The sequence below is a fragment of the Electrona antarctica genome (genome assembly GCF_951216825.1).
Source record: "Electrona antarctica genome assembly, chromosome: 6".
In the NCBI taxonomy this organism is placed as follows: Eukaryota; Metazoa; Chordata; class Actinopteri; order Myctophiformes; family Myctophidae; genus Electrona; species Electrona antarctica.
The window spans coordinates 618332-689812 of NC_136811.1; the positions used below are offsets into that span (position 1 = coordinate 618332).

Below are 71481 nucleotides of genomic sequence, written 5' to 3' on the forward strand. Positions count from 1 at the left end.
ACGAAATGGGCATGATGAATGCCTTCAGAGAGGAGCTGCCAGACACCACGGTTACTGGAAGCTTTTTCCACCTGTGCCAGAGCCTTTGGCGTAAGGTGCAGGACCTTGGCTTGGCAGGTCAGTGTTGCATGGTGTATTACGTTAACAGACCACAACAAAAAGTAATTTTGTGTGATTTCTTCACAGGATAAAGAACAAAATATTAAGATGTATATAGGTGTTTAGGTTACATAATAAATAAATACATTTAACATTAATAATAATAATAATAATAATATGCAGATGTAGGGTAATGTAGACAATTATAATTATAATTGTTATAATAGTACCATTCATTCATGGGTAGAAGCCTTTTTTTCTTTTGTAAAAGATATTACTATATTGAGTGAATTAATAAGTAACTTGTATTTCTTCACTCAACTTTTGCAGGTCCATACAGGCAGGACAGGCCCCTGGGGGTATGGTTCAGGAAGGCCATGTCAACTGGCTACTTACCGCTGCCTATCCTGAGGCACAATTTCAGGACCTTTTCAATGAGCAGAGAGACCCGCCGCCAGCTCCGCCGCTACCCCGCGATAGGTGGTTTCCTTCGCTACATGGAGGAGACCTACGTAGGGGAGCGGGCACTGTTCCCACCGGCAATCTGGTGTGTTCATCGCCGCCACTCGGACAATCGCAGCAATAGCGCGGTGGAGGGTATAAACTTATTTATTTACTTTAATATTATTATTATTACCCTAATTATACATTTCTCATTCTAAATCTGTTGTCGTGGGAATTAATTGGCCATGTGACCTGCATGTATCCTAATAGTTCTATGATTATTACAGGTTTCCATCACAGATGGAATGCCCACAGGCGCCACCCATCCCTCTGGGTGTTCATCCACAAACTGAAGGATGAACAGAGGCTGGTGGAGACTGCGTGCGCGCAAGTTGAACGCGGGGATCGACCACCACTCCAGCGACCGAAGTGGCGCCGGTTGGAGGAGAGGTTTGAGAATGTATTCATATAGAAAAAATTAATAATAAAAGGCTGTAGGCATGGGGTCCAAGGAGCATGGAGGCTTTTGCCTCCAATACAGTGGACTGGAGTCGGCTTGTTATTATAGAACCTATTGTGCACAACAAACATGTGTTTACCTACCAACATTAATGTTACTTTATTCATGTATTACTAATATTAATTAACTAATGGTTTTCGCCAACAGGCTTCAGAGGCTCAGGCGCCAGTACCGCCGGGGACAGAGAACTCTGGACCAGTACTGGAATGCAGTCCAGCACTGCATCCACAACTTTGTGTAGTCTGTCTGTCTGTCTGTCTGTCTGTCTGTCTGTCTGTCTGTCTGTCTGTTTGTCTGTCAAATGAATGTACCTAACCCAAGTGCTTTGATTTTGAGTTTTTTTTTCTCTATTGGATAATTTTCTGTTTTAATATGGGCCTACTTTTATTTCTACTCCACTACATGTCCACTTTAATACAGTATAATTAGGCCTATTTAATGCCTATTTAAGTTTACAAAAAATGCATTTTATACATTTGCAAATGTATTTTTTTTTTTTTTGTGTGTGTGTAACAAGGAATGTAACAAGGAATGCAAGGAACAGTAAAGGCCTTTCTCAAATGTTGATTACCGGACTTATTTCTTCATTGCAATATTGATACTTTAACTTAAGCAAAACATTTCCACCACTGTGCAAATTGTTCTGAAGGTAGTATAGGCCATGGGTTAATTTGGATGTGTCCACCCTTTGAATGGGACTGAGAGTAGGTTACTTTTGTACTGAACTTAAGAGCTGAATATTGTGTAGCATAGCGCCCCAAAGAAGCGCACAGACTCTGGTTTGGCTGCATCTACGATGACTATGTTTAAAGCACCCTCTTCTGCACGCCTCTTGTTCCTCGGTGAACGGCGAAACCCCCGCATATTGCTTCCGTTATCATATTGTGAAATATCCAATCCAAATGTATCCATTAGGAAGACGCATTTTCTTTGAGGATTTGCATTGTGCTATATGGCATAGTGGGTTCTCATGCACGTTAATCATGTATTTATTGCTGCTGCGCTGGTAATAATAAGTGCAGTATTTACGCACAGCCTCGTTTTGGTTTGATATAAGTCCAGACCAGACTGGACAGCTGTGCGATCTCATCTCATGGATTCCTTATGAAGACTTCAATTATGGGCATATGTGGACTATTATGGACACGGAGCTGTCGGCGTGAGGTCGGCGGAAAAAAGCTGGGGCGAGATGGAATTGGGGCGATGACCTGTTACCGCAACGGGCACAGTCTTATTTTCCATTCTACACCAGTTCCGACATTTGTATTCAAAGCTGTAACATTAATTGCCTTGAGTTAATATAATATTTGAACCATAAAATGTGATTCTAATGTCTCAAATGATTCTAATGTCTCAAATTTTGTTGTGAATTAGTTAATTTTGTTGTGAATTAGTTGAGGAAAAAGCCTTCTGAATGAGAGCTCCAAGTTGCGCACGGATGCTTCTTTTGTTATTTTTCCTGGTTCCTAAATGCTATCACACTAAACCCAAGCGTTTAGGTTCTAAACACTTATTTGTAACACTTTTTAAACGTGTCACAGTGTTTAGATTATAAACATAAGAGCATGTTTAAATGCCATATTGCACTGAGTCATCTGATAGGCTAGGCCTACTCCTTTTCATTGTGAACTAGTAGCCTAAGCAGAATACGAGGCCATATTCATTTCATATTGGCATTCCTGTTACCTTGGCGACAGCTAGTTTCGAGACATATGGCAGTAGCTTACAGTAGGTTATGAATAAAATAAAACCTGAGTGAGTGAGTGAGTGAGTGAGTGAGTGAGTAGCCTATACGTTGCGGGACTGTGCGCTCCGGCCAGGTGGAGCTCTACGGATTGGGCATACAGCCAGCTGGTGATGATCGATTGAGTGAGTACTTTATTAGCAGTTTGCAATTGGGTTCATGGACGCACGCGCATTGGGCTCATTGCTTCCTTGGAGATCAAACGGTCCATGTCATGATGGCCCATTTGATAGGGCTCATTAAATAACAGCTCCGTGGGGCCGAATGAGCGGCCATTGATTGACATGAAAATAGACAATTCACCGTGGGGCAGAATGAGCGGCCATTCCCTTTCGGAATGGCGGTGTTTCGGAATGGCGGGGTTTATAAACCCCTTTCGGAATGGCGGTGTTTCGTAATGGCGGTGTTTCGGAATGGGGGTCCGTCCCCATAGCCCGCATGCTGCATAACCTCAATATAAAGCAGTCACGTGTTGCCCAGTGGGAATATTAAAACGCATTAATGTAATGCTTGTCACATATTGTATTATAAACATTGTCATCATCGTTGTCGTCATCATCTTATTATTATTTGTATTATATTATTATTATTAGTATGTTGTTGTTGTTGTTATTAGGCCTATTATTCTTGTTATTGTTGTTATTTTCAATCTTCCTTGTGAGTACTAATCCAATATTTTCATGTTATCTTCCTTGTGAGTATAATCTAATATGCGCAGCCTATCTTTCACACCCAAAGTTCACTTAGAAGGTCCGGATCAGAGACCAAAATGTTTAAATTTGTTGCATTTTGGTCCGTTTAGTTCACACAGGACTAGTTTGAACCAAATATATGTGAACAAATTGATCGATACTGACAGAATATGCTATTTCTATGGAAAATTACTTCACCGCCAAACCACACACACACACACACGCACAGAGTGCGAACCCGGTCTTACCCGGTCTTTTATTTAGGACTGATTCTAACGGAAAAAAGGAGGACACGATTTGAACTCACTCTCACAGATCACAGACACGCACTGCCCAGCTCGCTTTAAAACCCATGACTAGAGAGAGACTTATTGCATAGCATAGCCCACTGTGGTAGAATAGTGAAGTGCATCGCTCCTTTGCAGGACTTGTCGACAACCATACAAAGGTTTTTGAACAACGCTTATATATCCACCCAGGTCCCAGAGACGTGAATGTATCTGCATTCTGCAATGCATATACGCCGGCATAGATTGTCTATAGATTGTAAATCTGTTCTTTTCGCCAGCATGTTAACTTACAACCTTAAAATGCGCTGGCTCGTAGAGGGAGAAGAGTCTACTGTATGAATAAGCAAAATTCGTTACTTACGGACAAGCTACACCAGGCTTTTCTCGTGCGTTTACCCTAACGCGAACCCCGCGCGTGCGTTTAATTTAGCAGGAACGAACAAACCAAACAGCCATGCAGCTTAAAGCTGCTCAGAGAGGAATCTCAACATAAGTGGATTTCATAATGTGCAGTAGGCCTACAGTGTCATAATAATTAGTAAATCAGTTGTACACAATCTGAAGAAAACCTTAAGACTGACATTCAGTAATAATGATCAAAATGACAACATTAAGTGTATATGGACTGTACAGTGCAGTACACATTGATGATAGCGGACACCATTCACCTTAACCTATACCTTCAGAACCACTTCAAGAAATACAGTTTGTCAGACACCAAATTTACAGATTGGACTTAAAAGCAGGCAGACAGGTAACATGTTTTGACGGTTTATTAACAAGCTTGGGGGGGGGGGGTGAGGCGACCAGGGGCAAAGGGACCAGGCAGAGACGTCGTCGAAGAGGATAGCGTGGGTCAGGGTTCCGGGGAGGCAGTCGTTGAAGCGTCGAGTCCGATAGGGGATTAGCAAAGCCGGTCCATGTCCGTTCACAGAGGTTCTGTCCAAACAGGCAGAAGTACAGAAGGCGTTAGGCAGAGAATAACTAGGTATGGCAGAGGTCCAAAAACAGGCAGACTATAACAGTCATGCAGAATAACGGGTTCAAGATCAAGTTTAAAAAACGCGTGCTAAACTAAGGTAAACTTGGCTGAGCAGCAGGCAGAGAATTATTAATTGATTGATGAATTTATTAACAGATTGGAGAATCAGTAGCTTATACATTTCATGAAGCACAACTCAATACAAAACTGTTAACTGCATGCAGACGACACCATAAAGTGCCGCAATCTGGCAGAGTCAGGTCTTGAGACAGGCAATTAACTATGGCTATTCTGCAGAGATGAACCAGGTGTGAGAGTAATCAAACTTTACGTAATCAAACATTATTTGAGTCCCAAAGTGCAAAAGTATCATAGTGTCGAAATGTACAAGCAAAGAACAACTTTCTTTTTTTCTCCACGGGCACACTGTGGAATGCAACGTGCATGGACTACATTTCCAAATTAAATATATACATTCATTTGGAAATAACTCACCCAGAGAACATCTATAAGAAGTTATGGACGCAGTGCTGCACCGCATCCCAGTACTGCTCCAGGGTTCGTGGTCCATGGCGGAACTGGCGAACGAGCCTCCGAATCCTGTTGGGAGAAAATCATTAGATAATTAATATTAGTCATTAGTAGGCTACTATTATTATATTAATGTTAGGTGAACGCATGACCAATTAAGCTAACATATAAGCCAAAGCCTCCACCTGCTCCCCTGGACCCCATGCTTAAAACCGTTTATTAATGAATTAGTAAAGAAACTCTCAAACCTTCTTTCCAGCTTTCTCCATTTCCTCCGCTGCTGGGGTGGTGGAGACCCGCGTTCGGCGATGGCGCACAAGGTCTCCACCATCCTCTGTTCGTCCTTCATGCGGCGGATGAAGACCCAGATGGAAGGGTGGCGCCTATCAACCCGCGCGTTCCATCTGTGATGCCAACATGAAACAATCATATTTATAAGAATTAAGAACTACAGGATACATGCAGAACACATAGCACATTGCCCATTGACATTGCATTCACTTGCTTAGTGATATTGAAGCAAATCGGCCTACAACAGATTTGGAATGAGAAAACAATCAAATAAATAAAAACAATGAAAAATATAATAATAATATTAATAGCATAATAATAATAATAATAATAATAATAATAATAATAATGTAAAAAAGAAAAAATAAGTTATTTACCCTCCACTGCGTTGTCACCGCGGCGGAGATATACGCTCCAGATCCTCGGCAGGAACAACGCATGCTCCCCTACGTACGTGGCTTCCATATAATTGATGAAGTCACGTAACGTAGGGTAGCGACGGAGAAGATGGCGCGTCTCTCTGCTGGTGCAGAAAGTGCGGAAGGCGCGCCTCAGGTGATTAGCAGGGAGGTAGCCTGTGGCCATCACCTTCCTCAGCCACTGTTTCAGGCGCCTGTCACCCCTGTATGGACCTGCAAAAGTTGAGTGAAGAAGTAAGTTAACTTACTAAAATCGAGCTACTACTAATTTCATGAGCACTCAACAATCAATAGTAATATAATGTTTTTATTAAAGAAAAATATAATAAACCATTGAGTATAATAAACCATCACTCACCTGCCAATCCAAGTTCCTGGATTTTACGCCATAGGCTCTGGCAGAGGTGAAAGAAGCAACCAGTCACCTGTGTTTCTGGCAGCTCCGCGCGAAAGGCGTTCATTAGGCCCATATCAAAGTCCATCAGGACTGTGACTGGACTCCATCTTGTAGATGTATGAATGGAGGGGTCAATCAAATCAACCTTTATTTATATAGCACGTTTAAAACAACCGAAGTTGACCAAAGTGCTTCACAACAATACAATACAATACATCAGACATAGAAAAATAACATATAGATTATAGGTTAAAATCAGTTCACATTAAAAGCCAGGGAAAAAAGGTGCGTTTTAAGATGGGATTTGAAGATGGTGATTGATTGAGCAGCTCTAATATGGGGGGGAGGTTGTTCCAAAGCTCGGGGGCCGCCACGGAAAAAGCGCGGTCACCTCTTGTTCTGAGGGTCCGAGCCGTTGGCACGGTCAGCAGAGACAGGTCCGCAGACCTCAGAGCTCTGGAGGGGTTGTGTCGCTGTATAAGTTCGGCCATATAAGGGGGGGGCCAGGCCGTTTAGAGATTTAAAAGTGAATAAAATAATTTTAAAATCAATTCTCTGTTTTATGGGGAGCCAATGGAGTGAGATTAAGACGGGTGTGATATGGTCATATTTTTTGGTACCAGTGAGGAGGCGGGCAGCAGCATTTTGTACCAATGCTGGGGTGGATGGACGCAGGGCACATATGAAAGAAGGGGGGAAAAGATTAGCCTATTCACACACACATGTAACACACACACACACACACACACACACACACACTCACACTCACACTCACACACACACTTACTGTTGTTGTGTGACCCGCTGGACCCTCCTCTTAACATGACGGAGGACAGCGCGGTACATGTCCTCCGTCTTGCCGCTCATCAGAGTGAAAATGAATGGGACCACCCTGCCCAGGTATAGTCCGTGGATGGTCACGAACTGGTAGTACGGGCGTGGGCAGGTCCGGAAGGTCCCGTCCATGTAGATCTAAAAGAAAATGATAATTTTATTCATGGGCCTACTGATAGAAGTTAGTATATATTATGTGGATACCCCTTATTAAAAATTTTGACCACAGCACCTTTTCAAGCATTGATAATATTACATTATTTAAATTAATTATGTGGGAGAGGGATTCTAACCTGGTCACACTGGCCGAGTTTGGACACGTTCTCATCCGTCCCAAACACAAGAAACCCGTGCTGGAGGTTGTGCCTGGTGAGAAACTCATCCCCCCCCCCCAGATCAGGGCCCACTCTCCGTCCACGGCGACCTCCTGCAGGTTTTGCGGGATGGGAGGCATCAGTCCCGCCCGCGGTCTCTCCAGCCTGCTCTTCACGGCATGGAAGGGAGGGATGTGGTGCTGTGCTGCTGCTGCAGTTTGGGCCACCACGTGGTCATAGACCCGCTTGACGGGCAGGGTGGGATCCGCAGCGACCTGCAATTTAGAATTACAATTTACAATTTAGGCATTTAGCAGACGCTCTTACTCCAGAGCGACTCACAGTAAGCAAGCACCAACACATGATAATGGTAATACATCAAATTCATAAAAGACAGTCATCAAGAATCATAAGAACCTAACAAACCTGCTCAAGCATTTGCTCAATTAGAGCTGTGGTGGCCACAAGGTCATCCTCCGGCGGGTGGGCATGATCCCCTGGAGGCCTCAGCACGACGATGGCTGGATCATCGGCCTCGAGATCCAGCCACCGCGTGTGCAGGAACACACCGCACCCACGGTGGGCACATCGCCAATAAATCTTATCAGGTTTGGATTTATTTCGGACGTACCGAAAATTCTCCACTATGAGGGCTTTCCCTCCGCAACATGACTTGTTGAAGTTTTGTTGAACAAGAGAATTTATTTCCGGTGGGACGCTAATTTATAGACGTAAACTTGATTGATTATCACCTGTTTCCAATACATTGGATGACCGCCCCAAACTCATTGGCCTTGGCAAATGGAATACTTTATTTGCAACACGTAAAACCAATTTTAATGATGAGCGGTCTATCTGTGGTGATCAGGAACTGTCCGTGGTGCTGAACTGTCTGTATAGTGTTGAGGGCTGCGCGGGCTTATGCCCGTTGCAACGTAGCATCTAAGCCTGTATCGCTGGTACACCTTAGAGTCTAAGGTGTATCAGCGATACAAAATCGTTAAGCCATATAGTAAAACAAAGGCCTACAGTAGGAGTGGTAGAGGAGGCTAAACATAGCCACAACTAACACGCACATCTATGCTGGGTGCTGGATCAAATATTTCTAGTAGGAGTCAGTTCCACTATGTTAAAATATTTTTGCTGCAGCGTCTGGTTCAATATTACTATACAATATACCATGCAAAAATGTTATCCCAAAATGGGACAATCTTTGGGCAAGACCAGAAGGTGTGACCCAGTGTACTGGGAGATGTTGCATCTGTCACAAATGTCGGAGACAGCTGGATACATTTTGTTCGGTAGTGTAATCTGTGCATGACTTTAGAATGAACAAACTACAATCTGGCATTGACTAAGACAGAGTGAATTCTCCTCAAATAATGTCACATGCCTCCCAGGCAGACTTCATATCTTTGTCGACTGCATATTTCCGACTGCATATTATACCGCATATTTCAAATATAGTGTCCTGTCTTAATAACACTATAGCCTACCTAATGGGGGAATGGGGGTGCGACTGGAACAAACTCTGCAAATAATGTGACACTTCGATGTCAATACATCCTGACCTGATGAAGATGTATTGACATAGAAAAGTTGTCACGTTATTTGCCATAACGCTGTAAATATTAAAGGCTTCATTGCTCCAGTGCCTTCCTTATTCTAGAAAAGTATACACTTTGTAATAAGTATTTGTCAACAGAGAGCCAACACAGCCACAGCACACAGTGAAGTACTTGGTGTATGAGGATTGCCTGCTGGACCTTTTCCGTATTTGCCCCACATGCTCTAGTGTCTGCAAGGTGCGCACATTTGTAAAAGGAACTTTCCTTAGTGTGACGCAGACCTGCAGCCATGAGTTTTGTGAATTCAGCCGGAAGTGGAACAGTCAGCCACTGTTGCGCAGCACACCAGCAGGGAATCTGCATCTATCGGCTGCTGTCTACTTCACGGGCTCTTCTTTCATTCAGACTAACAAGGTTGGTAAGAAATAATGGAGTCTTCTCTTGCAGCTTTGTGTTTTCATTTTTCAGTGCATCCCACGGTGCTACAGAGGGATGTGGTATGAACACTGTTACAGAGGAACTTTCATATTTTTCATTGCAGGTGCTCAATGCAAAGAACGTCAGAACGTTCAGCAGGATGTCACACCGGAATCATGTGCACCAGTACATCGAGGCTTCCGTGCTGCATAAATGGCGGCTACACCAGGCGGGCTTGCTGGAGGGTCTAAAACAGAAGCAAAGAGTATCTCTTGGTGGAGACATGCGAGCGGACAGCCCAGGCCACTGTGCAAAGTACGGCTCTTACACCATGATGGACCTCAACACCAACAAGATAGTTGATACCCAGCTGGTACAGGTACATTGATTGTAAAACTAGAAAATGTGCTCAGTATAGCAATAGGCAGTGAGGCAGATCTGATATTCATGTGTGTGTTTATGATACACAGAGCAATGAAGTCAAGAGCAGTGTCCATATGGAGAAAGAAGGGCTGATCAGGACCTTTCCAAAGCTGGCGTGAAGGTGGATTACCTGGTGACAGGCCGACACAACCAGGTCCTAAAATATATGAGGGAGGAAAAACCCACTATTACCCACTATTACGATGTGTGGCATTTATGCAAAGGTAGGATATTATGGAAAATAGTGTTTATTGTTCATTTGTAGCACCGCTACACCATCCAATATTATATATTTTATATATTTTTAAACAGCTTTCGCCAAGAAGCTGGTTGCCATGGCAAAGTTGAAAGAATGCGTTAAGGTCAAGCTGTGGAAGAAGAGCGTCAAAAATCACCTCTACTGGTCTGCATCTGGTTCTTCAAGTGGAGAGGAAACGGTGGTTCATGTCCACGACAATCCACACTTCCCCAAGTGCCTCCATCCCCCCTCCACTGACGAGAACAAGTGGCTGAAGCCTGGTATGCCACTATTCAATAGCAACCTTTTGTCATTAGAATGCTGTTACTCAAGATCAGTGTTGATTTTGGCAGCCAATTTTAGTTTAGTCATAGTCTTTCGAATAAAATTCCATTTAGCTTTAGTCAACTAAATATAAGATTTCATCGACAAAATCTACAGGCGGCCTGTCATTTTCCACTTGCTGAAAATAGCCGATCTACAAGCTCACAACGCAGCGCAACACATGAGCTTGTAGATCTGCTATTTTCAGCATGCAACCCAGTGTAAAATCACTTGTGTCATTTACTTATACTGGATCTCTTGTCCACTAGTCCCTTCCTAACATTTCAGTCTAGTTTTTATTTGTCGACGAAATTGTGAATATATTTAGTCTTCGTTTTAGTCATCATAGCTTAGTTTTCATTTAGTTTCTATCTTTGCAAATTGGTCGTCGACAAACATTTTTAGTCATAGCTTTAGTCGACAAAATCAACACTGCGCAAGATGTAATCCACTGACTGAATGGATTTTATAATAGTATACTCTTTCCCCCTTTAGGATCAACGGCCATCCGCAAGCTGGAGACGGCATTGACGAATAAGCGCATTCTGGGAGATGTGAAGAAGCTGAGCCCTCTCTACCAGACATCTGCCTTGGAAAGCTACCATAGCGTAATTCTGAGATTCGCTCCGAAAAATGTCGCCTTTTCGTACTTAGGAATGCTTTGCAGGTAAATTATATAGTAATCATGTTGTCTATATTGTGTTGCAATACATGCAAATTATAGCATGCATAATATCAGTGTCTGAGTATTTAGAAAAGTGGTATGTATTATTTATTATTATAGTGCCATTTCATTTGGAAATATTTTGCATCTGCTGCTGCTTATGTGCTGCCAGTGTGTAAAAAAACAAAAAAAACAGCCACTTGAACAATGTAAAATGTTATCTTCTAGCCATCTAAAAACTATCTTGGGTTCATGATATCATCCCATTCTTCTCATTTCAGGCTTTACCTCGCCACATTACATTTCAATGAAAATGCTGGATGTCTCCAAGCGGTAACTGCGTCAGGAGTTCCGCAGCACAAAATAACGTTTCCCAAGGCCAAGAAAGGGGACCACGTTGTCAACAGGGTTAAGACCAACTATACTACAGGTTAGTTACATGCAATACCATGGTCATCAGTGGAAACTTTCCATTATAAATGCTCTAGTTGCAATTGAGACCATATGAATTACTCAAACTACTGTACATGCTGTTATGTGCTCTCATGTATTTTAGAATATGTGACAGAGCTTACAGACCTCCTCTTTGACGAGGTGTTCCCCAACCCTGCACATTTTGTGGCTGAGCTGGAAGAGGTGCCTGTCCCTGGATTCCTGTGCTCACAGTACGAGCATCCAGAGAAGACTGCTGCAGTTGCTGCACGTGTGTCCCGTTTCATCCGCCCAGAGCCAACGGAAACAACAGAGCCAACAAAAAAGAAAAGAAAAAAGAAAAAGAAAGCATCTGTGTAAAGCCTCTACCTCTAGGCTACTGGGTTTGACTTTAGTCGGACGCATGCAGCACGATTAATTCAATGTCCACAGCCGTTGCATACTTTTGGATATGTCAATCCATGTATTGATATCTACATTCTTGCAGATGCACTCAAAACATATACACGTATACAACTGTACACAAACAAAACACTGAACCACTGACCACACGGTGTGGTGGCACAAATAAATACAAAATAAACAAAGCATTTTAGCTCCAACAATCTGTGTAATTTTAGCTATATATATATATATATATATATATACACACACACACACACACAGCAACATACTGTTTTTTTTCAACAACAAAAAACTTAGGATTTAGAACAGTGGTTCTCAAAAATAGTACCACCGTATTGTGCCGAATATAAGACGACCACCATTTTTCAAGACTCATTTGTGGAAAAGGAACATTGAATGTCAAATAGTCTAGTCCCGATTTATATATATCGTCTTATATTCAGGCCAATAGGGTATCTCTACAAGCTCACAGCTTGTCACTTCGAGCCACGCTGCAAGCTTGTACATCTATTTTTGAACATCTCTGACAGTGTATAAACATTTTTACACTATTCTCTTTTGGGTGGCACAAAACATTTCGGATAGGGTATCCGTGGCCAAATATCATTTTGGGGGTATTTGGCACGAAAAAAAACCTTAGAAGGCTTTGAGAATTTAGAAGAATTTGTAGAATCGGCCTGAGGATTAAATGGAAGGCCTAAATCCAGTGTATTCGCCATCTTCATCTGGGTATTCATCGTGTATCCGATGCACAATGCAGGACGCATTGCAAGATTCTCCGGTTCCCTGCTCCCAGGCATCCCCAGCACCATGACACAAAAGATCTGTAGGCCAGGAAGCGAGCACGCCTGTAATGAGAAAATTAATACAATGACTTGTGTGCTGTTTTCTTTCCCTGCCTGAGGGTGGTGCTGTTAGCTGTTTTGTATTTTTCAGTTGAGTTACAGCCAGGTGGTGAATGCACTTGTGAAAGCTTGTTGACAGAACTTTTGGACAAAACGGGGAGAGATATTTCCCGCGAACTCTACAATGGACACGCCCCTACAGTCCTTGACAGAGAGGCCAGAAAATATTGCATTGTATTTCATCCATTTTTAAACATCATTCCTGAAACGTAGCGATTTTTTTCATCATTCAAATTTGGTCTGTTGGTTAATAACACATTACTCTGTGGCGTGACAAACTGGGAATACAAATTGTATAATATTTTTATTTTGCTTTACAGCCACTTTAAAAAATAAGAAGAAAAGAGAACTTAAAAAAACCCTTAAAAAAGTACGTGATTTATTCTAATTGTTGTTATTGCAATTTACGAGCTGCGTTCGCTTCCCACGTTCGCGCGTCTTACTTGTTTGTTTGAGAACAAGTATTGTTTATATGTCTGATATCACTGAAATAAAAAAAAAAACCCAGTTTTCTCAGCTTTTTGTTTCCAAAATGGCCGTTTTTCTGAAACCAAGCTTTATTCAACGGCCAATAACTTCAGAACGATAAAAGCAAACGACTCACTACTTTTTCCTGGGCAAAGTAGAGTAGTAGATCTTTCATTTGAGATCATTTTTGGGTCTTCAAAGATTTCTAACCATCATGGAAAAACTGGCACCTGTGAGAAAAACTTCTGACTAACTGTGGCACTGAAGGAGTTTTAACGTGAATGATATACTTGGTGGATCAAGGTACAGGGATTGGAATTGAGTATTCATACCTTCAGCATCACAACTTGGGGCATCTCGACTTTTGATGCTAGTTTGCTTTTGTATACCAAGTTTTCTAGGCCAGTGGTTCTCAAACGGGGGGGTTCCAGCCAGGTGGTCCCCAGCTATATGGACAGTTGGTAACCAAATAGACCCTTAAACACCCAGTGTAAAATTAAAGTAAATTTACCTGTAAGGGTCAATTTGGTTTAATTTTATACAGTTATATATTTAAACAACAATTTACAGAAGTTATTTTGATTGCCTGTTATCTAATGGTACCATATCAATCCAGCATGGAATTGTGGACTACTGGACCACTGGTTGAAAACCACTAGTAGAACATATAGGCCTACTTCTATACTGCAGGAAGTATACAGAAGAAAGGAGGGAATGGAAAGAGCTGGAGTAAGAATAAAAGGAATATTGGTGTAATGCAGTGGTTCCCAAACTTTTTCATGTCAAGGACCCCCAAATTGACACTAATTAGCCTGCTGACCCCCCATTTGAAAAGATATGCCAGGGACCCCCATAAGAAGTTTTTAACGGCTCTAGCAGTGATTCTCAAACCGTTTAATTTCAAGGACCCCCAGTTATACATGCATTAGTCTGCGGACCCCCATTTAATGGCATTTCTATCTCATGGACCCCAAATTATATTGTAAAATCAATGTCAATCTAACTCTGAGTGTACAAATGGAACCAAATGGACCCATGTACACTCAGAGTCCATTAGGTTCCAAACTTTCATTTTAGCTGGGGACACCCTGGAACTCCCTAAAGTACCACTGGGGGTCCCCGGACAACACTTTGGGAACCACTGGTGTAATGTATTTGCTATAATACAATGTATATGCTGCATAGGATTATTATATTTTTTGTTATTATTTGCACATTTAAAAACAACACATTTGGAGGGTTGTGCAGGTGAGATTTAGAACAACTGACATTGAATTGTTAGATGTGGTTTTCTATAAGTTTATATAGTTTATATAGTTCCATTCGCTGCTCCCCACTGTAGTACCATGGCTCCCTCTAGTGGCCGTTTATGGTACGCGCACCGTGCACGCTCCAGCGGCGCTAGTGCGCATGTCCACAACCCATGTGTGTTCCCACAGTTCGCCCACCGGACTGTTGACACTTTAATATACAGAGAAAAGGTGTCGTTTGAAAACAGTGTGGTCGTTAAGCAGCAGGAGGACATTTGTTTGTTAGCAGCTCAACCACTGAAAGAAACACAGCTACAGGTAAAAAGATGGACTGATTCACCTTGTGTTTTTCATCAATTTATCTTTTATATTTAGGCCTACTCATCTTTTAAGATGGAACAACTCGTATTTCTCTCATATCTGCTCCTTGTTTGTTATAAATGTGATCCTAAACAACCAGTAGTTAATACTAGCAGCAGTAATACTATTGTAACTTGCTCCTCCAAAGGAGCTAGCTCCCTTGGGTACCATGGCTTGTTGCCGTCCTGCTCTGCTGAGTTGGAGATTTGGGTTCGATTTCAGCTCAGGGTGCTAAACGTTACCACAATGGTTTGGTATCATCATTCATCACTATTATTAAAGTAACCATAACGTTACATCAGTGTGTTGTACTATTGCAGTGGGAGAGAGAGAGAGAGAGAGATTGTTTTGACAAGCTGGTAAGGCGTTATTATAATATTAGGCAATGAAAAAGTGAACTGTATACATCTGACTTCAGTAAATAGGCCTACTTGTAGTCCATAGTTTGTTGAAACCTCTGCATTCGGCATCCACTTTTTTTTTTGCATGAGCAGATATGGAAGGAAGGTAACATATTTGTCAATCACATTCAATTCATGTGCACCCATTGACATGTAGGCTACGTGAATAAACAGGCTTCAAAGTAAAAACAATGTAGTTTTAGTCCATGTGTAGCATTGCACGGAGGCGGGATTGAACCCGGGCCTCCCACTCGCCAGACCAACGCGCAACCTGTCGTGCCAGGGCTGTTGCGGGCTGGGTCTTGGCTGGGGGCTACACATGCATAAGGTGACATTAGAAAGTATTATTTTCAAATTTCCAATTCACTTTTAATTCCCAGGTCTACTAGACTAGAGACTGTTAATGATGTCTTTTTTCTTACTGCAAGAACCATGTTGGACTTGCAGCTCATCCCATTATACTGTTCCTCGTTGCAATGCAATTGAGATCTAACTTGATTAATCACGCTTTTCTTCCATGAGACCATCTGTGGGTCGAGGACACATTTTTATGGGTCCATTTATTTTTGGTTTCGTACAGTTTGTTTTTAAGTACATTTTCATAAAACATTCCCCCCAAAAAAACAAATTCATGAATTAATTAAATAATGTCATTAAGAAATTCCATGAATTAGAAGAAATATGAAAATAGCCAATCTACAAGCGGTAAATAGTAAATGGTGCATTTATATAGCGCCTTTATCCAAGGCGCTTTACATAGATTGTGCATCAATTCACCCATTCACACACATTCATACACCGATGGCGGCGGAAACCATGCAAGGCACCAGCCAGCACATCAGGAGCAATTAGGGGTTCAGTGTCTTGCTCAAGGACACTTCGACACTAAGGCACGATTCATACTCCTATTTTAGAGCCGAATAAAAGTCGGTTCGGCTCTGCAGAGCCTACAATGTGACGTCATTTGAGGTTCGGGGGGGGCGGGTACCGTCCTAAAGTTGGCTCTTCGGTGCTACTGACAATTTCTGACGAGCCGAAATCATTTTGGCACTAGAGCAGTAAAATAGGAGTATAAATCGGCCCTAACTCTGGGAGAGCCCGGGTTCGAACTGCCAACCTTGCGGTTATGAACAGGCAACCTTGCGGTTACCATCCAGCCACTCTACCACTGAGCACCGCCGCACCGCAAGCCCACAACGTGCCGCTTCGTACCACGTTGTGAGCTTGTAGATCGGCTATTTTCACTAGTTTGGGTCCCAGGCGAATATCTAAAGTCGATTTTTATTTTCTTTAATACAAAATAAATAACGTTTTTATACAACATTAGTTTTGCTCTGTGTGCGTGTGTACAGAATTCAAACAGTAGGATTGGTTATTCTCAGGGACAGAAGTGATCCTTTCATTTTCCAACTGCATTTTGGCCTGTTGTTCTTGCTTACTGTAAATCGCTCTGGATTAAGAGCCTACATTGTCCATTGTAAATAGTTCAGTCTCTGCCATTAATTAACTCTGTGCAGCTGTGAATCTGCCTTTGATGTGCCTTCTCTGCTCACTCAGCTGCATGTTGACACTATGACCATTAAGACCAATTAATCATCTGAAAATTAAAATGCAATGAGTTCTATGACCAAATAATGAAGCCGCAAAGAAGAGTATATAATTATAAACTGTCTCACTCACACACACATACACACACACACACACTATATGGCCCTCATTTATCAACGCGGTGTACGTCAAAAAAATGGGCATACGACGGAATCACCGCAACTTTCGCATTTATCATTCCAGCATGACTTTGAACTTTGGCGTACACCACGCCAAATATCACGTCAGATTGGGAGCTGCCGTTGACTTTGTCGTGTTACAAATGTTAAATCTATACACTCTTAGTGGGCAACCGGACTATTGTAATTGTAACACTATTTCTTTCTTTCTAGAGCAACCCTAAAGTTTGCCGGACTCGGGGCTTAAAGTTCTCAGTCCTGGGGACGTTTTTTTTTTGGCTTTAAGCCCTGCTGACTACTTGTCCCACAGTTTTGGTGGCACACACTTGAGCTATATGTCAAACCGACCGGAAGAATCGGGAATCGTGTGCTTGTGTTTTGCTAAGAGAAATGTATGGTTTTAATTAGTGTGGTTGCCTATGGGCAACCATACTATTGTTCCCCTTACCTTTTATTTCTTTCTTTCTATGTTTATTTCCTTTCTGTATAAACTTTATTTTGTCGTGCTACTCCTCCCACAGTTTTTGCCAAACATACTCGAGCCATATGTCAAATCGACCGGCTTCATCGGGAATCGTGTGCTCTCTCCTTGCTAAGACATCCGTTGTATAGTTTAATTGATATTAATTAATTAGTGGATTAAATTTCCCCATTGACATGAATGGGAAAATGCAAAAACTCACATTCAAGTATTTTTTCCTCTGAGACCGTACGGGCTACAGTTACAACACTTGGGGGGAAGGTTTATCATAATTACTAAAATTAATAACCTTATAAGTATATTGATCGGCCTCATGGTGGCGCTATAACAGCCCACTTTACGTTTTGGCGTATAACTCTTGAACCGTAGGTCGTAAAATCAAAATATTCTTTTTCCTGGTTTCCTTGGGTCATGACGCATCTCCCGATATAGGCCACGCCCATTTGCGTCTAGATAGATTTTCCGCCATTTTGAATTTTGTTCAAAACACACTTTTGGATCCTCCACCTACAGATTTTGTCCATATCTCACAAAAATTGGTACACATGATCTCCGGACCTATCCGATTAAAACAGCACAGTCAGAATTTTGATCTTCTGTATCGTTCGTCCGTAATCGTCTTCCGAAGTTAGTGGAAGGGGCCTATTTTACAAAAAATGCCACAATTCACGCACAGAATGTCCGATCCATCCCAAATCTGAATCACATGTCGAGGGTGGCTTAATCAACGCAGAGCCAAAAGCAATTCCATTTTCATCCATAGGGGGCGCTACAATTGCAAAAACAATTACCCGTTTGTTGCAAAAACATGATTTTGGGGGGGAAATCCCTTCCGAATGACTTACGCATGATCACAAGGGTGACTTCACATTGTAATTGGCTGGCAAAATTACTGGGAGGGGCCTATATCAGCCAGTGAGGCAACCACACTTTGCAATTTCCCAGAATTGCTTCTTTCTAGTTTAATTTATTTGTGCATTAAATGTCCCCATTGACATGAATGGGAAAATGCGACATTCAAGTATTTTTTCCTTGGAGACTGTAAACACTATACTTACAAAACTTGGAGGGTAGGTTCATAATAATTACTACAATTAATTATGTTATCGGTCGGCCTCATGGTGGCGCTATAACAGCCCACTTCACGTTTTGGCTTATAACTCTTGAACCGTAAAATCTAAATTATTTTTCCCTGGATTCCTTGGGTCATAATGCATCTCCCCATATATGCCACGCCCATTTCCGTCATGATCGATTTTCCGCCATTTTGAATTTCTTCAAAACACACTTTTTGATCCTCTCACAGAAATCAGCACACATGATCTCCGGACCTATCTGATTAAAACACCAACTGCAGAATTTTGGTAGTCCGTATCGTTCGGCCGTAATCCCCACAAAGTTAGTGGGAGGGGCCTATTTTACAAAAAATGCCACAAATCTCGAACGGAATGTCCAATCCATCCCAAATTTGAATCACATGTCGCGGATGGGTTACTCAACCCAGAGCCAAAAGCAATTCCATTTTCATCCCTAGGGGGCGCCGCAAATGCGAAAAATTTAACCATTTGTTGCAAAAACATGATTTTTGGGGGATAAATCCCCTCCGAGTTACTTACACATGATCACAGGTGTGACTTGACATTGTAATTGGCTAGCAAAATGTGTGGGAGGGGCCTATATAAGCGACTGCGGCAACCACACTTTTTCTAAATTGTGACTTTTCTAGTTATTATTATTATAAATACTAGAATTTCGCCGCCTCATCCTAGAGTTACGTAGCAGCACAATATGGGGAGAAGGAAATTGCGGGAGTTGACAGACTCCACTTCATGTTTCAGCTGTGTGTTTATACCCAGTATTGTGTAGAAACGGATGGGTTATTAATGATTATTATGTGTTGTTGCGCGGCCGCCCGCCCGCACACACACACACACTCACACACACGTGCACACACACACTCAGTCACTCACACACTCACACACACACACACACTCACACTCAAACACACACACATGTGTGAAAATAAATAATAAATAATGCGCGGAAGACACACACACACACACTCACTCACTCACTCACTTGCGCACTTGTCAAAAATCCTCCATAGTGTACTGTGAAGTTGTGAAGCCGTTGCACTGATGCGAGGTCCAGGTTGTACAGCAGCAGCTGCTTTAGCTGCGTTCACCAAGCGTAGTTGTGTTAGCCTGGCTAATAAGCCAGACTAATATCACACAGCTGTGTGGCGTTTGCCGTGCGATAGGCGCGTTCACCAAGCGTAGTGTAGTTGTGTGGCGTTTGCCGTGCGATAGATAGAGTGTTCGCCTGGCCGGCACAGCAGCCAGAGGGGGAGGGGGCGGAGGTAAGATGAGCTGGTGTAGAGCAGAAGTAGCGAGATTGGACATTGAGGGTCGGAAATAACGCGTGTCACTGTGAAGGCCGTACCATTGGACTGGCCCCATGAAGTGAACGGAGTTGGCCTAACTCGGCAAAGTGGTGACGATTTTGACGTAGGCTGGTGGTCTTGCGCAACAATGTGTTATTTCATAAAAATGGGTATTGTACTGTAAATATGACAGTTGCATGGATGCAAAGTAGTGGTTGATGTCTGAACAGGCATGCTGTTGGTGTTGTGCATGGTGAGATGTGTGCAAACGGTGTGGTTTGGTAGGAGAAGGCGGACAAAGGATGGGGTGTTGCGCTGTCTATTAGGGTGGCAGGATATACATTTTCAAATTAATAAGGTAATGCCTTTTTCAATGCGTCACTGTTAATAGGCGAGTATTCATTCATACATAAAGGGGTTTGAAAAATAATGTGCCCCCTTTTGGAAAAAAAATATGCCCCCCTGGCTGGAATATATATGTTCATGGATAGGCATGGAGTGGCTGTCACAGGCTGTGCACATCCAAACTCGAAACATATGAGCTATTTATTTAATTCATGGTTCACAGGTTCAGGGTTTTGTAACCCATATGTGAAATTGGGGTGTACAATATAGGGATGCCAAACGACTCATATTTGGCCAATCGATAAATCGAGGCCGCAAATCGACGAGTCGATCGACTTTTTTTCCTATTTATTTTCCATTATTTTTTATTTTTTTATTTTTGTTGTTGCTGCGCAGCAGTTGAGGAGAACGCAACTATGCATTCCTTTAAGCAACACAACTTCTGCAGCTGCATCCATATGTTTAGAATTTGCATCAATGATCAAAGCCCAATAATAAAAAATAAACTTTTTGTAAACAACGACACTGAAGGAGCAGCGGCGCTATCGGCTGCTATGCTATCAGCTAGTCCCAACTCAAGTGTCTGCAGCAGCCTGTCACAAGTCCCGTAATGAACTGATACGGGACGCACGTTGTTCCGTATTTTAATGTCGGGTCGGGGAATAAATACAGTATGAATGACGGCGGGACTTATTTGACAACGCTGTCCTGCTTTCTTCACGAGAAGAGAAGAGCGCTCACAGCTCAGAACAGAGCGGACCTGTGGAACACTGTCTTTGAGCGTGAGCCCTTGATGCGAACCTGGGGTCTGGGGGCTCAGAGCTGCAGCCATTGGCTCATGATACGAGCACACGACCAATGGGACAGAGCATTAAGTGTTGCTAAGATACCCTTCCCCTTCACCCCACACCCTTGGACGATGGCGGTCTAACTGCAGCCAGGGCATGCATGTGAGGTGCGGCGCTGACAGGCGCAAAAAAAATAAAAAATAAAATAAAAACGATTTTTCGACTCATACGTTTTTGAGTCGCGGAAGGCATGAGTCGAAAATCGAGTCGATTTTCAACTTTTTTCAACATCCCTAGTACAATATATGAAATAAATAAATATGAGCAGTTCATTAAACCTTTTTTTTACAAAAGTAAGTTGATAATTATGTATATTGACCAAAAAAAGATATAAAAAATAATAAAGATATTGGGGAGCTGTAGCTGAAGCTGTAGCTGCTCCCCCTGAGGGGTCTAACGTCAGCTCACGTAGACCAGGAAGAGTGCAGTGTCAACAATGCATGGAGTGTTGCTGTCACATCATCTAGAACAGATGTAATCAAAAAACAATTGCGCGATTGAATAGGAGTTCTAGCGTTAGACCCCTCCAGCAGCAGCCTCAGCTCCAGCCCCAGCTTCAGTTCCCCTATATCTTTCTTTTTTTTAAATATATTGTTTTGGTCAATATACATAATTATCTTATACTTTTGTAAAAAAAAAAAAGGGTTAGGGAGAAATGCCCCTTTAAAATGCATAAATAAGTAATTCATAGCAGCAGAATTGATAAATAAGGGTTACAATGGTAATGGTTTCATAATGTTTAGAGTCAGAAGTAAAACTGTACATGTACAAAAAACAACATCATCCCTTTAAGGGACAGGCAGGTGAGGTGACTTCCCCTTTAATGACACAGAGTGTGTGTGGAGTAATAAAAGGATAGAGACTGAACCGGAGCGAGTTGGTCAGTGGCGTTTTGAATCACCCATAAGACTGCCGGAAGTATAATTTTAACTCAATGGCTCGAGCGAGCGGAAGTTTCGCAAATTGAGGTCCGGGCTTACGCACGTGACGTCATGAACATCCGTCCACCTCCATGAAAGTGCTGCAATTCCACATTTCGCCAGTAGGTAGTGGCAGCTTCAATGTTGGATAGCCTTACTGGGGGCTTGGTGTGGATGCAGATATACCCGATATATAAATAAGTATGAATTAAAGCACGTTGCTGGTGAAATAGACTACTACTGGTGCAGTGATATGTTTTGCCCAGCAGAGCACACGGAGCGCTGAGCAGTCAGCTCACATTTCAGTCCCTCATGCTCAGTCTCACAAACAACAAACTGCAACGAGCGAACAGGACCAGTTTGGACTTTGGAGATACGTTTCTACATGCAGCGGTAAGTTCAATCTAGTAATCATGACTTGGTTCATGAAATAAGTAACTGTTAACATCATTGGAACAAATATTGGCCGCATTTCATTGCTCCTTTCATCTTATAAAAGTGTCCCCTGACGGACCGAACCGAGGCAACTTTAGCATATCATCGCAGTTTGTCTTACATGAGTGACGTTAGCAGAATGAAGGTTACAGTTCATGTTAAGCAGCAAAAAACTGAAACAGCCCAGCACAAACACGACATGCCCATGCCATGGCCTGTTATTGTTTGTGAAGCAACGTGCTGCCTAAAATATAAACGCTGAACGCGTTACCCCCCCCTCCACTACAGACGTGCCACAGTATCTTTGATAAAATGGAATACTAACAGTTTGCAAAAAAAAGCATAGAATGTTACCGTTTAACAAATATGCTAAAAGGATTGAACCCAAGACACGACGACCGGCTACACAATGTGTGTGTGTGTGTGTGTGTGTGTGTGTGTGTGTGTGACTGGATAGACCCACACTGAGAGATGGACAGGAATTAATGCCCATATTCAGCACATTCTACAGAGTAGTTTCTACTCCACTTCGTTACCTTTCAGATTTCTTGCATGCAAAATATATGATCACAGTAAAATTAAGTTTGAACTGTTCTTTATTTACACATTAAATGTTAAAAATGCCTAGCTTAAATATATTTTTTTCTTTATCACACAGATGGCTGAAAAAAGGAGAGTGGTTAGTGTGGTGTGGAAATACTTCACAAAAGAGAAAGGCAAAGAAGACATGCAACCAGCGACCTGCAACACATGCAAGGAAGAAGTGAACCGAGGTGCCAAGTCTGGCAATTTGGCAAACCTAGCCAAAGGAATAGGCTACCAGCAATCTGTGGTATCACCTGGATAAAGTCCATAAAGACTATTGAAAAGATTATTGAAATGTCAGCACAGCAACAATTTACTACTGACACTATGTTACAGACAGTACTAGCTGCTACTATTTATTTTATTTTTGTTTATGTGGCAAAGTGATGCCAAATTGCCAATGGTGCTGGACTGGTATTTGTTTCTGTGTTACTCCTCACTCCATTCCTTGACCGCTTGACTGAACAAGTTAACATTTTTTTTTGAATAAACACATTTGTTTAAGAAAGCAGCTGTCTGTACTACTGTCACTGACTGTACCATTGCATAATCATATCGGCACAACATCTTTGCACAATTCACACAGAAAAAGATCTATTTTCATTCCAGCTAAAAATACACTATCGGTTGCAAATCGGTTATCAGTGATTGTCCACCTCTATCGTATCTGTTATCGTATCGGTCACAAAAATCCATATTGGTCGGTCTCTAGAGTTGAGTAATTGAGTGATTTATTTTCTTTATGACCTGTACAGGTCAGGTTTTTTGTCCCTGCTAGAAGCCCACGAACACTGATTCAAAGAACCATCTTACAGTGGAAGGGTCCACTCTGCACAGTGACAGACCACTGAGTAACTCACTGCCAGAGCGGTAGGAGTGTTGGAGGTTGATTCGATTTATTATTTTCTACTTTTATTTGTAGATTGAACTGAGTTAAGGCACACCTTGAGAACTGAGTCAAAGTGCCAAAAGTGCCATTGAATTGAAGACACAAACTGAACTGAGAAGAGACAGTAAAGGTGTCACACATATTTTATTTATTTTTGGATAATGATTGAACTGAACAAGGACTGAATTACAGTGTCATATACATTGCATTTGTGATACTGTACAAGGACTGAATCATAGTGTGACATACACTACATTTTTGATACAGAGCAATTGATTTGAACTATAACCTGATTCAAGTATAACACATTTTGTTGTATTTTATTTTCATGATTCAAATTGTGATTTAAAGTTGTTGATTCTATTTTGATATTTTTGGAAATGTAACTGTAAAATCTGGTTTTACCTGTGGAGAAAGGGGAAAGAGAGTTAACTCAAGATATTAGAACACAAGATAGAGACAAAATAGGAACAAACTAGTTTTATAAAATTAGTTAACCTGTCTAAAATAGCTGACTATAATAGGAAACTAAAATACCTGAACTTAGTTTTAGATAAATCTATTTCTAAATTAAGTTTAAAGGAAATAAAAAGGGAAAGTGGAACTACTTACCTTAGGATACCTGCAGGATTTTGTGTTTGTTTTATATTGGGTCAAAGGTCAATGTAGTTATTGTGTGTTGTATATATGTGACCAAATTTGACTGAGGGACTGCCATTGGATTTTTTTAGAATTTTCGTTTTTTCATGTCATGTGAAAGCAGGCAATCATAGCTTCAAATTGACATAGGTCTATTGGTTGTTCAGTTTGACCCACCAGTTTTGGAGATATGGCTTATAGAGTAATGTCTTGCAGATAATATCAGTCAAATCTGGTCACATATGTCTATGTCTAACTATTCAGTAAAGTTTGCCGGCTTTGGATTTAAAGTAAGTGGTCTCTGGTCTAATATTTTATTGTTCCCCACTCCTTAGAACCTAGAACTAGTCCAGTGGTTAACCTCGGCGATACGGGTGCTACAGTTTCGTTCACTAATATATCTTGTTGTATATTAAATGAATAAAGGCGAGCAGGGGAAAGTTTTGTTGGCTTTGCAATCATAACTATGGTTTCCATATGTTGTTTGGTCGTATTCCAGTTCATGTCGCAAAAAACGAGAGCAAGGCTTGATTTTATAAGGCGTGGAGATTGATTTCAGCTGTCACATTTATCAAAGCTGCGACCAAATTTACGCAAGGATCAGCTATTTACGATCACTTCATAAATGCCGTGCTGATGCGAGCGTACGCCAAAACCGATGCTCGAATCTAAGGCAGAATTTACACTATTGATAAATGAGGGCCTATAACTTTACACGCAATTTTAAAGTTATAATGTTGCACAACACAATTTCGCCCATTCTCTTATACCTGCTGTAAATGTGTGATGTGACTATGAACTTCAAGTATAAACAAGATATCATTTGAGAAATAAGGAGAGAACCTTAAAGTGGATTTGAGGCTAAATTTGCAACTCATGAACAAGACAGGAAAATTGTATTAACAGTATGCAGAATGGGTACAGTTAATGCAAGTACAGGTCAATATGAGAATGAAACCCTGAAAAGCACGTGACTTGTTTAGGTCAGGGTCCTCCATTTTGAGAAAAAAAAGAAATCACCCAAAAAATAATCACTGTTACACAGTTAAAAGTAAAATAAAAACATAGAAAAACACATGTACAGTATGGAAAAAATAAGGGGGGTGGGGGGCAGTTTGAATTGCAGCCCGTAAGTGCTCTTTGAGAGCAGTTTTGCAGGAATCTAGGGATTCACATGTCTTTACGGCTGTTGGTACTTGGTACATGCTTACTTGTGAACGGTTATTCACCTTATACCAGTGATTTCTTCCCTAATGCATGAATCTCATATTCTCCAGATTTACATGTTGGAGAGTTGGGCTATAACAGCACTAGGTCTCCAGTTAATAAAGTCCTTCCTTATTCACTTGGTTTCAGAGCAGTGTGTGGAGTCCAGACTGCAGGTGAAGATGAACTCTCCAGACTCAGCCAGGGACGTTTCTATTAAACAGGAACCTGAAGACATTTCTATTAAACAGGAACCTGAAGACCACCCACACCTCAGTAAGTTTCATGTGCTCTTCTTTCTTTAAGATTTTCTGTTCTGTAGGGCTGCCACAACAATGTCTTATTTTCATATAATTCAAAATGGCGGGTGATCTAAAGGTCAGAGGTTAAAAGTCAGAACACGAAAGTTGTTCGGCATGAGGAGACATATGTGTATCAAAGTGTAATTGCCAACGGTCAAACGGTTCATGAGCTATGCACGTTCAAAGTTAGCATTTTCAATTGAGCGCTATAGCGCCACCATTTGGCCAATCGTCATGGGCTTCGCATAGTCACCGTTTGGCATGGCCCTCTACCAGATTACCGCGTTTCGCGAAAACCGACTGCACGGTACAGCCAGAACAGCTGTTTTTGGCGGAAGGAGACGAAGAAGAAAAAAAAACACAAAAACAATAAGTGACCAAAGTCACTTCGTGACTTCTTGGTCCCTTAAATATAGCTGCAAGCATTGATAAAACTTATGCCTGAGTTATTCCTGTTCAAAGTTCCTGTTATCGCTTGCATTATTTAAAGTTTTTTGTAATGACGACGCAAGTTTTATTGCCGATGGTCAAACCGTTCATGAGCTATGCCTGTTCAAAGCTTGCATTGTTCAATTGGGTGCTATAGCACCACCCTTTTGCCAATGGTCGTGGACTTCGCGTCCTCACCGTTTCGCGAAAACCGACTGCACGGTAAAATCAGTTATAAACGTTTTTCAAAGTTTAAACTGCTGAAAATGCCGGAAAATCTGAGGGTGGAGCTTACTGGTGAAAGTGACAGATGTGTTCCGCATGAGTCAAGGCACATGAGTCAAGGCTGATTGTGCGGGCTGGCGGGGGGGGGGGGTAGTTTACTCTGTCCGTTCGAATGAAAATGCCAAGGATTTGTCAGTGGACGAGTCAGTGTTACTTCCGTGTTGCGTAGCATAACAGTGACATCACTGTCAAATCCTTGGTATCTTTACCGTTCATGTGTGCTCAGCGAGCAGCAGCAGCAACAACAGCTGCAGCCTATTTTGTCATGGTTGCGCGCTAATGAAACAAAACTACACGCGGTGACGGTACAGGATTATGTTTAACTAAAGTTTTCCACATATTTCTGAAAAATACATAATTGATTGATTGAAATATTTATTAACCGTTTGCAGAATTACAGTACATTTCAAGCACAACTCAATAAAAATAACTGAGTGGACGACCCAATAAAGCATTACACTTGTTTACAAGAGGGTCCACCTTGTTCAAATCATCAAAACATTTAGAGACGTACAAATGAATTTTGAATGAGAAAAAAACCATTAAGAAAGTAAGTTTCGAATTGCAGCCATCTGTAGGTGCCCTTTGAGAGCGGTTTTGATGGAGTCAAGGGATTCACATATCCTAATGACTGTCGGTAGGGCGTTCCACATTTTAGTGGCATAGGAGCGAAAATAATTTAGTCCCTTGTTTGTGCCGAATCTGGGTTGCACATGGTTTGTTGCACTCCCTCTGGTGTTGTGGCTGTGGACTTTAGACTTTAGACAGGTACATGGGTATAGAGACACACAGGGACTACAAATGTCACGCCCCCACATGAGACAGCGCCCCCACTTCTGGTCCGTTTCAACGGTGTACTGCAGCTGCCAATGCAATCCCTATGAGAGGCATCATAAAATACCCTAATTTCACTGGTTCATTACTGAGGCTGTAGCGATTTTTGTGTTCCAATAAAGTGTCCCATATGTTTTTCAATGTCACATACCTGCCATCTCAATATACACCCCACAATGTACTATAATATACTCCATCAGTTTGTGAAAAGTGCTAGCATTGTAAATCTCAAGTCAAAGTGGTCGCACGGTATATACTTCACGGTTGCATCCCTTGAGGTTTTCAATACCCATATATTTGTTGTATTTCGTTTTATACTGTAGGCCTATGCTATGTATTTGTTGAAAATGATCTAAACAGCATCTCGTGTGTGTGTGTGTGTGTGTGTGTGTGTGTGTGTGTGTGTGTGTGTGTGTGTGTGTGTGTGTGTGTGTGTGTGTGTGTGTGTGTGTGTGTGTGTGTGTGTGTGTGTGTGTGTTGGTTGGCCCTTGAGGCTCTGTTGCCTCTCAGTCAACAAGTTACCACAGGGGTCAGCAATTACCACAGGGGTCCTTGATCTGTAAAAGGATTCCTGAGTGGTAAAAGTCACTGTCCGTACTATATGACAGGATGAACTCACAGCTGTTGCAAACTGACTGTCTTAAAGTGTTTTAGTGACTTGCTATCCCAGATGAACTCTCCACTCAGGCATGAGACCTGCACCCTGCAAGTGTTATGTGTACAATTATGACATATGTTGAGAGGCATAAGCTATCAAAATATACATCAATGTCACTCCTCCATCTGAAGTTGACACCGTCGGAGCTCCGCGGTAGGTAAAACATATTAGTAAGCCCGTGACATGTTCAAAATATAGACATGCTGTTAAGGGAGGATTATGGTCTCATTATTTGTGATCAGCAGACAGAGTTGGAGGCAGGACACAGCGTCAAGGAGTCAGGCATCTTTATTCATTGTTGTCAGATCATCTCAGTACAGTCAAAGTGGTAGCATCACTGCGTCCATTCCTCTCCAGTTCCTCATTTACCTCCCCTTTATTTCCCAAACACACCCCCCCAAATCGACAGTCAGTGACAGGTGTTTATTCAAATACAACAGGACATAGGCAGATAATAACAGGTGGTCATTCACTCATCTCCTTTCATGGTCGGAGTTAAATGAGCAGGAAACAAACATGCTTATTCTAATCTGTTCTATTGCGTCTAGTGGGCATGGGAACTACAGCTGTCAGATTGACAGCTGTCGTTAGTGGTTGTTTGGGAGAGGAAGTTAAGGTGTATATATCTATTTGGTAATAGTAACACCTTAACTGCCTGGCTTGGAAACTGATTCAGCTGTCAGGTGACAGCTGTCGGTCAGTCCAAATGCGTAGTTGTGGTGGCCCATTCAATTTGACTGAATGGGAGAACTTATATATTTAAATAGTATAATTGGCATTCTAAAACTGCCATTACATGTATTATTGAGAATTCCACTCTTCAAAGTCGGCGCTCGTACCCTCGTAAAGGCAGTGACGTCCCTTAAAAGCGTCAGGTTCTCTGTCTGCCGTCTCCCCTCTGCTCTGTTAACATTATGGGTAACTCATGTGTAAATGTGAAATACATCCTATATTGAGAAAACAACAATATATGTTGACAAAGACACAAAGACACAATGGACTTCTATGGGCTAGACTGCAGTACACCGTTCTAACGGACCAGAAGTGGGGACGCTGTCTCATTTGGGGACGTGGAATTTGTAGTCCCCGTGTGTCTATCTTGGTGGTGTATCGAATCTTGTGGACCAGACCCATTGCAAGATGCTGTACTCTGTTGTCAACCCTAAGCCATTCCAGCCTGTCAAAGTAGGCAGGGGTGAGGTGGGTTTGGGGGGTGAGGCCAAATAGGAGCCTGACGAGTTTGTTTTGGGAAGTCTGGAGCCTTGTTTTAAGGGCCTTTGAGGTGCTGTGGTACCAAGAGGTGCATGCATAGTCAAAGAAACCTTGTACGCGGGCTCCTGTTAGGGTCTTCAAGGTGTTAGGGTCTTCAATGTGTTTTTGTTGACCAGTGAGATCCTGTAAAGGAATATTGTTCTTTGGTTGACTTTTTTAGTGTTCCGTTCACCTCCACCATATGTTCTCTCCCCTCCAGGTAGGATTGCATCCAGCTCACTGATGTGCTATCAAAACCAATTGCTTTTAGCTTGTTAACCAGTATGGAGTGGTTCACTGTGTCAAAAGCCTTTTGGAGGTCCAGCATGACCATGCCGCAGTATTTGCCAGCATCCACCTCGTGTTTGATGTGGTTGCTCAAATAGAGGAGGCATGTGTCAGTGGAGTGGGATGTTCTGAAGCCAGATTGGAACTCGTACATTAATTTATTTGTGGCAAGATACTTTTCAACCTGTTCATAGACTATTTTTTCCATCACTTTCGAGATGGAGCTTAGAATAGAAATAGGGCGGTAGTTGCCGGGGTCTAATTTACTCCCTTTCTTGTGCAGGGGGTTACTTTGGTCAGTTAAGCCTAACCTTACACAAAATAATCATACTATCATTGTTGATATAACGCCATTTAGGTCAATGATATGACGTTATGTTGTATGTTGGTCATTGTTTGGCATTCCCCTCTACCATATTGCCACGTTTCGCGAAAATCGAATGCAGAACTGCTATAGATAGATAGATAGATAGATAGATAGATAGATGGATAGAATACTTTATTGGCAGTTTAAAAAAATCACGAAAAAATCTAAAATCAATTTAGAAAATGCTGACATGGAATATACACAAAAAAGCTAAAGTTTGTTTCCATTGTGGTCCACCTTGTGACATAAAAAAAAGACACAAACTGTACAAACAGAAACAATCATGAAACTAAAATAATCCTTATATATATATATATATAAGGATTATATATATATATATATATATATATATATATATATATATATATAAGGCAATTTTATTTTTGGCAGAAGAAGGAAAAGAAGAAAAGACCAATACAACAAGTTCCTTCGGGCTTGGTCCCTTATTACTAGCATGACTGATAGAATGGTAATGGATGATGATGGTACCAGGACATTGTAGTCTTGTGTAATTTCAAACCATATTGGATTCTGCGCAAATGGAATCATGGATTTTCTGATTTGTCATACTCTGACGTTTCCAAAATATGTATAGTTTTCCTAATCTCATGAAAACGAACATTACTTTTTTTTACATATTGAACTGGACCAATTTCCCGATATGTAAATCCATCATTGGAATATCAGTCAAATTTAATTTAGAAAGATATTCTCTATTCTATAATATTTAATTTCTTATTACCATAAACATCGTATTTTGCACAAATGCAATGTGAAAGACACCCAGACCGTATCAGTTCCCCTTATGATTTTCTTCACAATATGGATGTAGTAGATCTCTAACAGGTTTTTATGGTGTGTCTCCGTCTAGAAATGGCTCTGTGAGTCTTTACAATATGGATGTAGTAGGTCTAAAACAGGTTTATATGGTGTGTGTCCATCTAGAAATGGCTCTGTGAGTCTTTTCAAACAGGTTTGTATGGTGTCTCTGTCTAGAAATGGCTCTGAGTCTTAGTGAGATAACACTAATGAATGTTTTTTTCTCAGCTTCTTCATTTGAACCCGATCATCCCTAAATTGTGGGCGAACAGTTGCCTGAAATAGCCAATCTACAAGCTCAGACGCGCAATAGTCCGACACCCTATCCCAAACCCTAACCTAACCCTAAGTGCACGCGGAATTAAGCCACGGGTGAGTCTTAACCGACCTAGCATGTGTCCTAACCCAATAATTCTCCCCCCCCCCCCCCCCCCCGCCTGTGCCAGAACATGAAAATACGTCTTTCTTTAGTAAAAAAAATATTTAATTAATTAATTTATGTTTTGCTTTTTTTTTTACTCACGTTAGACAGCCTCCACACGGAACCGACGCACGCTCGGCTGTGCGTGTGCTTAATAGTCCTTATTCTCTTCAAAATGAGACAAACTGAAGTGACGCGTTTTGTAATCTCATGATTACAGATTTCTCACTGGCGCCACGCTGTGGTTTAGTTCACTAAGTATAAAGTGTTTAAGTACAGAGGGTTAGTTCACCATTATAAATATATAAGTAAAGTATAGAGTGTTTAAGTACAGAGGGTTACTTCACTAAGTATAGAGTGTTAAAGTACAGAGGGTTAGTTCACTAAGTATAGAGTGTTTAAGTGTTTAACAACATTCAAGTATTTGAAAGCTTAGCGTCTGCACTTTCTCTTTATAAAACTGAAACATTACCATTATATGCAATGCAAATTCTATCAGGTATGTTTTTCCATACCTGATAGAATTTGCATTGCATATAATGGTAATGTTTCAGTTTTATAAAGAGAAAGTGCAGACGCTAAGCTTTCAAATACTTGAATGTTGTTAAACACTTAAACACTCTATACTTAGTGAACTAACCCTCTGTACTTTAACACTCTATACTTAGTGAAGTAACCCTCTGTACTTAAACACTCTATACTTTACTTATATATTTATAATGGTGAACTAACCCTCTGTACTTAAACACTGTCACTTGCTTAGTCTACTGGCAACGTGAACAAGACATTTGGCACTGATCGCTTCAGCAGTTTGTGAGATTTGATCGCTACAGTCTTTTGTGAGATTTGCCCCAGACACACACACAGACAGATTCACAGACCTATTTACAGACATACAGAGCTACGCCATGGAAAACCTTTACATAGATTGTTAAGCTACCATCGGTCCACATTTCAAGCTTTCATTGTCAGAAGTGCTTCTGTTTCATAACGTCATGCACTGAGTGGCATGACCAATTTACTACCAAATAAGAGCTCAGGTGTGAACTATCATGTTTTGAAATTGTTTCAGAATTTCATGATTCAAATTTAAAAGTAAGTAACTAAATAATATATTACTTCAAATCATTTGTTTTAGTATTTTGCTAAACTCTTGCTAAAACGGTAATGACCTGAAGTTAGTTACATTTTAGTCAATCTTATCTTGGTAGGTAATAGCTCATTTTGTATATGGAACATGGAAGAAGAATGGATTTACATTTTAGGAATCCAGTGTTGACCATCATGTTATGTTTCTGCTCCTAGACATCCTGCACACGGTTGTGTGTAAAGAGGAGGTTTCTACTGAACTGGAGAGGAGCCCCAGTCTGCTCCAGGAGGAACCAGAGCCTCCGCACATTAAAGAGGAACAGGAGGAGCTTAAAGAGGAACATAAGGAGCTACTTCAAAGACCAGAGGAACCTGTTGGGTCAACGTTTACATTAGTAGTAGTGCATGATAAAGACACATCTTCCCACTGCTCTGAAGTTGAACTTGAATCTGACACTGAAGTCACTGAAGACAGTGAGGATTGGGAGGAGACCAGTGAAGACGATGATGACGAACAGTGTGACAAGAGTTTCAGTGTCTCAGGTTCCCTGAATAAGCACCAGCGTGTCCACACTGGAGAAAAACCCTTCCAATGTCAACATTGTAACAAGAGTTTCAGTGAGTCATCTCACCTGAAGAGACACCAGCGTATCCACACTGGAGAAAAACCTTTCCAATGTAAACATTGTAACAAGAGTTTCAGTCAGTCAGGTGGCCTGAAGAGACACCAGTATGTCCACACTGGAGAAAAACCTTTCCAATGTAAACATTGTAACAAGAGTTTCATTCAGTCAGGTGCCCTGAAGAGACACCAGTGTATCCACACTGGAGAAAAACCTTTCCACTGTAAACATTGTAACAAGAGTTTCAGTCAGTCCGGTGGCCTGAAGAGACACCAGTATGTCCACACTGGAGAAAAACCTTTCCAATGTAAAGATTGTAACAAGAGGTTCAGTGTGTCAGGTGAACTGAAAACACACCAACGTGTCCACACTGGAGAAAAACCTTTCCAATGTAAAGATTGTAACAAGAGTTTCATTCGGTCAAATGACATGAAGAAACACCAGCGTATCCACACTGGAGAAAAACCTTTCCACTGTAAACTGTGTGACAAGAGTTTCAGTGAGTCAGGTTCCCTGGCGAAACACCAGCGTATCCACACTGGAGAAAAACCTTTCCAATGTAAACATTGTGACAAGAGTTTCACCGAGTCAACTCACCTGAAGACTCACCTTCGTGTCCACAGTGGAGAAAAACCTTTCTGCTGTAAACATTGTAACAAGAGTTTCAGTCAGTCAGGTATCCTGAAGACACACCTTCGTGTCCACAGTGGAGAAAAACCTTTCCAATGTAAACATTGTAACAAGAGTTTCAGTCAGTCAGGTGACCTGAAGATACACCAGCGTGTCCACACAGGAGAAAAACCTTTCCAATGTAAACATTGTGACAAGAGGTTCAATGTATCAAGTAATCTGAATTCACACCTTGGTGTCCACAGTTCTCACAGGACAAAAATAATATGTCCACTGTGAACGGTGTGAGAAAGTTTAAATAACTCGGGTCACTTGCTAAGACACCATTGGGTAAAAAAAAGAAAGTTTACACTATTACTATGACATCAGGGATCTACATCACTGATGATGTCACGTGATGTCACAAGACCTCGGCACCATATATGGGGATTTTGAGTGATATGACTGACTAACAAAAATGTACAATTTCATAGTAAAGTTTTATGGATCTGAAACGGCACCGCTAAAAAACAAATGTTTGCCCTGAGCCGGTTGCTAGGCAACACCTTCCTCTCCCCGGCATGTGCTCACACATGCGTAGACTACTGTTATAATCAGTGTTGGGACGTAACGTAACGTAAATAACGCGTTACAGTAGCGCCGTTATTTTCGGCAGTAACTGTTGCTGTAACGCTTTATCTTTTAAATGCAGTAACTTTGTTACCGTTACTACATGGTGCGTCATGCCGTTATTCTTCCGTTATTTTTCATGTAGTCTCGGGGGAGAATGAGAAGAACTGTCAGTCTGCTTGCATGCCGATTGCCTGCAGTGTGAGACAGTGCAGGGATCGATATGTGTCACCTCACCAACTGCTGTTCTGGGAGAGAAGGGTGTGTGTGTGTGTGTGTGTGTGTGTGTGTGTGTGTGTGTGTGTGTGTGTGTGTGTGTGTGTGTGTGTGTGTGTGTGTGTGTGTGTGTGTGTGTGTGTGTGTGTGCGGGGCGTCTGTGTTTACTGTCTGACTGTCATGGCGGAGCCCATATCGGCGTTTAAATGGATATATTCATTCACCTTTGCCGAGCTGCTCCAGCACAAAGAAAAGTCAAAGTAAGTTGTGTGCAGCCACTCTCTCCCCTGCTGCCTGCTGGCACGAATGGGACGGGATTCAACTTTTGCGTGCATGAGTGTGTGTGTGTGTGTGTGTGTGTGTGTTTGTTTGTGTCGGTCGCGTGTGTGATTGCGTGTGTGTGACGTGTGCGCACAGAGAGAGAGAGACAGACGGACAGAAAGACACACTGAAAGGTGTGTGTGTGTGTGTGTGTGTGTGTGTGTGTGTTGGTTGTAGCCTACTTGTGTTGTTGTTTGCTATAACAATATAGGCCTACATAGCATCATCAAAATCACCACCAGTCCCCCCTGGTATTATTATCACTAACAGTACTGAAATGAAGGCATGAATGAATGGCCTGGAAGTGGGAGCCCTTTTTTTATTTTTTGAGTGGTGCAACCACTCCAAGGAACAGCAATGTCCCTATGTCCACGTACCTGTCCATATGTCTGTAACTATGTCCCTATGTTTAGAGTACCAGTAGGGGCAAAAGTGGCGCTGTTTTGCTAGAACTAGAGAGAGAGAGAGAGAGAGAGATAGTGTTGCACTGTTGCCTTCTAATGAGAGGGAGAGGGGGGGAGAGGGAGAGGTGTCTGCTAAATACTAATTCCCCCACACAGTAACTCTGTCATTTCTTGACCGTTTCGGACACCCTGGGTGTGATTTCTTTTCTTTTTTGTAACGAAAAAGTTACTTTTCACTGTAACGCATGACTTTTTAGTTTAAGTAATCAGTACTTTTGAAATGATGTAACTATACTGTAACTACCGGTAGTTACTTTTTAAAAGTAACTGTCCCGGCTATAATTAGGATCTTCTATGGCTCTTTACTCAAACTATGTCGCTGTCCATTGTGCTGATCAGTTCACAGAGAAGATTATGTGCACATCTCAATGCCTATATTCAGGCCAGGTGCTGGATGTTAGGCAACAAGGCAAACATCAAGGAATAGGAAGAACATACACACACCAGTTAGTATAACTCCGAGATTTGTTCTTCCTCTTCATTGTGCTGATCAGACATCCGAGGTTCGGATCTGATTTCTTATTTTTCATCGCATATCGATCGAAATAATGTTTATCGAGAAAGGTAGCTAGCTAGCATGAGCTAATGCTAACATTAGCCTTTTCTTACAATGGAGGTCTGCGAGTGTCCTCCGAGCTGGTAAAACGTAAGTACTTCAGTAGTAATCTCCCCAATTCCGGCCCCGCGCAAGCTACCGTATTTACCACTTGTGGGAGTAGAGGAAATGATCACTTCTCCCTTAAACAGGTGATCCCTTTGCCCACTCAGTACATAGTGTTTTATTTTCTCCTGTAATTATTTTGTTGTTGTTTTATTTTCTCCTGTAATTATTTTGTTGTTGTAATTGATGATATTGATTTTGCCCAGCGTTGTCTGTTTGTGATGATTTGATTGGCTGAGCATGGAATGTGATGCATGATGATGTATGATGATAAGAGCGCCCCTCACTTCACATGAGTGTATTTTTACCAGGCGATTCACCCGTTATCACTGTGTATATATACAAAATCAACCGTTATCAGGACGCTGGAATATGGCCAATATGGCCATACTGGCATACTAGACATTGTGGTGTTTGGCTGTATTCCCCCGGACTGCACGCATGCAGGGTGGTGGTGCAGACATAGCCTGGTCAAGGACTCCCCCTGCTGAACTTTCCAACTCTATTGTCGGCGCATGGAAACTAGGGGCTACTAATATATATACTATTCTCTGCCTATCGGGACGTAACTCGGACAGCGCTGAGTCGGGTCTGGTGGCCTTCGCAACGCTTGGCACGGCAACTCGTGCGGCTAGCGCCTCGCTCGGCGGTGCCTCACGTGGCTCAAGGCCATCAGACACGGCGCACCTCCGTCATTGACATCATTGACACAAAAAGCAAACGCTCTCTTCCGGATTTACTTACTGGGGGTATTTCTAAGGTGCTGATTACGAACATTTTCTTGATTATCGGGTGATAACAGTTGAATGGGGTGATTTTTACTTGCGCAAGCAGAGCGCGCAAGTATTGTGGTCGGCTGGACCAGAAGTGGTACTGTATGTATTTATGGTAGACGTGGTTATAATCGGCTGTTGATGGTGACATAATTAAGATGACAGATGACATACATGTATAGGCTACATTACCTTTTACCCACCCGACATTGAAACATATCTTAATTACGTCACCATCAATAGCCAATTATAACCACGCCTACCATACATACTACTTTCGGTCCAGCCGACCACAGTATACTACTTTCAAGTTACATACATTTATATTTTATAGAGGGAGTGATAGTAAGTTTGTAGAGGCCGGTTGTACTTGCGCACTAGGCCTACTTGTGTGCAACGCGCATGATATTGCATTTTGTTGTTATTCTTCATGTCATGTCTATGAATTGATTGCATAGGGTCTAAATGTTATCAAGAACCCAAGGACTTTTTTTGGGGTGCTTTGACTGTCCTCTGTTGCCGTTTTTACATTTGTCTAATAAACTATTCAATAAATCAATCACTCAATCCTGTCAATAGAGGCCTCCATTCTCCTTGTTTTCTTCTCATCTTATCTTAAAACATATTATTAGCAAACCATTTCTGTTCACTTTATTACTTGCGCAAGCAGAGTGTGCAAGTACTGTAGACTTGGAAAGCTGCAGGCACCCAGTCAAATTTGTTGAATTTTTGTTTCTAGTCGAGTTTGTTTTACTTTAACATGGCCCAAACCTACTCAAGTTATAAAAAGAGTAGGCCTACAACTATTAAATATTTCATAGCATGCAGTCCAGCTGGGAGCATCACCTTCCTTAGCACTGGATGGGGAGGGAGAGCTTCCGACGTGAACATCGTCAGAGTGTAGGTTTCTTTCCCCCAACTACCATCATCATGGGGATCAGGTGAAGTCATGTCATCTGGAATCTGATACTATAATGTTATCCCGGGGTTCTCAAAGTTGGCATACCAGTTGGGTCATTTATCCATATCTTCATGATTGGCTTGGCAGCAGATTGGAACTGGAAACATGTGTTTCCAGTTCAAATCTGCTACCGTGTCAATCGAATGGCAATGTGGAAAATGACCCAGAATGTGACCTGTGGCCAAATGAGTCACATAGAAACTTTCAGCATTTACTGACCAACTCTTGAGAAACACATTCATATATATTTAGGGCGCACTGTATAAAAGTGCATATTACTGTGTAACTCAATAAAGTAAGTTGCTAATACTGCTTGACTACGCCACTTGATTTGGATTATGGAGATCAAGAACTCCTTTCAATACCAGGTAAAAGAGCATATCATTACTGAGTACCAGGAAGGACTGAGGCGGAAATGTTTTTTGTAGGGGGGTACAACTACCATTTGTTTTTTATTACACTAATACAATGGGGCACTCTAAAATGGCCAAGTATAAACCAAAATATTTAATTTAAATACTAAAAGCCTAATATAAACGCTAACTAACTAAATCCTAAAAATAAACAATAACCAAAAAACCAAAAGAACAATAACTGCTTTTTAAAAGTGCATTCAATCATTTGTGCCAGAGGACAAGCGTGAAGTGCTGTGGGTGCGTCAGCCTGGTGATCCTGGGCGTGCGTCTACTTCTTGTACTGTAACACACAACTATTGTGTTCTGACTATCCTCTACTGGCTGATAAGCGCCGGCTGCACTTGTCACTGGGGGGCGGGCCTAGGGACTTGAAATGGCCGTCGTCAGTCTGAAGGCAGACAGCGAGCAGAGAGGTTGTGTGCAGGAGGAGCTCAGTGTGTGAACGCATACTACAGAGAATTGTGCCAGTGCAGCGGGGATTCGACGCTATTTGATGCATTCTCTCTCTCTCTCTCTGACAAAACATTAGAATGCCTTGCCATAGGCCCTGAAACCGTCATGTTTCGTCATGTTTCATATTGCAATGAACACATGGGGATGTCACAATAGGCGAGGAATGCATGATTTTCACATCCATGTACAGTGTGCTGGTGTAGCTGTCAGACTAACTTTACACACAAGAAAGTTTCACATGGCTATATGCACACGCCACACAGACTTGTTGTTGGTGTCCTGCACAATGGCATTTGGCCTCTATTGTTCAAGCTTCGCCCTCCGCGCCAATACAAATGAAATCGTCTGGTGGCCACCATGGACTGGACTAGTACTATAGTGTACTATAGTGTTGTGACAACACAACACATCAACTCAAAATAAACCATGAAGAAAATAGTAAACTAAAGAGAAAGGGCATTACCACCACCACTGGAAGGCCGTCAACTGCTCCAGCGTAACTTGTCCCCAGCACCGGTCCTGTAAGGAGGATAAATATATATCAGCACTTCACAGTGGAAGGTATTCTAAAAATGACAGTATTCTCTTCAGCCAGTTGTTGGCCTAAGGCCTAGTCGTATCCAAATTACAAGGATATAGTATACAATATATATAAGCCAAGCTAATAAGGGAATACAATAGCCTATAATAAAGGAATAGAATTAATTAAACCCGATATGGGCTACAATAAACCAAGGCCCAGACTCAGGCGACCAGCAATCCAACAGCGAGGACCACTCGTGGCCGTGTGATTGCTCTCTCAAACACGGCGGTACATGAGAGTGTGTGGAAGGGTAAACATCAGCAAAGCAGCAGGTGTAGTGCTGGCCCAGCTGTAATGAGGCCAACGTGCACTGCCGTTGTGCTTCACCGCAGCGGTAGCCAGGTATATAAGATGACGACGGGGTGGCGTGGTGCCAGTTCACCACACAGGACTCCAGGAGGAGTTATTCAATGTGTATGTGAGAGGGTCACAGAGAAGCATTCTCTGTTTCTTTTTCTTTTTTGTTTTCCTTTATTTTTCCCCCATGCTGTACAAATGTAAATAATAATTCTGAATAGTGATGATAATTCTGGCAACAATGCAATATGTATTCTGAATGTAAATGTGATAATGATAATACCCGCCTCTTCCCTGTTGGCTAACGAGCGGCGGATGCGCGCGCCACACAGGGGGGGGCCTAGGTGTCTTGAAATGGCCACCCTCAGTCTGCAGGAGAGCAGCGAAGAGAGAGGTTGTATGTACAGAGGGTGCAGGAGAGAGCGCCTTGTGAGAGGACTGTGCCCGTGTGACGGAGTGTGACCCACGGTTCCCATGCCAGACATAGAGCCGGGACAGTGACAGCTCGAGCATGACCGTGTAGAGTGAGTGAAACAAAGTAGAGATAATAACGAGTATAATAGCGAGTCTTTCTGGGATCGACATCGCTGGAGGAGAACGAGACGAGCCTGGACAGCGGCACCAACCAGAGAGAGAGAGAGAGAAACGGAGCCCAGTGGTACTGCACGCCAGACACAGATGGACCCAGGCTTGCCTGGGTTGGCTGTAAGTAGTGAACCATCGCAGTACGCACCCCGTATCTGTCAGCAGCTCCGTGCTTAACATAGGAAACCTACCTGTGAACAGTTGAATTGGCGCCCAGTCTACTGTGTGTTACAGGAATAAGAAGTAGAAGTCACCTGAGAGACACCGGACCATAAAGTGCAGCACTCCGCACTTTATGCAACCTCCTCTGACTGTGATGATGAATTGAACGTTTTAATGGTTATAGTCTTTTCTTTTTGTTTGTGGTTTTGGTTAATTGTTTATTTCAGTTTAGTTAGTATTTGTACATTTTTAGGATTAGAGTTTTAGCATTTATATTAAAGATTGTATTTTACTTGGCCATATATAGCGCCTCCCTGTAATTAGATAAATAAACATTTCATGTTGGTTAGTTGTAACCCCCTGCAAACAGTGTCCGCCTCAGCCTTTATTCCTGGTACTGATGAATTCAAATGCTCTTTTACCTGGTGAAAAACACGAACCTTGTGTGTACCTTAGTGATCTATATACAAAAAGGAGTCCTGGGCTCCCTAGCCCCCAGGTGGCGTAGTCAGCAGATATCCAGCATTTGTTTTATTGAGTTACACAGTAGTATGCACCTTGCACTTTTAAACAGTGCGTCTGAATTGAAATATGAATGTGTTTTCTCAAGAGTCAAACAACCAAATTAATAGAGTTTATATGTGACGCATTTCGGCCACGGGTCACATGTAGCCCCGAGGATTCAAATGTGCCAACCAAACACGCTGTTCTCCGACAGAACAGCGCTGTTTTAGAATGACCACCTCAGTGGAATAGGAATATCTCCCAACCGTGGAGAGCGTGGTGATGCACTCACAAGCAGAGTGGAGGAGAGACAGACAGCTAATGCACCCGGAAGACGCGCCGCCTTATAACGCCACCGTGCTACAAATCAAGCCATTAATCAGTGGGCGGAGGACGGGCCGTGACAGCGTGGGAACGCTCACGCCCATCCTGCCACACACACACCTACTGTACCACACCTGGATGTACATACAGTGAACTGTAGTTAGATTAGGGCTATTTATGATGTCAATTAGCCAGAAATTATATATATTCTTAACTCGCACTGAAACGAATCAAGTATACATATAATTACTATTTCCTCGTATCACATAAACGTCAATCTGAAGACGTGAGTCTCGAAAGCAGTATATAAATATAGCACAGATCCCTCTTGCAATGATGAAATCAATGTACACACAAACGGAATAAATGATTTATCAAACCTGGTCGAGTGTATTCATACAATCAATAAAACACATAGCGGAACGAGCGCGTCATGGAAATATTTGAGTTTGGACATGAGCCAAACTGAAAGATCCATGCGTGTTGGGAAGTTATGTTTGCCAAACTGGTACGTGGTCTATGTTGGTAACTCGCCCAAAAGGTGGGTAAATCAACAAGAGGAACACGCAATAAAGTCCAGTCTATTCAAACATATATCTCAACTATAGCTTCGTTCAGTTTACAATCACATAGCAGAACATGAGGATATAGGTTAGAAAGAAAGACAGATAGATAGATATTTCTTCTCGCGAGGAGAGGCTAGATGGTTGCGTTTGATTTTAAGATTTACGTTAGATTTATTCCCTAACTTAAGAGAGCTCTTTCTTAAGTTAAATTACAAATACTAAAATCTTAATCAAACGAATGTCGTTTTGGGGCTGGTGCTTCTCAATAAAATCTTTGACCCACCTTGTCGTGAATAATCCTCTAGGCGAGCCTCAGAGATTCAGGAACCTGGATTAAGTTTGTGGTTAGTTCCAGTTGCAGCACGCGACAATAATGTTGCTTCCCTCTTTAAGTAAAGTATAAAAGTTGATCAGTTGTCTCAAATGAAACTCACGTTATGATATAACAAAGGACCGCTCTGAAAAGTCCCTGTGAGTTTCTTAGTTAGTAAAACGGGAGGTCACCGACAGCTTGTAGCGATGAATACCTGTCGGGTCCTCAATTCAAGAGCAAGCGTGTTTTAGCTGGACACGTCTATATATTCAAAAGGGGCCATAGTCAAAAAGGCGTTTTCCTTTGTCTTTTCAGATCTGGTTCGATCCGGTTCTTATTGACTGATTGGCTGTTTAAAATCTTACTTACTTTTCGTGAGTCTAAAGCGGGGGGGGGGGGGGGGTTTAAAGGTTCGCTGACACCTCACCTATCGTGGCAACCATCTGCGTTTCTTCCCTTTAAAATGCATAAAACACACCAACACCCCCACACACACACACACACACACACAACATCTGATGAATCCGTCAACACACATATTTTCACACCTCAGTGGTTAGTGCATTGAATTGTCAGCACAACAGAAGGACGCTCAGCAAATGTTTTAGAACATACGTTCTGGCATTGTCCTGTGTGCGTGTCTGTTGAATAATATGTGTGGCTCAACCGTGCGTGTATGCTGTTATGCTTATGCAGTGAGAAGTTGGTGTGTGTGTTTGTATGCGCCTCGGCGGGCGTGCGCGAACTGTGGGGCGTCGGAATGTCTTCCTTTGGGTCAGCGTTTGGTCAAACGGTCATTGCTGCGGTTAGCAAAACATTGCGTGTCAAAAACCCGTCTCTCTCTTCCTTCTCATCCGGCCTGCGTTATCTCAACCGCCCTTTCTCTGGCAGCTTAATCCCGGGGTGTAGCAGATTTGTTATTTCTCAGTTTGTGAACAAACGGCTCACTGAGTAACTTAGCGAGCCAGTGAGAGCAGGAATGTCATTTCTCCCCCCTGTCCAGCCATAAAAGGTGTCTTTGATCTTACTCGCTCAAGGATCACCAAATTGTATCATTGTCAAACCCACAGCCCCTACAGAACTTTACAGTCACAATACACCGAACACTGATGCACTCAGATGGACTCACAGTGAGCTTTTGAGCCACACACATACATTCACATACTTACTGCAACACACAGTGGGACACTAAGTGCACGTACCTGTATAATACCTGTGAATGGACATTTATGGGTAATTGAGTGAATTGAGTTCAAGTGAATTGCAATGTGATGGTTATAATAGTGTAGATATTTTATTTCTGCATTCCCATGAGTGACATTGTGAATATTGGATTTTGTACATTTTTGAGAAATTGATAGTTTAACGGTGAAACGAAGGTGAATAAATAAGATTTCATAAAACTACATTTTATTGGTTAAAAACAATACTTGTGAATCTAAAATAGGAGTAAGTTACTTAAAAAACAACTTTGTTTTCTTTTGTTTATTGTTTTGAATGATTATTGTCAGTTTGTTGTGTATCTGCTATTCTATTATTTTATTGTTGTAATACAAGCCATCGGGCTATTACTAAACCTTTCAAGTTACGGGCTACTAGTAAACGTTAGTAGGATACATATTGTCTCAACTTGTCTGCTCTGGACGCATAGATACCAAGGGCAAAAACATGTTTGTCACAAAGGGGCCGATAGTGACAGGAGAAAACAATTCTTTATCAGCACGTCGGCTGGGGAGAAGTGAGAACCGAAATGGGCATATGTAACGATTCATAATTATTGCAGGGCATGGGGCATAAGATTTAAGTCATTGGGAACATGTAAACAAATCCACAAACAATTAAATCTTAATAATTCCAAATGATCCATCATCAACCACTCTGCTTTTTCATACCAACTCGCGCAAAATGTACGAGTTTGACGTTTTTCCACTTGAGTTATTTGTATATCCTTTGGACGATGTGCCCCCAGCCTCTTCACTTCTCCCGCTGACATAAGGGAAAACTTTTTTGAAAGTAGATAATCCACTTCGTTCATTTGAATTCTTCCGCCCGCCGCCATTGTTAATTTTCCTTTTCTTCACCTCGCTTCTCACTTTCACAGAACAAAGCATAGAAACGCAGGTGCGCTTGGGATTGGTCAAAGGCCATGACCTCACAGGCCTGAGGTGTGCCCTAGGGCTGAGTAGAGCCTCCGATAGGCTCTGGGGCTGAGATATCTTAGCCCAAAGGGCGACTAATTCAAGCAGGCGTGTCATGTCAGCTGTCAATCACTCAACTCAATGAATGCCAATGGGAGGAAAATCAGCCCATTTCGACCTATTTTGTGTTTTTCTTGTAACTGTTTGATGCTGTTGCTGCTCTAGGTTCCACCAGCATATAAAATAATCTCTTCTAAAACATTTTAATAATAATTTTTCATCTTTCTTCCATAGGATAGGGGGGGCTCAGCCCCCCTTGCCCATTTATACCAGCCACCCCTGACATCCAGTGTACCACTACCACCACCAAGCTTCCATCCATAATCTCATGTACTGGAGTATGGATGGAAGCTTGGTGACAAAGGCTATGAGTCTGTACCGTCAATGAACAGATCCCATCACACCAGACTATCTTATGAAGTTAGTCAGTTGCAACTATGAGGGGGAGTGTACTACATTGCATACTGCATTTTAGTGCACAGTGCATTTCTGCTTGTGGTAACTGCCATGGCAAACTTTGCATTAACAACAAGCTAGATGACAAGAGCAGATGGGAGATGGAAGAGTAGAGATAGTTTGAAACTATGTTACAAACAATGTTATGGCCAGAAGTCATTTTTACTGAAAATGAATGGTTGGAACGGATTCAGCACTCCCAAAAAAATGTACACACCTCACAAACTCATATTGGCCAATTTTAAAATGTCCTGCTGTTAGCCTAGGCCCTCCGGGTACCCCAAATTTGATTGGCTCCCACAAAGTTTCCCAAGGGAGTTTGCTTGGAACACATTTTTCTGTGATGGTAGACACCTTTATGAACACATCTGTGAAGAAAGCTAGTGGTAAGCATTTTTTTCCCCCTTATTATATGGTCAACAGGATCCTTGAACAGCAAGAGGCCATTAGACGTGTTCTTGGAACTGATATTCTGCCATGGCACGACATCCAGGTTCTTGAGGTGATCGACAAGACACTAACACCACTGGCAGAATGTTACGATGCCCTGTCAGGAGAGCAGTACGTGAGTGTCTCTAGTGTGAAGCCATTCCTCCACCTCTTCGAATCACTGATGGAAGTGAAGGAAGATGACCCGGTTCTTGCAGTCTCGATTAAAACCACCATCCTACAGTACCATCAGGATAAGTACAGTGATCCCAAGACACAGGAGCTGCTCGACATAGCAACAAGTCTAGACCCGAGGTTCAAACTTGACTACGTCAGTGAGGACAACCAAAGAATACCAAACGACTCGCCGCTTTACCAACTTGCCCCCGCAATTGTTTTTAATGTTAATTTAGTATTTCCCTCCCTCTCTGAAATCTTAAATTATCTTGTATACAGATTTATTTGATTGTATAGTAGTCGATCTCTATACAATCGATTGATTTTTCACCTATTTAAGCTGCGGTCGGTTTGGAGCCGCCCCCCGTGACTAAATAATTAGTCACGCATGGACCGACGACCTCTCTCTCTCTCTCTCTCTCTCTCTCTCTCACTCTATCTTTCAGTCTCTGTCAGTCCAGTCAGTCAGTGTCATGATTTCACAATTTTCTAATTGAATTTTGATCGATCACAAACTGTCTGCAGGCAATCAAGCAAATGTGATACTTAATATTTATAACAAATAGGAAAGTGAAGGCAAAAGTATGTATTAATTAACGCGCGCGCGCACATTGTTCCCCCAAAACATATCGCACAGGGCCTCGCATTTCTCCCAGACGCCTCTGGCCTTGAGTGGAAGTGGCTTATAAAGCCCTCAAGAGCGAGTCTGTGCCGATCTAGACTCGATTGCCTTGTGCAGCCATGTTCTCTGTCCGCATGGAAACCGCGACCTACAAATGTAAGTACCACCACAAATAAATGATAAATAAACTCCTCCTAAACAATCTTCATCTGATGCAGAATAGACAACACTCCAACTGATGTTCACAAGGGCTCTTTATTTACCCCACCGTGAAAAAACTATAAATTAAAGTTATGAAACCACACAAACAAAACAACTTTTAACACAATGATTTATAAACACCATGGATGTATATGACATGTCATTTTTGACAGTCACGCTGTATTTCCTTTGTCCATATTAATGAAATCCACATGTCACAAACATACACGAATCGATGCAATGCAATATAACTGTACAAACAAAATAACAGGTAACACAATTGCGTGATGGTAACATGGCAACGAATGATGTCTGTTTCCAGTTTCTGCACAAGGAGGGCGAGTGTATTTCGAAACAGTTTTTTATACCCAGCACCCTAATCAAGGGAACTTGATTCAGCTGGAGGGGCACTTTCTGACGAGGGAACCTCCCGAGAGCACTTCAAGTCAAGGACTGGTTTCAGAAAGGGCCCTGGGGTCAAAAAACCTTAGGTTTTGTTTTTGGCTGGGCCTTCATCCAATCAGGATAGCGAGGGGCCTTCCGCCAATCATGATCGAGTGGGGGCGGGCCTTGGTGTGTGTGCTGTTGGCCTGTCACGTCCCCCCACTGTAGAGTGTTCATGTGCACATCTTTGCATGGTTTTCCCAAATCACCCAAATCACTGAATGCTCCTTTAATTTAGGACCTTCTAGCAGTATATTTTGTTTTATTAAAAACATTTCTTCCATGTAGCCCATGTTTTGTAATGGCATCATCATGCTATTATGCCTGTGGATATACAGAGTGAACTTAACAATGATAAATTAATATAATACCTTTTATATAATCACCAACATGAAATATGTTTGTTATTTACAGCTAGGTAGAGTAGTGGGGCGAGATGTAAAAGGGGCGACCGTACCTCTTACCCAACAAAACCACAGTCAAGGCCAGACTGACACATGAGATGATGGTAACTATTTATATTATAAATTGATAGGGAACATTTATTTATTTTGTTTATCAACCTTAACATGTAACTGCTGAGATATTTCTTAAGTTATCACAGGTAGCATATTAATATTACATTATTAATGGTTGGCAGCTACTGTTTACAATTTGTTATTATAAAGCTGCAACTTTAGTACTTTACAATCCATTTTAGTAATAATCAGCACTCAGGAAGCAGCAATACATTGTTCTGTATGTGTTGTTAACAGAGAGACTTTGTTTAGAGGCACAGTTGGCTGTCCAATTCATTGTCTCCACCAGGCCGAAGGCATGGGGAGAGAGTATGTTTTGCACTCCGTCCGTCCGTCCGTCCGTCCGTGTGTCCGTCCGTCCGTCCGTCCGTGTGTCCGTCCGTCCGTCCGTCCGTGTGTCCGTCCGTCTGTGAACAGCTAATCTCTGGCACCGTTGGCTTGATCGCAGCCATACTCTGCACACACACTCCCTGAATGCCAGAGCTGAACCTCTGCCCCAAAGTTTTCACATTGGCCTGTTATAGCGCCACCAGGAGGCCGCTTTGTGCAAAAAAAAAGTTTTGACAGTACACCTACAGATTTTGTCCAAACATTACGCAAATTGGTACACAGTCTCTCTAGAGCCATTCAACGAAACGGGTCTTTCAGATTCATCACACTCCATCCTGATTGGCTAAGATTGGCTTCCAAAGTTCACAGGAGTGCTCCGTTTCAAACAAAATGCTGTAAATCATGAACACAAGGTGTGATTTCCGTGAAATTTTGCACGCACATTCCCACTAGGTCGAGGAAGAAATGCCACTTGAATATTTTCAACTCAGCCTCATGGTGGCGCTATAACTGGCCGATTTGTGTTTTTACCTATAACTGCACCGATCTGTGTAAAACCATGTATGCACACTCCTAGAGGCCAAGGAAAAACCTTTGCCTGGAATCTTTCACATCTGCTCTTTATAGCGCCACCAGGAGGCCGACATATGTAAAACACATTTTCTAATATTACTCCTTCAGACTTTATCCAAATTTCACACAAATCGGTACACATGCTCTCCATAGTCATGTGATCATGTGATTTGTTTGATTTCTCATAATTATCCATCCTGATTGGCTACGATTGGCTTCTAAAGTTTTCAGGAGAAGCCCGTTTTGTACAAATTGCCACAACTCCGCAACGCAGCGTCCGATTGCGGTGAAACTGTGCATGCCTATTCCCACTACGAGGCTGAGGAAGAAATGCCACTTGACAGTTTTCAAATCAGCCTCATGGTGGCCCTACAACAGGCCAAGTCGCATCACACACACACACACACACACACACACACACACACACACACACACACACACACACACACACACACACACACACACACACACACACAACAAATAAACATGCTTATATTACTCCTAAACATTTTGCCAAACATCACACACAATCCTATCCTCCTGGTGGAGACCTGTGCCCAGAAGGGCACTTTTTCTAGTTTTATTGTGTTTTTGCTACAAGAGACAAGAGGTTTAAATCATCAAGCAATTTGTTTCACTGTCCAATTCTTTAATTGTATTTACTCTAAAGGCTGGTACACACTGCAATATTTTAAGACCGATTCTAGCCCGATTTGTGACCCCCGACAAAATTCCTGTGTCGGCCGCGATTTTGAACTCCCGACAAATTAACGTGCGTCTTTTTGCCTTGTAGTGTGACAGATCAAAAAGACAAATATTCGGCCGCTGCGACGCCCAAGACGAAACGTCGTCAATATTAAACATGTTTAATATTTTGGACATTTCCTCGCCCAGTGTGACATGGGTGACATCCCCTACGACGTGTTGGTTGCGATGACAAATGCAATGACCAATAGAATTACAGCTCCTTGAGGAGCAGGTTTGGAACTGCCCACTGAGTCCAGTCCAGTAGTCCACTCCCCCCCACAGTGCCTTGGCGCGAGAAGAAAACAGAAAAGAAACATGGTGGCAGCAACAGGAGGAAAAAAGACACGAAAAGGAAAGAACACAAACAAGTGGAAAACCGAGTCTGCAGTCAAGTCCTACCAACCTGACTGGTTGATCTCCTTGTCACTGGAGAGCATGGACAAGAAGATAAAGAAGCGAGTTATATGAACACGATGACTGATTGATGTGACTGTGCATTTGGTTCTGGTCAGGGTGGTCACTGTTGCTTGCCTGTGAGTGTGACTGTGTATTTTGTAGTAGTCCGGGAGCTAGGCCCAGCCCTCATACTAATTTGTGCTACCTTTTTTCACTATTTCCTGTTAGCATATACCTTGGGCCATCTCAAAATGAAGGGACCACCCCCAACCCCGTTTGGTTTCAGGGGCCCCAAAACCACTTTTTTGGTATATGTCTCTGGCGAGATTGTGTAAAGGCAAATAAAAATTCACTAAAATTACATAAATACACATGGAAGTGTGAAATTTATATCTACCATTGTACTCTTAAATAATGACCTACATCATCTCCAGAAACACAAACATATATACTGTCCACTTAACAAATAACAGATGGTTATTTTTCAGCACATTATGGTGAATATCAGTGCCTCACTCACATACTTCCCATATCCTTGTACTTTGTAGTACTTTACTGTACTTCATAGAGCTGTACTGTACTGGACTGGACTGTGCTGTAGTTGTTGAGCGCCACTGTCATGTGGTATGCACGGCAACACGTGAGCTTGTATATCTGAGTAGAAATGCTGTACTGTACTCCTCCCTGGTTTGTGTGTGTGTGTGTGTGTGTGTGTGTGTGTGTGTGTGTGTGTGTGTGTGTGTGTGTGTGTGTGGCGCCACTTCATACATACACACATAGCTCTGCATAGGAGTGGCACTAGCACCACTCAAAAATCTATTTTCACTATACAGTAACTCAGTCAATATTGCATTTAAAAGATCAAATAAGGTGTCACTCTAGACCTATGTTTTGATGGTCAAGGTTCTCTTCTATTCTTAAACGTTAATGTTAACGTTAGCGAGCTGATGAAGCTATTGTGGAAAAACCAAACCCCTATGATGAAGGGCAGGGATGGTTGAAAACCAAAGGGGGGGTTGAATCCAGTGTGGTCCTGCAGTCCAGTCCTACCAACCTGACTGGCTGATCTCCTTGTCACTGGAGAGCATGGACAAGACGAAGAAGAAAAAGCGAGTTCTATGAACACGATGACTGATTAATGTGACTGCATTTTGTGCTGCATGGTGCAGGGCTGCAGGCTAGTGTATATAGGGTCAGGGTGGTCACTGTTTGTACACTGTTGCTTGCCTGTGAGTGTGTACAGGGTGGAATACTGTAATGGATTGTGTGACTATGTATTTTGTACTGCATAGTGCAGGCCATTCTATAATGTGTATACTTCCGTTTAGCCTATTGTTCATACTGAGGAATGTTTTTTGTATGATGTTACGCTATAGAGCGTCGCAGTCCCGCCTCCTACCCTGGACCAGGAAATGAAACCCAATGCATTATTCTCATAGACATTTCTTAAAGTATTTATTTAAAGACGGTTACGCCGCGGACAAAGCCAACTCGAGTCGTGACAACTCATGACAACACAAACAATATTTTGGACCAAACAAATAATTACAAAGAAGAAAAACAACTAAAAAAGTGTTGTAACCTGCCGTTTTTTTCTTCTTTCTAATTATTTGTTTGGTCCAAAATATTGTTTGTGTTGTCATGAGTTGTCACGACTCGAGTTGGCTTTGTCCGCGGCGTAACCGTCTTTAAATAAATACTTTAAGAAATGTCTATGAGAATAATGCATTGGGTTTCATTTCCTGGTCCAGGGTAGGAGGCGGGACTGCGACGCTCTATATCCTATAAATCAGTGGTTTTCAACCAGTGGTCCTTGAGGGGGTTCCAGGTGGTCCCCAGCTAAATGGAGAGTTGGTAATGGTAACCAAATGGACCCTTATTAGATCTTTAACTAGTGTAAAATGAAACCAAATGGACAAAGAGTTCAATTATTGTTAAACATCTGCATTACTTAATTTACAAGAAATCTACACAACCCTGCGGCTGAATCTACACAATTAGAGTAATGAACAATAGTATACGGCAGTATACACATTATGGCCATGACCACCCAAAATAATCATGATTTGAAATGGGGATCCCCCACTGACAAGCACTTGCAGGCATTCAATTTGGTTTTCCTCTGATCAACAAGCACACAATGTGGCACTGTGAGCTTGTAGATCTGCTAATTTTATTCCCTTTTCTTACATACATTATACAATTTGGCAAGTGTTTGACCAATTTTTAGAGTAGCATAGTTTGCTTACTATTGACGCAGTAATGGTCTCTTTTTAGGCATTAAAAAGGACCTTTTGTCACTGGACTAATATACACAAATCTAGCCTGTGATACAATAGATCAAACTTTTGCCTCCAACTATTAATACACACATACTTTCCTTAACTGTGTAGCAACCCTGTTAATAAAGAAAAAAGAACTGATGGAAATCTGTACAAGCATGATTAGATGAAAAGTGCTTTTATTGTCAAATTGTTTGGATTACATACAATACAAATATCCGATAGTCTCTCCCTCCCTTTCAACCTCCACCACCTCAAAATGTGGTTGAGGAGTCCAGCACATCTAGAGAACCTACAAGGGAATCACCCCGTACTAGTTGCATGAGACAAAGGGTCAAAAATGGTAAAGGAAGATTGTTCTCATGAGATTAAGATTGTAGAATACTAGATTATATAATTTCCATATATTATATGTTTAAAGTACATTAGTTGTAACTGTGCTCCCTGCATCAGATATGATCCCTGAATTGCTTCATTTCACCTGTCATCCAAACAACTCGTTTGAGGCACATTCTTTGAAATGGCGACCTTCTCAACTTCAAGCTCTTACAGAGTCTGACAATTCTCCTTTGCCCTTTGTAATGTTCTCTCATTGCATAAAGTTGCATTACAGTAAACACAAAATGAAATGTACTTTAAACGGCCACAATGTGCAAAGATTATTATTAGCTTTCCAAGCTTGGCACTACAAAAAACAAAAAACAAAGGAACAGTACACAAAGCCTCAATGTGCAACATGGAAAGAATTTTTTTTTTAACTGCATCTGCTACCTGAGTTGAACACTGCAGGGTACGTTTACATGATGTCTTTCAACCCCTCTTAATTCCGAATAGAAGTTAAATACTATTAAACGTTGTCATGTAAACAACACCTACAAAAACTTAAATCCGAATGAAAATGCTCGATGCGATTTAAAAACCATTCCGATGGCCGGATTATTCCGGATTATTCCGATTGAATGCGATTGGCCGAAAGTTGGATGCATGTACACACTCAATCGGATATAAATTCATTCTGGTCTTTCTGAGCATGCTCACAGCTCATTTCCTTGAACACACTTCCGCAACAACAGCAACAGCATAACAACAACAAACAAACACATGGCGGGGAAGAGCAAGAGGTGGTTGAGAGGAGAGACTCTTTATTTAATACAAACTTTAGAGGATTTAGGCATCATCGAAAGGACAGACGGGCGCAAGTACAAAAATGCTGATTTATATAAAACTGTAAGGGATGGGTATCCTGGCAGAGACGCCAACCAAGTCCATAACAAATGGAAGCTCCTCAAGCAGGAATACAACAAGGCGAAAGCCAAAAATAAAACGAGCGGGTCACACTTGACACCCAGCTAACTAACACATCTTAAATTAGGTTTATTTTGTATACTATTTGAATAGTCTTGAGAAAAAATGCTGCTATTTGTTTCAAAAAAGCTATGTAACATGTATATAATGATGCAATGTGTCATAGCTCTGTTTACAAAATGCTGTACCCCTCCAACTACATATACTTTCCCCATTTTCAACTGTTTTTATTAAATTTTGACATTTGCTTTGGAAATTATGTAAAAGTATGTTTACTCGTGGCAATAAAGCTCCTTTTGAATTGTGACCCATGATGGACATGGTTTATCCTCTGGCCAGGATGATGTTGAGAGACCTGGTCCGTCCACTGACCAGGGAGAGGGTGACAGACCAGGTTCAGCCCTGGCTGATGATGAAACTGTCGGTGGTCAGCCCAAAGGAACAAAGAGTAAGTTTAATATTACTTACTTACACATTTGACTTTCTAAGATGGTGTGTGTGTCATTTGACTTGCTAAGATGGTGTGTGTGTGCGTGTGTGTGTGTGTGCGTGTGTGTGTGCATGCGTGCGTGCGTGCGTGCGTGCGTGCGTGCGTGCGCGCGCACAGACAGGGAGGTGCTCTTACTTTGCTACCAGCTTAACTTAATAATTGTAGCTCGGTTAATTTAATAATAAACTAAGGTCTATCATTTGTAGAATAGGAGTGTGCTGCCAAATGATTCATGAAATGATTTTGATAGGGAAGATATCCAAACCCAAATTCGGGGACCATGAGACATGAGAGGACCATGCAATCCTGGTCCGAATAACAGAGGAAGATGGCAGAGGAGATGCAACACAGGGAGCACAGCTGGATCGAGCAGCAACAAGAAAGAAGGGAACAGAGAGAACGGATGCTGCAAGAACAGCGAAATCAACAAGAGGAGAACCTTCTTACAAGAGTAATGGAGCAAAATACACGGTCTACAGAAAGACTGGTTGGTATGATGTTTGAAGGCCTCCACCTCCGGCACACACAGGTCCACCTCAACCCCAGTATCACACATATCCCCAGTACAATACTCATCCAATCCCACACCAGCAACATCAGGGCCAACAGCACTTTCATCGCCAAAACCTTCCCACACAGCAGACATACCAGTACCATGATATAAATACCGTGCCCAGTGTGCCCACAAATCTTGGAACACAGAACGAAAACCCAGGTGTTGATGACTACACTTTACAAACACTAGACTAGATACACACACACTACATAGTTAGGTAAAGTTAGCTTAAGTTGTGGCAAATCTGCAAACAAATGCTTACCACTAGCTTTCTTCAAAGATGTGTTCATAAAGGTGTCTACTATCACAGATTTCACACATTTGTTCCAACCCAACTCCCTTGGGAAACTTTGTGACAGCTGCTGTTGGGCTACCATTATCAACCAATATAGGGCAAAACATTCCCAAATTTCATTATACTTTAAGTAGCATGTGACGTGTCAAACTAGGGGGTTTTCATGATTCTGAATCCATTGCATTAGTTTTGCACAAAAAACACTCCTTTGCCTAAAAATGCCCATAGCCGTCATCACAAATGTGACGAGGTCAGCACATTTGCAAGTGGCTATGGCTGAATTTAGCCCAAGGAGTATTTTCATGCAAAACGCATGCTTGGAATGTATTCAGCATCACAAAAAAACCCTAGTTTGACATGTCACATGCTACATAAAGTATAATGAAATTTGGAATGTTTTGCCCTATATTGGTTGATAATGGGACCCCAACTTTCAGTAGTTGGGGTTTCCCAAGGGAGTTGGGTTGGAACAAACTTTTCTGTCATAGTAGACACCTTTATGAACACATCTGTTTTTGCAGATTTGCCACAACTTAAGCTAACCCTTTCTGGGTTCCTGCTGGGTATTTGAGAGACGAGGCTCTGGGTCATTTGTTTGTTTATTTTATTCTGACATACTTGAATTTGTTTATTATACTTGAAAGTGTTTAATATACTGACAGCTTGGACTGTAGTTTACTTAATTTACTTTATAGTTTGCACTAATTTGTACTTGAGCAGCACTAGCTAGTTGGCTCATTCATTTTGGTTACTCTTGTGTTTTTTCTACAAGAGACTTTGAAGTTGTCTGTTTAAAGCCACAGTATAGTTGGCTCCAAGTGCCACATTTTGATTGTAGTAGAAACTACAGACATTACATATTTTTATTGGAAAACTTGAGAAGTGTAAGAATCATGATCTTAATTCTTGTGGGGGAAATCAAGATTCACATTTGAGAAAGAATCGTGCAGCACTAACAGATTTACACACAGAATCACGCAGAACTACTCCGTTACAAGTAAGAGTTCGGAATTCAAAATGTCCTTTTAAAGTACCAAAAGTCATGGCTTAAAGTTTTAAGAAATAAGGTTTTCTTAATTTAAAAAGAAAAAAGGTGATATCTTCCCGACAGCCACAAATAGTAAATGCGTAAGTACTACTAAAACCAAATGTACAATTGCCCCCCTGAATAAAAAAAAAAGTACAAAAATATATAAAACTGAGGAACAAGGTCCATAAATAAACCTCTAAGGCTCTGCCACTCATCTCAAAGTTAGTGTGTATATATTTGTTGTTTTGTGGCTGTGTATGCTTGGCCTGTGGTTCGTCTGGCTGTGTAGTGTGGAGCTATTGAAAATGTCCCGTACGAAGGGGGAAGTGTCTCGCCAGATGTGTTGTAAGTGCCCGTCTTGCCCTGGTGTTGTGGTCTACATAATTCCTGAGGCGGGCAGGCTGAGGATATTGCAGATCGTCCATCTCCTCCAGCCAGTTGGCATCCCCGTGGTCTCTCTCCTGTTGGCAGAAATTGTGCAGGACTCAGCAGGTCGCAATCATCTTTGGGGCGAAGGTGAAATGAAAGTCGCTTCGCTTTTGGAGAACCCGTAAACGTGACTTGAGAAGACCAAAAGTCTGCTCAATCCCAACACGAACAGAGCTAAGGTTAAATGACTCTTGTTCTGGAATCAGGTTAGGAGATGACCGGTATCCCTTGAGCAGCCAATCGAGGAGTGGGTAGGCAGGGTCCCCCACTATTTGGAGCTGGATGTCTTCCCCCTCAATATTCCTGACACGCTGTGAAGGGAGAAATATGAAACTTTTTTAATCATTTTTGGTCATCCCACAAAAATAGTTTGAAGGGGAAATAGGAATGAGTTATATATTTTGAACATGGCCTGAAAATGTGATAAAAGTATGCATGTAGGTTCTATCCAGTGTCTGACTGCCTACCTGTGGTGGCAGCAGGTGAGCCCTTCGAAAGAGGTCGGAGTTGTGGAACACCAATGCATCATGTGCACCGCCAGGCATCTTGCAGCTGATGCTCCTGAAACTATACAGGAGACATAATTTCAGTAATACAGGTTCAGGTTCAGGTTCAGGTTTATTTGTCATATGTAGAAATACAAGTATAAATACAATGAAAATCATTTTGCTCAGAGCATTCTCAATCTTATAACACAGGACATAGACAAACATCTATAGTGCAAAAGGTTACCACACAAAAATGATTATGTGCATAAAGAAAAGTTAACTTTGAGTCCAGACTCCAGTGACAACATCATGCTTGTAGCATACAATTTTAATTCTGGGCTTATAACAGTGCTATCCATTATTTGTATGGTGTAGGTGCAATGCACAATAAGCCACAAGGTGGCTCTGTGGGCCTGGAAATATGTTATTGTATTTGTGCACTACTTAAAGGCTAAATAATAATAAAGAATAGCCCTTGTAGTAAATAAATATATGTTCATTATTTGGTATCAACGTTCAACATCGTATATCGATGTATATATCGTGGCCTCTGTATCGTGAGACGATCTATCGTGAGGTTGCAGCCCGTACCTACCACTACTGTGTAAGAGTTAAATTATTGTTAAACATCTGTCATTACAAGTTTGCCCATTATCTCTCCTATGGTAGGTACCACATCAAAATCTTACCCAACGATAACAAAATATTCTTTAGTTTGGGGTCTGACAGGCTAAATCTCATAAAATGGCGGTCCGTGGCTCAAATGATGGATAAATAATGGGTCTTGATATGGAAAGGGTTGAAAACCACTGTATGCATGTATGAACTGTTCTTCGAGGGATGTGCATATTCACAATAGAATTCTCAGTAAATGGTGTAACTACTCCAGCATACAGTTTGAATATGACCAACCATGAAAAAAATACTTGCATGAATCTGTCATCCACAACTGCCTGGAGGATGAAGGAAGGCCAGCCTTTACGGTTGGAAAAGTCTCTGTAGCCATCAGACAGGGGGAGGATCGGTATGTGAGTACCTAAGAAAGCAACAATAATTGTATTGCAAACTCAGGACACCTACACATGTAGACTTTGGCTATTTGGCAGTAATATGAAATGGATAGTCGGGGGGGGGGCCTACCATCTATCAGGCCAACGATCTGAGGAATGTGATGCGATGCCTCGAATCGTCTGCTAATCTCCAGTGCCTCTTCTTCTTTTGGCATCTGGATCATACGGTTGAGGAGTTCCTGTACGATTCCCTTACAGAACATGTACACGTATTTCTTCACCGTTGCCTTGTGGACCCCGAACTGATTCGCTACCAGGCGATATTCGCAACAACTACCCAGTCTGTAGAGAACCATGGCCACGCGCATGTTGAGAGGAATAGGTGTACGAACTGTAACCTCCTCGGGAGACATGAAGCCCTGCACCAGTCCACACAACTTCATGAATGACGTGCGGGACATGCGAATGTTCTCCTTCCACTCAGCATCTGTGAATTCCGACAACACGATCCTGTCCCACCAGTCTTTGCTCCGCACTTTCATCCACTGTTGTCAGCTGTTGCAGCACTAACCGGTTGCCATTTATGTAGTCAACCTGCTCAACCACCCTTCTCCTCCACAACAGACGAAGTAGCATATTGCATATTGTATTGTCATACTGCTGCTTCACAAATACCAGTAAAATAAAAGCAAATAACGCACTGATAACTCCGTCTTCCATGTTAGGATTGTCTTCGGGCTTTTAGACGGTATTGCTTGTCTATAAATATTAAATAATACAGTTATTGTATTATACAATACACCAGACCGATTCTGCCAACTTTGGTGGAAAACAAGCGGAATTGGCAACCCTGTTACTACAACAACATTCACCCAACAACAACACCAGTGCGAGAGTAGGGTAAACGTGAAGACGTAAACATATATATACGTCCCCTATCCAATCAGAAGCCTTCCCTGCCCCGAAGCTAATGCGGAATGAAATGATGGGATCTAAAGGTTTTGTCCATGTAAACGCTCATTCGGAATGACCATTTCCCATGTAAACACGCAGCAAAAAACATTACTTCGGATGTATTTTATTCAGAAGTATTTATTCGGAATGATCAGCCTGCATGTAACCGCGGCCACTCACAGGAAACAGGTTGTGCGTTTCCTCTGCCAGAGCGGGTGGAGCCAGCAGCAGGTGAGTTGGATCCAGCCGCAGGATATCTGCGACTGGCACCCATGAATCCACCTCACCTGCTGCCACCTCCACCAGCCTGTAGGCTGAGCTGAACTCCAAGTGAGATATAAAGTTGCATGTAACGGTAAAAAATAAAAAATAAAGTAAATAAAAAATAAGACTTATCAAAGGGCCCTACAAAAGACAAAAGGAAACAGGTTGTGTTTCCTCTGCCAGAGCTGATGGAGCCGGCAGCAGGTGAGTTGGATCCAGCCACAGGATGTCTGCGACTGGCACCCATGCATCCACCTCACCTGCTACCACCTCCACCAGCCTGTAGGCTGAGCTGAACTCTAAGTGTGATAGAAAGTTGCATGTAACAGTAAATAATACAAAACAGTAAATAAAATAAATAAATTAATAAATAATAGACACTTCAAACAGCCACAATGTTCAACGTGCAAAGATGGCATAGTAGCTTAGGGTAGATAAACTAAACTGTACACAGGGCCCTACAAAAAGAAACAGGTTGTGGTCATTGGATCCCTGAATTGCTTCATTTCACCTGTCACCTGTCTGCCAAACAACTCGTCAACATCCTGACTAGCACCTAGAAGTGTTTGAGACACAGTCTTTAAAATCGCAACTTTCTCAACCTCAAGCTCATCCTGAGTCTGACAATTCTCCTTTGGCCTTTTTTTGGACCTTTTTGGTTCTCTCACACTACTACGGCCTGAATCCTCAGTTTCAATGGCCTACTGGACCACCCTTGGAGGCGTGTTATGTGGCAAGTACGCATTGAAAGGTTCAGACTCAGAGTTGTCATCCGTCTCCAGGGCGTTTCACAGTAAACACTAGCAATCCCCCCTGCCTGAGTAGAACTGAGGAAGCTTTGAGAAGGAAGATAAGTGGTCACGTGACTGGGCTGCGCCATGACACTTTCATAGACACTTTCATGGGAGCCAGTTTGGCTCCCATGAAAGTGTCATGGAAGTTTGGCAGAATGCACTGGAGTAAATGAGACCTCAGTGACCAGCTCATGAACAAACATTATTTATGAATGACTGAGAATCACTTAACAGAAGACATTATTGTCTGCTGTGTTGCTTTTCGATGTGTACACTGTAATTTTTATAGAGGTATGGTATCTAAAGAGCACCAAGTACCTTTCTGATAAAAAATATATACTGTGCACTCTGTGCACATCGAAAAGCAAGTTATTAGAAAACAACCTGTGATATGTCTTCTTTTATATTATTGAACCGATTATATGACACAGGTCTCAATGGTTCATAAATAATGTTTGTTATGAGCAGCTCCATTCACTCCCATGGAAGTGTCCATGAAAGTGTCATGGCGCAGCCCAGTCACGTGACCACTTCTCTTCCTTCTCAAAGCTTCCTTGAGTACAACTGAACAGTCACAGTAAATCCTAGCACCACAGAAGAAAAGGACCCATCTTCGTAGTGTCCTTATCAAAGGAGAGATACACTAAACTGTATTCATAGGGCCCTACCAAAAAGAGTAAAATTAAAAAAATAACATTTGTGGGTTTCCCCTGCCAGAGCCAGGAGCAGGTGAGCTGGATCCAGCCGCAGGATATCTGCGACTGGCACCCATGAATCCAGCTCACCTGAACTCCAAGTGTGACAAAGTTGCATGCAACAGTAAATAATACAAAATAGGCTTGTGTAACTTGTATTCAGAGAGACTGTAGGACATTTGTATCTTGGTCAAGTGGCTCTTGTATTCTGTATGGTAAAGAGAGAAACTAAACTGTACTCATAGGGCCCTACCTGCCAGAGCTGATGGAGCCAGAAGCAGGTGAGGTAGATCCAGCCGCAGGATATCTGCGACTGGCACCCATGAATCTAGCTCACCTGATACCACCTCCACCAGCCTGTAGGTGGAGCTGAACTCTGGCAGACAGGTGAAATGAAGATCCAAACAACTCCACATCCTGACTTGCACCTAGAAGTTGCATCTTGGGCACAGAGAGAGGAACAGTCTTCGTTAAATCCAATCGATAACTGCCGATAAGTGGCGACAGTCACTTTGAAAAACAAAGAATGATGACATCAATTACGGCCAAAAAAAAATTTGAGCCTGACAGTGATCTTGCCCCCCCCCCCCCCCCCACCCCCCGCAATTAAATCATGTCATTCTGCCTTGCCCTGGACAGGCGGTAGTTGAAGATTCGCTGTCCATGGTCCATGTTCCGGGAGGAGTAGGGCTTGAGCAAGTCGGTCCGGAGAGGAAACGCTTCATCGCCAACAAACGCATATGGCACAGATATGTCAGTACCTGGCAGAGGCTCTGGACGGGGAAAGTTCAGCTTAGCGCCGCCCATGGCAGCACGGAGGTCTGAGTGGGCAAACAGTACTGCATCTGGAACCCTTCCCTGAACACCAACACTAGCATAGATGAACTTGTAGTGTGCATCAACTACAGCCATTAGGATTATAGAAAATCTATGTTTGTAGTTATGGAATACACTACCGGAGTTGACAGGGGGCTGGATAGTGATGTGTTTCCCATCTAAGGCACCTAGGCACCCCGTGCCACCTCTCGCCAAGCCGCCTCTGTTGTAGGTGTCTGGAAAATAAACAAACAATCATTGTTATTTCACCTTTTGTCCATATAGGAGTCATTTCATTTTGAGCATTTGAACATCACATAGGCCTACGTGTCTGTATTAGCATACATACCAATGCAACTACCAATTATTTCCATATGTGTATATATATATATATATAGATAGATAGATAACCAATCTATTTAGAAGCAAAGATTTGAGTTAAAAATTGAAACTCTGAAAGAATATATATTCAAAGATTTGCGCCACATTTTCACGATTTTTCAAAAATAGCAGACCTACAAGTTCATAGTGCGGCACTCGGTGCTGCGCTATGAGCTTGTAGATCTGCTATTTTTCAATAGCTAAAGTATAACATAATGCTTAAAACACCAAAAGGTGTTCCCGCCCAAAATGGGTTAGCACTGGGCAGTATGTTATACTTTAGCTATTGAAAAATAGCAGATCTACAAGCTCATAGCGTGGCACCGAGTGCTATGAGATTGCAGGTCTGCTGTTTTTGAAAAATCGTGAAAATGTAGTGCAAATATACATTCCTTCAAAGCGAACGTTTTAACTCAAATCTTTGCTTCTGGGAAGGTCCCTGGAACAACATATTTTCAGATGGGGGTCGGTGGCCAATTACATATAGTTTCTGGGGTCCTTGACATGAAATATTGAGCACCACTGATATAGAAACATGGAGGCATTTCAGAAACTGTCAGGATTTAGAAGATTTTTTTTTGAATTTCGACGTCAGGCCTAAATGGGTTAATATTTTTTATTTAATTAACTGTTGGGTCAGTGTACATGCTGATGGGTAGCAGTAATATGAGCACTAAACAAGTCATACCTTCAAATGCTCTTCTTTTAGCACCTCATATAGGGCTTCACAAGTCTCTAGAACGATCTCACCCACAGTGCTTCGGCCCATCCGGTACTGAAAACTCAGAGACCTGAATGACTCGCCTACAGTACAGAGAATACAAATGTATGTCAGAAACAAAACATTTTTTTGAACAATTCACAATGTTTGGAAAATGCACTCTTTACCAGTAGCAAGAAAACGGAGCGTGACTGACAGCCGCTGTCTAGCACTGATGGCGCTCCTCATCTGTGTGTCCATCTTGCTTATGGTTGGCTCCACCTTTTGCAGCAGATCATTGAAGGCGTCCACTTTCATCCGGAGAAATTCACGGAAACCCCTCCTGTCACCGTGCTGTAGATTAATGAGAGAAAAAAAAACAATGAGAAATATTATACCCACGGTCAGTTGTGTGACTTTGATTTAAATATTTATTAACAGTTTGCAGAATTACAGTACATTTCGCACAACACAATACAAAGACTGTTAACTGAGTGGACGACCCAATAATGCATTACACTTGTTTACAAGAGGGTCCACCTTGTTCAATTCATCAAACCATTTAGAGACATACAAATAGACACTTCTATATAGCAAAAGAACAGAACAGGAATTCATCATAGAGGTAAAAAGAGAAAGAAACATACAGTGAGGGGATCTGAATAGGAGGATTCAGATTGTACAGGGGCCAGTTTCGAATTGCAGCCATCCGTAGGTGCCCTTTGAGAGCGGTTTTGAAGGAGTCAAGGGATTTGCATGTCTTAATGACTGTTGGTAGGGCGTTCCACATTTTGGTGGCATAGGAGCAAAAATAATTGAGTCCATTGTTCCTTGCTGGGTTGCATGTGGTTTGTTGCACTCCCTCTGGTGTGGGTGTGTATAACATTGGTCAATCAATTGTAATTGGTAACAAGGGACTGAAGGGAGGTTTATATTTAGCAATTCTTGCATGCACTGCAATGAGGCTGTATCAATGTTTAGCTATGACCTTATTCTTCATATGATGGCAGAACTGGCATTTCATATAAATCCCAGAATGTAGACCGGGACATTTTGAGTAGCCTACCCTAAAGTTGTTAGAAATGTTGAGCATTTAGAAAGGGAACATGGGATGGGTTCCTAATAAGCATGCAGCTAGCCAGAATCGTAAAAATGTATGTACATCTGTCGACGTTCATACTTAATTTATCATTCTGGCTGGCTAAAGTTTCACCTACATACGCTCACATCCATGTGAGCGTATGTTTATGAAAATAAATTAACTGCTAAAGACTTACTAAAGACTATCGCGGGCGCGCCGCGTTCAATTAAGGAAGAGGACGCGGACTTTATTATTTATATAATTCTAAGCGCGGTTTTGCGCACTTGACTTTGGGGGGGTTGTTTATTGTTTTGCTTGTTGTAAACGTTGTGACGATAGACGCCACAGAGAGTGTCGGGACTTGGTTGGGGCGGGAGGGGTTTTGAAGAGAGTATTGTTTGTTGATTTCAGTTTGTTTACCTGTTTATTTCTTTCATTTTGTAGGGAGAGAGGCAGGGACAGACGCATTGTGCCAAGTGCACTGGTTCTATTGAACACCGTTTGTTTTACCAATTACTTTTTGCCACATCTCTATTAAATAACTTAAACTATAACCCTACGATCCCGCTTAATTTTTCCTTTGTTAATAATTTGCCTTAAGACATAAAGGGCGATTGTTACAACATGTGACTTTATTTGTCAGAATTGCCAGCATAAGAGCATCATTGCCATCTAGTGGTTGTTGATCAGACTACACGTTCATTCTGTTTGCCTAAATGTTTATTTCACTTATTTATTCTAAATACATGTAGGCATGTGTAGACCGCTTATCTGTACTCGGGTCACGGGGGCAACAGCTCCACCAGATGTCACAACAGTATTGCATTTTATTGTAAGTACATGTAGGCCTATTGTAAATGCATATATTGTATTTCTATGATTCACAGGCCGGGGAAAGGGCAGTGTCCGTGATGAGCCAGTGTCTCCTGGCTGGCGTGGTACGGAGCAAGTTCCTTGGCAGCCTAAGGACATTCCATTCACTGCTACATCTGGGCCGATCAACAGTGCTGCAGAGCTAGAGTTAGACCAGCCAGTGGACTTCTTCAGCCTGTTCGTGACTGATGAGCTAATGGATATGATAGTCTATCAGACAAATGTCTACGGGGAGAAGTCCATTGCTGAAATGCCATTCATGCCACGACTGGGTGCCTGTCACCAGGGAGGAACTAAAACGTTTTTTTTTACTTTTTTTTCTGACCGGTCTAGTTTGGAAACCAGCACTAGAACTTTACTGGTCCACAGAGGAGATCACCGCCACCCCTTATTTCGCCAAGGTCATGGCTCGCAACAGATTTCAGAACATTTTGCGCTTCATCCACTTCAACGCCAAGTTGGATCCAAATGACAGGCTCCACAAAATACGCCCCATCTTCGACTACTTGGTGACAACGTTCCAGGCCCTGTTTCAGCCTTCACAGAAGATCAGTATCGATGAAGGGACATTGCTGTTTCGTGGCCGTTTGAGCTTCAGGGTGTATTTGCCGAACAAGCCTACTCGTTATTGGATTCGAAGTTATGTGGTATGTGATAGTGACACTGGTTATGCTTTCAACATGCGGCCTTATTGTGGAGAGCCTGGTGTCTTGATTGAGATAGTTCCCTCACTCCTAGGACGCCTAAAACACTAGGGCTACACATTGTACATGGACAATTTTTACAACTCTGTCGCCATGTGCAACCTGCTGCTTGAGATGAAGACCCATGTCTGCGGAACACTCCGAAGAAACAGAGGGGCGCCACCAGAAGTGGCACAGGCATCCAATTCCACCCTGGCAGTCGGGGACAGAATCGTGAGACACACAGACACGGTTCTGACTTTGGCATGGAGAGACACCAAGGTAGTACGCATGGTGACAACCTTCCACCCAGATGAGATGGTTGACATCCGCAGATGGAAGAAGAAGGAAGGCCTGATTACTGTTGCCAAGCCGGTCTGTGTGAAGGAATATAACAACGGCATGAATGGTGTGGATAAATTGGACCAACGGATTTCCTACTATCCCTTCATCCGAAAGTCCTACAAATGGACAAACAAGTATGTATTTTATAAGTTGCAAATCTCCATTTTCAATTCATTCATCCTGTACCATAAGAGAAATCCTCAGGGAGCTGTGAAGGACATGATGACCTTCATAGAAAGTCTGGTCAAGGCGTGGACTAGCCCCACGAAACCAACCAGGTCAATTCGGCTTGATGGATATTCACAAAAGTGGTTTTCTCCTGTTTCTTGAAGCTCTATTGAACTTGAAGGTTTATTCAAATTTCTAAAAGGAAAACAAGCTCTATTGAATTGACTATTGCTAAAGAATGCAACATGCTAGAAACATAACTGTTTTTTCTGGGTAAAGAGGAAATACTCCCCTTTCAATTGGTATATTCCGTGACATGTTCACATTATTAAAAAAATATGCTATGGGTATATAAATGTAACTGGTCAAAACTTTGAGATGTTTTTCTAAAGTGTTGGACTCATTCAAATGGCTACATTTTGAAAACTAAACATGATAGAAATGTCATCTCTTTTCCTGGTGAAAGTAGAGGATTCTAGCTTTCATTTGATGTATGACATGGTATTGTCACTATAACACAGCATAATGATATGTGTCTTGTAATGTGAATGATCACAAACGAGAGACATGCTTTCTAAAGTGCTAGACTCATTCAAATGGCTACATTTTGAAAACTAAACATGATAGAAATTGTATCTATTTTCCTGGTGAAAGTAGAGTGTTACAGATTTCATTTGATATATGGTATGTCTCTGTCACTATAATAGAGGATATGTTATGGGCATAACAAAAGTGTGCTGCAAACAAATGAAAATAACTACAAAGGCAGTTTCCCAGAGGCCTGTTTAGGGTGAAACCGATCTGTATAAAACTGCCTGTATCTAAAGAATGCAACATGCTAGAAACTTAAATATTTTTACTGAGTAAAGAGGAAAGACCCCTCTTTCATTTGAGACATTTCGTGATATTGTCACATTATGACAAAATATGCAATGGGCCTTCAAAGTTCTTTGGAATTTCCGGCAAATGAGAAGTATGACTGGGATCAATTAAGGCAGCGAAACTGTTTTAACATCCTGTATAAGGCAAAAATGTCAAACTTTCCTTATGCTTTAAGTAGCATGTGGCATGCAACTGCATGTGACTTTTGCAATAAACATTTGTTATTTTGCTTGCTCCAATAAATTGCCAAAATAATATTTTCCAATAAACATTTGCTTACTCCATATTGGTGTTCTCTCCTTTTATTGAAATGTTTCTATCTAGCTTGGATTCCCCATCGATGATGTCACTGGTGGATGGGTTTCTGAACTGCCCACAGCCCTCCTATGAGACACATACTGAGTAGAAAAATGTGGTATTTTATCACGGACATTAGTGAAGACCAATTCTATGAAGATAGGTTGACAAGGGATGAAGTGGTTCTTTAAGGCAGGGGTTCTCAACCCGTGGGTCACGACCCCTAGGGGGGTTGCCAAATTATTTTGGGGGGTCCCCAAATTATTAAAAGAAATTGCAACTGAATGGCTGGAAAATGGAAATGAAGAGTTTACATAGTACACATAGTACATGCATAAACTTTCCTTAATGATTATATCTGGTTTCAGTATTCATTTATGATATATTTTCTCTAATATTAAGGTTATTTTTGCAGTCAGTTTGTATTGGGGGTGGGGCGGGGGTCGCGAGACAGGGCCAAAGCATTTCCGGGGGTCCCCAGCCAAAAACGTTGAGAACCCCTGCTTTAAGGAACACTACAACACATTCAGCGGAGGCGCTTATCCAGACTTCAAAGTGCAAAATCATAGAGGAGAGGAGAAGATTGTTATGGCAATACATGACATCAGAAGCCCCAAACATTTTTACAATTGTTTGTTACAAAAACAAAAAATAAAATCTATGAAAATGAATGTCATGAAAGCTTTAAAAATGCATGTATAGGCTACATGTTTTCCTTAACTGATATTGCACACGCAGATTAGACACACCAACGGACATGCGGAACACGACACGACATGCGGAAACAACAGTCTGACATGTGAACATGTGCTGCTCCCGTGCTTGCGGTTAGGGTTAGCTTAGGGTTTGACTTAAGTTGTCTGTCTAATGACAGTCAGACAAATAGTAGATCTAAACTAAAGCCTGTACCCATTAGATGAGTAAAATAATTGTAACTATCTGACACCTATAACTATTTGGTGTGTAATAAAACACAACAAAATTACATTCAAATCAAAACAGTAACATTCTATAGAAACAGCAAAATAATTAGCAATACATCACTGTAATGGCATCCTGAGCTCATTTATAGTAGAAACTTTCTTTTTTTACCCCATGTTGTGAATGCAATGGTGTCTTAGCAAGTGATCTAAGTTATTTAAACAGCAAGGTCGATGTAAATGATTTCATGGTGAAAGTTGGTGACAGTAATCTCCAGCAAAAAGGAGATGGAGGAGGGCTGTATTCTTCACAACAAGCTGGCAGGTGAAAGTATGGCAACAATGTGATCAAAAAAGAAAAATCAACGAACAGCTCTAATTCAGCCATTTGACTACCGGTATGCTTGCACCTCTTGGTTTTCCAATATCTCAATGTAACTAAAAACTAAGCTCCAAACCTCCCAAAAACAAACTAATTTGACTACTTCTCGGCCTGGGGCCCATGATTCCCCCCCCCCCCCCGGTGAAACCATTTTTAGAGTTAAGTGTTTGACTGTAATCTGTACTGCACCGGTTCGCAGCCGAGTGTATGGGGGCTGGGATGAGGATCAGCGTCTCCAAATCTGAGGCCATGGTGGATTGTGCAGTCCGGGTAGGGAATGCAGGTCAAGGAGTTTAAGTATCTCTGGGTCTGGTTCCGAGCAATCTTCATTCCTACTCTAACCTATGGTCATGAAGTGTTGGTCATGAACGAAAAAATAAGGTTGCGAATACAAGCAGTCGAAATGAGTTTTCTTCGACGGGTGGCTGGCATCTCCCTTAGAGATGGGGTGAGAAGTTCAGTCACGTGAGAGAGACTCGGAGTAGAGTCGCTGCTTCTTTGCCTGGAAAGGAGCCAGCTTAGGTGGTTCGGGCATCTGGTTAGAATGCCTCTCGGGCGTCTCCCTAGGGAGGTGCTCGAGGCACGTCCCACTGGGAGGAGACCCCGGGCCAGACCAAGGCGCAGTTGGAGGAAACACATCGACTCACTGGCCTTGGAACGTCTCGGGATCCTCCTGGAGGAAGCCACTAATGTTGCTCTGGAGAGGGAAGTCCGGAGCACTCTGGTGGAGCTGTTGCCCTCGTGACCCGACTATGGATAAGCGGTTGAAGATGGATGGATGGATGGATGGATGGATCAATCAATCAAACTTTTGTCACACAGTTTACAGTGGACATCTTTTTTTGTCCTGTGAGAACTGCGGACATGAAGGTGTTGATGCATAGATTTTACTTTTTTTTACAAACAATTCCATTAGTTAGGTAAAGTTAGCTTAAGTTGTGGCAAATCTGCAAAAAAATGCTTACCACTAGCTTTCTTCACAGATGTGTTCATAATCACATGTGTCTACTATCACAGAAAAAATTGTTCCAACCCAACTCCCTTGCTAAACTTCTGAACTTCAGCTGCTGAAAGTTGGGGTACCATTATCAACCAATATAAGGCAAATAATTCCAAATTTCATTATACTTTAATATAAGTAGCATGTGACATGTCAAACTAGGGGGTTTTCATGATGCTGAATCCATTCCAAGCATGAGTTTTGCACGGAAATACTCCTTACACTTGCCCAATGCCCAAATGTGCTGACCTCATCACATTTGTGATGACGGCTATGGGCATTTTTAGGCAAAGGAGTTTTTTTGTGCAACACTAATGCTTGCAATGGATTCAGAATATTGAAAACCCCCTAGTTTGATGTCACATGCTACTTAAAGATGGAGTGCCACAATTTGTGTAGTTTTCCAGTTTTTCATGTGTTTATGAGGTGACAGGTGACTTCATTAGACACCCTGGAGTCGTTTTTATGTGCAATGGTGTAATAACTTTGTATTTAGGGTTTCTTCCTGGAAGCTGAACCCTTGACACTCAAACGGGCCAATGATATAAACACTGATAGTGTGACGTATTACTATTGCACGCACACACGCACCTCCCCCTCTATATATATTTTTTAAATACGACAACCTCTGTGGGCGGAGCTGCCTGCCACATACACACGTGTGAACTGAACAAAGCAGTTTGCTGCTCTGTGCCTAACTGTGTGACAGATTTTCAAACAGTAATTTTACACATTACCAGTTCACAGCAGAGCAGAGTCAGCAGACGTCCATTAGATTGTTTTTCGTTAGATTGGAAGCAAGTAGATGTTCACGTCGGGTCCTCAGGATTAATCAAGGAAACCACTGCTGTCCAGTTGCTCTTGCTGTTCTCAGTTCAGGTTGTTTCTTTTATAATCACAGTGGTCAGGCTTTGATACAGAGTGTAGTGTCACAGTGTGCATTCTTGTTGGCTGTTGTAGTCAATATGTACTGTTGTAGTCAATATGTAGGTCCTAATAATACTTATACAAGGCTGTAAAGTCAAGAATTAGAAGTATCTGTTGTGTCGCGCTGGAAGGCAATGTTGCCATGTCTGGATATTACAAGCGACTTGAGCTTGTTTTCATATAAGTAACTTGCAGGGGAGACGTGGTTGACTTGACCAATGGTTCATGTGAAGGGCCCTCAGATATGTTGTTAAAAGGATTGGTGTTGTTGAAACGTTTGCATAAATATTCAAGGCAATTTCTGTGACTTGTTTTCGTGGACCTGGCCGCTTGTTTCTTTAAACCTGGCAACCCCAGGTTTTGCTTTTGCTGAAACTCAATGCAGTTTGATTGATTGATTGAAAATTGTATTAACAGTTTGCAGAATTACAGTACATTTCAAGCACAAACTCAATACAAAGGCTGTTAACTGTGAGTGGACGACCCAATTAAGCATTACACTTGTTTACAACAGGGTCCACCATGTTCAATTCATCAAAACATTTAGAGACGTACAAATAGACACTTCTATATAGACAAAGAACAGTACAGGAATTCATCATAATGGAGGTAAAAAGGGAAAAGAAACATATACAGTGAGGGGAAAAGGGGGGGGGGGGGCGGTGGGGGGGGATTCAGATTTTACGGGGGCCAGTTTCGAATTGCAGCCATCCGTAGGTGCCCTTTGAGAGCGGTTTTGAAGGAGTCAAGGGATTCGCATGTCTTAATGACTGTTGGTAGGGCGTTCCACATTTTGGTGGCATAGGAGCGAAAATAATTTAGTCCCTTGTTTGTGCCGAATCTGGGTTGAACATGATTCGTTGCACTCCCTCTGGTGTTGTGGGTGTGGACTTCGTTAACATTAAGGAAGTATCTACACAGGTACATGGGTATCTTGGTGGAGTATCGAATCTTGTGGACCAGACCCATTGCAAGATGCTGTACTCTGTCGCCGACCCTAAGCCATGCCAGTCTGTCAAAGTGGGCAGGGGTGAGGTGGGTTCGGGGGGTGAGGCCAAGTAGGAGCCTGACCAGTTTGTTTTGGGAGGTCTGGAGCCTAGTTTTAAGGGCCTTTGAGGTGCTGTGGTACCAGGAGGTGCATGCATAGTCAAAGAAGCCTTGTACAAGGGCTCCTGTTAAGGTCTTCAAGGTGTTTTTGTCGACCAGTGAGGAGATCCTGTAAAGGAATCTTGTTCTTTGGTTGACTTTTTTGATTACGTTGGTGGCCATTTTATCACCGGAAAGATTAGCCTCCAGGATGGAACCTAGGTAGGTAATTTCATCTTTACGTGTGATAACATTGTCACCCACTCTAACCAAGAAGCCATTTGCCTTGCTGAGATTACTATTAGATCCAAAGAGAATGGATTCAGTTTTTCCCAGGTCAGAAGGAACGGCATATTCATGTTGTAAATTGAGTTTGATCAAAGCAATAGAAGAGTGGAGAGTCTTCTGTCCAGAGCATCATGTGCCTAGGGCAAAGCTCCAAGACAGTTTCAATGCCTGGGTGCTTAGCTGGAGGAAATTAATAACCTACAGTATATTGGCAAATTATTCATGCTAAATGATCTATCAATTTAATTGTTTCTGCTGTTAAACTATGATTTAATTGGATGATGAGATGAGCTGATTGGGACAATAGGGTCAATATACTTGGAGGAAATAAATAAATGATTAAAACAAATCAGAAAAAACAGGTCTGATATGGTATGGATGCGTGGATTATAAGCCTATACATGGATAAATGGTGGCAGTATAAGTGCATAATGATGCTTATCCGACATCTCAGAAATATGGGAAGTGTTAACTTCTAACATTCACAACATTTGTTACATTACAGACAGACACCAATTTGTCATTTTGTAAACACAAGGGCAGAGCCATGGGCTGTCCTTTTATAAGGAGGGGGAGGGACGAGGACAAGTGGGTGGTCTTAAAGGAGGAGGCGGAGGGACACCGGGGCTCCACCGGGGGCGTCAGCGTCGCGTCTCCGTCACCGTCAGGGAATGTTCCCTTTTTAATCAATGAAGGGTGGCTCCACTGCCCGCGTGACATTAACGCGTGCATTAAAATTGAACCGGTGCGTTTTTTGACGCACGCGACGGAGACGCAACGCGTGCGGTCGAGCCCTGGCCGGACTGGATCAGGTGGGTGGTGCTAAGGTTAAACTCACGCATACCTAATGAACTGGTGGGTGTGTCCACATAAAACCATAATTTTAACAAATACT

At 42.0% G+C, this 71481-nt stretch overlaps 2 protein-coding genes across 2 annotated transcripts; both read left to right on the forward strand.

Annotated features, from left to right (window-relative positions):
* Positions 1 to 10422: 10422 nt before the first annotated feature.
* LOC306924811 (uncharacterized protein) lies at positions 10423 to 12172 on the forward strand. Its single transcript, XM_079503461.1, has 4 exons — positions 10423 to 10484; positions 11023 to 11194; positions 11473 to 11621; positions 11748 to 12172. The coding sequence occupies exons 2-4, from the start codon at positions 11184 to 11186 to the stop codon at positions 11981 to 11983; spliced, it is 396 nt and encodes a 131-aa protein (XP_079359587.1). The 5' UTR covers positions 10423 to 10484; positions 11023 to 11183; the 3' UTR covers positions 11984 to 12172.
* Positions 12173 to 14857: 2685 nt separating this feature from the next.
* Positions 14858 to 37380, forward strand: LOC306924630 (uncharacterized protein). The gene is made up of 3 exons (XM_079503211.1): positions 14858 to 14969; positions 26021 to 26146; positions 32830 to 37380. Exons 2-3 carry the CDS (start codon positions 26053 to 26055, stop codon positions 34143 to 34145), a joined length of 1410 nt encoding a protein of 469 aa, XP_079359337.1. The 5' UTR covers positions 14858 to 14969; positions 26021 to 26052; the 3' UTR covers positions 34146 to 37380.
* The last annotated feature ends 34101 nt before the right edge of the window (positions 37381 to 71481 follow it).

Bases quoted from the DNA above. Each gene is read 5' to 3' on its own strand.
- LOC306924811 (XM_079503461.1), top strand. The intron at 11,622-11,747 runs GTTAGTTACATG...CATGTATTTTAG, and splicing joins TAAGACCAACTATACTACAG to AATATGTGACAGAGCTTACA.
- LOC306924630 (XM_079503211.1), top strand. From the start codon at position 26,053: ATGAACTCTCCAGACTCAGCCAGGGACGTTTCTATTAAACAGGAACCT. The intron at 26,147-32,829 runs GTAAGTTTCATG...TTCTGCTCCTAG, and splicing joins TGAAGACCACCCACACCTCA to ACATCCTGCACACGGTTGTG.